Here is a 68,053-nt window from a genome sequence, read left to right on the forward strand (position 1 = left end):
GTCTGTTGGCAAAGTTGTCATCGGTCAGTTAGCAATAACCTTATCTTCTCTTTGAATAATGACAATTACTCATTTTTCTTCCAGCAGGGCATAGGAGACCACCCAGTGTATAGTGGTTGGAGAGCCTGGGATGTGGAGTCAGAGGTCTGACTCCAGGCCTCTCTGTGCCTCGTTTGCAAAAGGGGAGAAATACTAGCACCTACTTCATCGGGCTGTCCTGGACATGGACCGAGATAATGCCTGTCGATGAGGCACTTAGCAGAGTTCCAGGCACACAGGAAGGCTCAGTACTGTTAGGCTGCTGTTATTATAATAATTATCCGCAAATTAGAAAACCGAGCGCCTGGTTGGCAAGGGACTAGGCAAGGGGAACAGTTCACAGGTGGCGCCCTGAGAGCCCAGGTCGAGAAGGGTGAACCTAGAGGCCAGGAGGAGGCCGAGCGTCGAGAGTGGGGGCCAGAGGTGAGCCCCGGGAAGGAGAGGCGGCTCCGGCTGGGCTGCGCGCTCCAGCCCGGGCTCCCTGATCGCCACACACTTTATCTTTGATTTTTGAAAGCACCCTTCTCCTCCATGTGGCCTCCTTTCCGGGGCTGCGGAAAGGAAAGACGGCCCACGGCGGCGCCGGACCTGGGCCTGTCGTATTCGTCCCAGCCCCGGGGCGGTGTCATCGGAGGGTCCCGGGAGTCCCGCTCGCCACCTCAGCCGCGGCGACGGTGGGCGCCGCTCCCTCCTCGCCGGCCGAGCGGTTCCGGCGCCCGGGTGGCCCTTTAAAAGGCCGTGTCTTGTCCGGAGGGGGCGGGCGGGGGGCGCTGACCGCCGCCTGAGGCCCGGCCCCTCCTCCCTCCCCCTCCCTCCCCCTCCCTCCGCCAGTCCGTCCCTCCCACGGTCCCCGTGTCGCTCGCTAGCTCGCTTGCCGGGCGCACGCTCCGCCTCCGCCAGTCGGCTCGGCGGTCTAGTGCGCGGCGTGGAGCGGGAGCCCGGGCCGGACGCGCGGCCGGGGGCCGGGGCTGGGGGCTGGGTAGATCGGCGCCAGCCACCGGGCAAGCCTGAGCCGCAATGGCTGAGATGGGCAGTAAGGGGGTGACGGCCGGGAAGATCGCCAGCAACGTGCAGAAGAAGCTCACTCGCGCGCAGGAGAAGGTGAGAGAGCCCGAGACCCTGCAGCCGCGCCGTCCGGACACCTGTCCCCCACCCCTGCGCCGGGGGCTGGTCCTGACCCCGGGCCGGGCGCTGTCACCTCCAGACGAGCGCTGCCGAGGGCCATCGGGGGTCCACAGGCTGCGCCCCCCGGCGCTCTGGGTGCCCTTTGCTGTCCGCGTCCTCCGTCTCCTCTCACCCCCGGCGAGGTGCAGGAGAGGGCGCAGCTGTCCCTTCACCCCCCCCCCCTCCACCGCCGCCGCTTTGTATCTTCGCGGCACCTCTGCAGAGGAGCGGCGGCCCCCGCTCTTCTCCGGGCGCGAGGTCCAGGCTCACCCCGCTTTGGAGGCCGAGGCCCAGAGGCTGGGAGGCGAGGTGGCGCCCCTAGCCCTCCGGGACCACTTGAGCCCTGCGGGCGGGGCCGGCGCTGGGGCGAGGGGGGTCTGCCCCTTGTCCCCAGGGTCGCTTAGTTCCGGGAATCCCGAGGCTGCCCCTCCGCTTGCGGGTGCTTGCGCGCCGACTCCAGGCCTCTGAGCGCTTCCTGCGCTCGCCGTTCCCTCCTCTCCACCCGCCGCTCCACCTTCTGTCCCCGTGGGCCGAGGGAGGGGTCAGGTTTCCCTTCCCGAGAGGTGCCTGCGGCCTGGAAGCTCCGGCCCGGCTCCCGGGGAGCAGAGAGCTGCGCACCCCTCGAGAGGTGCCCTCGCCGGAGCAGGGGCTTCGTGTTTCCGGCCGCGGGGGGAGAGGGTGGCGGCTCTGGCTTTGGGAGCCCGCGGCCGGGGTGGGGAGCCGGCCCGGAGGAGGGGCGGCAAGCCGCCGGGGGTGTGGAGGGCCCCGCAGGAAACCCGACCCCTCGGCGCGGAGAGCCACTGTTTGCAGCCGGGGCTTCCCGTGGCCCTCGGACTGTGCAGGAAACGCGGGATTGGGCGGCAGGGGTCCGCGCCCGCCAGGCTTGCTATCCCTAGCCGCCTCTGGTTTATTGAATTGGATCACGCCAGCTGCTGACGCCACTTCCCCTGCCGACTCCAACTCTGAAATCTGAGATTGCAGAATCAGTGCTGCTGCCAGGGTGGCCCCCCAGTGCTCCCCTGGCCGGGTCTGTCCCCTCTGCCGCCCGATCCCGGAGACCGGCTGGCCTTCCCCCGCCAGGCTTGTGGCTGTTTATAAACAATGACTTTTGCAGCCGAGACCTGCGGGCTCCCTAAGGATGCAGCCACGTGACAGTGGGGGTGGGGGTCGGGGTGAGAGCGGCGGCGGCCTCTGGAGCTTCCCCCGCGCTTCCCTCCGAGTCCTGCAGCTCATCCTTGCGGTCCCGGGCTAAGGAGGTAGGTGGGTGGCGTAGAGGGAAGGGCCCTCAGCCAGACTCCAGATCTGGCCTGTCCCAGCTGTCCTCCTCCCCTCCCCAGGGCGGGACGAGGGATTAGAGTACCACAGATAGCTGGCTGGGGGCTGGGAAGGCTTCAGTCGCCCAGGTTGGGGGGAGGGGAGGGGCAGATGCCTCTGCCCTTGCTCCCCTCCCACGGCTGGGTAATCCATTTAGGTGCCTGGAGCAGGCAGCTCTGGGTCTAAGCCTGCTTCCTGCCCCCGAGAGGCTGAGGAAGATGAATGGGAAGCCTCGGGAAGGCAGAGGTAGTTTCCCTGCCCCCAATCCAGTGACGCCTTAGTCTTCCCCGGCTCCCCTTTGCTTTTGCTGAGTCCCCGTTGCCCTACTTGCCTTGTTTCTGCAGCAGCATCTTTCAGTAATTTCAGGGGCAGTAGGCATGGGCTGTACCCCCTCCGTGTACATGGCGAGAGGTCATCGTTGACCCCACTGAGCTGCCCCCCCTCCCTCCTTAGCCTCTGTTCCGTGGCCGTGGGCAGTTGGTGGACAGCTGGTCAGCTGTGGATGCTGGCCTTGGCCAAGGGCTGGCCCTGCCCGAGCCTGGGCCTCATGGGACTGGAGTTGCTTAGCGTTCTTGCTGTTCTCTGCCCCGTGGGCTCTGGTTGGGAGGTCTTCCCCAGAGGAAGCCAGGGCAGCACCACGGGCGTCCTGGCCGAGTCTGGGAAAGTAGCCTCCCCTGTTGGCCCAGCTGCAGCCCCCTCCCAGGAAGCCCGATGACTTGACCCACACCAGTCTCTCTCCTCTGCCCTCCGGAGGCTCAGAGTCTGCGTTGCCGCCTCGGTGCCGCTGACCTGGCTATCTCCTCGGCATCTTCAGGTGGCCCTCAGGACCGTGTCTAAGTCGCAGTGGCAGTGGTCTCATAGGCACCCAGCCCCACCTCGCCTTGGTCAAATCTATGAGTAAAGGGGCAATTCCAGTGGTGCTGTTGCCACGGCAGGGTATTTCCTGAGCAGGGACAAGCAGGCGCTTGGGTGGAGGGCCTAGGTTGTATCTGCATAGGAGGAAGGGCCCCCATCTCTCCTCTTCTTTTCCGCACCCTCCATTTCCCCCCGTGTCTTCTCTGCCCAGTCGTCCACCAGGATTCAGAGGGGGACGGTGAGGCGTGGGACAGCTTGCCCGCTGGTGCCTGTGGAGCCAGCTCTCCTGTCCCCCAGCTCAGTGACTCCCCACTGGGCCCTGGCATTGCCCATTGACCCGGCAGCATCCACCACCGGTCTGGGTGCTCCCTGGGGCTTGGGCAGATCCGTGTGGGCACCCAGCATTCACCTGGCCCCAGCAGGTGCAGAGTGACCGTTACGAAAAAACAAGGGCGTTTGGGGGCTTGGCTTGGGAGCCCTGACGCAGGCTCTGGGTGAGCTGATTTGTCCCATGTGTGCTCCTTGGCCTTCCCTCATTCAGCGAATCCCACCTGCGCCTGGACCTGTGCTGTGTGCCTGAGCCTGGGCTGAACCCGGGGTGCTGCGGGGAGCAGGGTGTATGTGGCTCTGGCCGGCGTGGAGCTTACTGTCGTAAGGTCCTGAGGCCTCTGGAGGAGGAGGGTGTGAGAGGGTGTGAGACCACAGCGGAGGGCTCCCCGGGGTCCACCAGCCAAGCATGGCACGGTCACCGCTCACCTCCCAGTCCCCAGCTGCCCCCAGGGTGCTCGGGTGCAGAGCATGTGCCTGGAGTTCGGACCCAGGTACCATGAGGTCATCTTCCCGTCGCGTTTGGCTTGTCGGATCCTCTATAAATGACTCTGTCCATTTTTGGGCCTCGGTAGGTGGCTGAGCAGAGCCAAGTTGGGGTGGAGCCTGGGTCAGATGACAGAGAAGATTAGGGCTGGTGGGATGGGTCCCAGGGGTGATGGGACGGTTGGGGAGAAGGGACAGGTGAGGTGGGGGTATGCTCTGGCCTGCTTGCCCCGAGGTCCACTGCCCAGTAGTCCTCATGGGGCATGCATGAGAGAGGCCGGCCTGTGCTGGTGGAGCCGGGCCCACGGAGGGCGCAGGGGAGGAGGCTCTGCCCACTGTCTGCCCCCCCGCCCCTGCCCCCGTCGCCACCCCGCCACTGGCCCAGCGCTGCTGGGAGTGGGGAGGCCTGGCCCCGAGGGGCAGGGCCTGGGGCTGTCGGTGCACGGGATAGCGCTGGCGTGTCACAGCAGATGCTCCCTAGAGGGAAGGTGCAGTGGCAGTTATCTATGGGACCCCGACACATGGCCATGATGGGGCCACGCTCATCTGGGTGGTCAAGGCCTCCCGTGCCGTAGCCACGGAGGCCTCCTCAGTAGGAGCCAGGCCTTTGCAACCGGTTCTTACGCTCACGGTGGCCTTGAGAGTAGCCACGCCACACAGAGGGCAGGGGGCAGGGAGCCCGCCGGGTCTGCTGGACGGCCTCTGAGGCCCCGGGCCCTGGTCAGCAGTGGCTCTCCTCGGCCCCGACTTTCCACTGTCCTCCCCATCGGGGTGTCTGTCTCGCCCCTGAGTGTCCTCTCTCTCGTCCCCTCCCCTGTTGGCTTTGCCTCCATCACTCTGTACCTCCCTGCGCTGTGTCTCTTTCCTCTGAGCTTACACAAGTGTTTCTGCACCTCTCCAGGCTCGGATCGGCTGCTCCCCGAACCCGAGTTATTTATGTAGATGGTTCATCTTGCCGGCGCTGGAGAGAAGGCTCCTGAGCTAGGCGGCATCTCTGGGTGGGGTGTTCCTGGGGGCTCGGTGGACGTTTAGCTGAGGCCTGTGGGTGTGGGGAGGTTGCAAGCGTGACCTCCAGACTGCCCGGGCCCCGGCGGGCCGGGGTGGGCTGGGCCTCACCCCACTCCATCGAGTCTGCTGGCTCGTGGCAGGGCCCAAAGCAGGCTGTTTCGCCCAGGTCGGCTCACTGGGCTGTCTGGGGCCTGGGGAAGGTGTTCCCCGGGGGCGGGGGGAACAGCTGTGGGTCAGGGTGCCTGTGGAGTGGGGGAGTGAGCCGCTGGTCACCCAGGGAAGGGGTGGGGTGTGTCGGGAGCGGAGAGGGGTGTCTGGGCCGTCGATTTGGGTTGGATGTGATCAAGTCTTGAATACCGGTGGGATCTGTGGATCCTGTGGACTCTCAGAGAGGCTGAGGCCTCAACTCTTCACCCTCCTTCTTCCGCAGATGACCTCGCTGTGTCCCCTTCTCACCTTCGCTCTCTGCCATTGCCCAGGCCCTTGCGCCTGGGTGAGGCGATCTCTGCCCCGCTCGCCCCTCACCAAGTTGTGCTTCTGTCCCCCCCCTTCTGCCTTAGCTCGGCCTTGCCTGGGCTTTTGCCATGAGGTTCTAGAATCCCTGGGTCCTACCCAGGGGCGTGTCAGAGACAGACCCCGGGCATGGGCTCGGCAGGCAGCAGGTGGGGATCCTGGGTTCCCCTGACCAGCCGGGACCTTGGGCAGATGGCAGGACCCTCCTGAGCCCAGTTTCTTCATTTGTGAAGTGGGGGTAATACTGGTTCCCCTTCACACGCCCGTTGTGGAGAGTAGGGCCTCGGACAGTTGCCCGTCACACAGCAAGTGCTCCGTGGGCAGAGCCGCACGATGACCCAGAGACCTCCGTCCCTGCCAGGCCCTTGTCCCAGCCCTTCTCCCTGGAGTGTCCATTACAGGCCTCTGCAGACAGCTAATCCCTGCTGAGCCCTTGAAGGATCAGGGTTTGTAATGTTGTCCCAGCCCAGGGTGATATGTGTGCGTGTGTGTGTGTGTGTGTGTGTGTGTGTGTGTGTGTGTGTGTGTGTGCAGGGGAGCGGCGTGTGGCGGGGCAGGGAATTGCACAGTTCCGGGGTTGGGGCGGGAACTGGACTCATCTGCACGTAAGTCCGGTGGCCTGGGTAAGTGTTCCCCCCTCTCTGGGCTTCACTCTGGCCATCTGTAAAGTGATCACGGGGTTTGCTTCTTCATTTACTTGAAAAACCCACTGTGTGCTGGGCACCATCTTGGTTCTGTAGGGCTGAGCAGAACCAAGCCGCTGCCTGCCTGGAACTGACGTCTCATTGGGGGAGACACTCAAGAAACGAAAAGTCTGGTGGCAGGTAGGTACAAGAGCAGGGCAGGTTTTCCTCCGTGGAATGTGATGGCTCAGATCAGCCCTTCCTGAGCATTCCAGGGTCGGGCGCTCGCATGGTGCAAGGGATTGGTTTGGGGAGAGGCTGAGCGGAAGCTTCTGGCTCCAGGTGAGAGGGCATCTGGGGGATGATGCCTTCCTGTTTGATGTCACCCTGCTATGTGGTTTTCTAAAGCTCCTTTTTTTTTTTTTTTTTTTGCGTGGCATGTGGGATCTTAGCTCCCTGACCAGGGATTGAACCTGTGCCCCCTGCATTGGAAGCATGGAGTCTTAACCACTGGACCGCCAGGGAAGTCACTAAAGCTCCTTTTTTGGCAAGTCTCCTTTTGGGATTAAAAATGCAAAGAAAAGGACACCAGGGCTGAAGGCACTGACAGTGCAGGCCAGGGCTTCTTTGTGGGCAGGGGCTCTCACCCAGGATGTAATAGGAGGTGGGAGGGGCCCATAAAAGAGGAGGAGGGAGACACCAAAGACGGCCCATCCCGGGGAGGACCACTTAAAAGATTTTCACATGAAGCAGCGACTCAGGGTGGTGGCAGCCACTCTCTAGGGAGCTGGGTTTGAATCCCTTCCCACACGTTACTACCTTTGGGCAGGTCACATTGACCTCTCTGAGCCTCAGTTTCCTCAGCGGAAGTCAGTGGTGAGAGCTACAGAGAGTGCTGTGTGGATTAAATGGACACAAGTGAAGGGCAGGGCTGGTGGTTCTTGTACTGGGGATGGGGCATGCCTCGTGGGACCTGGCTGGCATCTGGGGCTCCTGGGGCCTCCCCAAAGAGGCTGCCACCTCCCAAAGAGGACACATGGTTCTGGACCGGGCAGCGAAGCTGGCTTAGTGCTAAGGGCTGGCAGGGGTCAGGGCTGGGGAATTGAGAAGAGAAAGGCAGGCTCTTCCTGTCCCAAGGGAAGACTTTGTCAAATATTAACTTAAAAATAACCTGGTTTGGGGGCTTCCCTGGTGGCGCAGTGGTTGAGAGTCCGCCTGCCGATGCAGGGGACGTGGGTTCGTGTCCCGGTCCGGGAAGATCCCACATGCCGTGGAGCGGCTGGGCCCGTGAGCCATGGCCGCTGAGCCTGTGGGTCCGGAGCCTGTGCTCCGCAACGGGAGAGGCCACAACAGTGAGAGGCCCGCGTACCGCAAAAAAAAAAAAAAAAAACCTGGTTTGTTGCACACCTGCTGAGTGCCAGATGCTTGGTGAAAATTCTCATCCACACTGCAAGCAGGGGAGGTCATTATGATACCCATTCAGCAGATGAAGAAACTGAGGCTCAGAGCAGTGGTGTGACTTGCCCATGAGCTGTCCTGGTCCACTGTCCGGGGTGCTACCTCTTCCTTGGTGAGTAGGCCCTCAGGCCACGGGGAAGGCCCAGATCATGCAAATAAGATGCGGATCTCTATCCAGGAGGGAAGGCCTGTCTGGGGGGGCGGGGTGTCATTTGACAGATTTTCGTCCCAAGATGTTCCCCACCATTAAATTAGATCTGGGGCTGCTTGTCTGCCCCTGGGTCCCCACGTGGGGTCTAAGCTTATACTTTGGGATGTGGCCTTTCTGTTTTGGGGGTGTTTGGTGGGCCCTGGGGTGAGGGGACAGCCTGGGGTTTCCTGAGGCAAGTCTAGGGACAGGAGTTCATACCTGCAAGTGAGGACAAACGAGGTGATGTGTGTGTGTTTTCCCAAATATGAAAGCTGAATCCGCTTTACTCAATATGAAGGAACACCCTTTATCCTGAGATTGTATCTACTTTTGTTCGTATTGTTGCAACAGTGTTTCTTTTATGAAATGATGGTAATTCTGGTGGTTTCTTAATGTTTTGGGGGAGGAAATAGTCATAATGCTGACCGCACCCCCCCTTCCCACAAAACACACACACACACACATACACACTGGCCGAAAAAAACACGCGCGCGCGCGCGCGCGCGCGCGCACACACACACACACACACACACACAGGGAAGATTTTCCTGGTGTGGAATCTAAAAGTCTGGGGCCCAGTGCCCTGGGGCAGTTTGCTGCCCACCCTGTGGACTGGCCGCCTGGAGCCGGGGTGTTGTTGGCTGCTCTCCTGGGTCCAGGCTTGAAGCAGGCCCGTGGTGGCCTGGGGCAAGCCCCCTAGAATATCTGCTCCACAAGAGTGGGCCCTGCCTGCTGCAGTAGCGGTGGTGCCCCCAGCTCTGCACACAGTAGGTGCTCAGTGCTTCCTTGTTGACGGGATGCTTGGATTCTTCAGGCAGGTGGAGGCGGGCTGACGGCTGGCAGAGGTCCGGGAGGCCCTGGGTTCAGGGTGTAGGGTGGGAGGGGGAAGGGCGATGTGGCTGCTGCATTTCAGGCCCCCAGAGAGCACAGGAGGCATCAGAGCCCAGGTTTTGGGGTCAGGTGCAGGGGCCGCAGCCGGCCCTGGCACAGGCCATTCCGAGGGACCCCTGGGCATCGCTGCTTAGAACCTTCTCCGGCGGTAAAATGTCTCAGGGCTGTGATGGTGCTACCCTGAGCCTGGGGCTGCAGTGCTTGGGCCCAGACACTCGAGTTCTCAGGAGTGGGCTGGGGCCCTGCTGGGGAGCCCTCCTTGGCCTCGGGCCAAATGCCAAAGAAGGGTTGGCCTGGGCCGTCTGCAGGGGTCCTCCTCTGACCTGAGAAAGCTTTGAGGTGATCGGGGTGCCGGGGATCCCTGACCTGGGGGTCTGTGTGATTTGCTAGACCTGAGACTCGCTGCTGCCCTCAGACCCACTGGGGCTTGCTGTCGGCTGGGCCTCTTCCCTCTGCCTCCTGGACCTCACCTTCAGCCCCAGTCCCTGACCCCAGGGCCCAGTGCCATGGCAGAGGGGGTGGGGTTGGGGCCACGGCGCTGGTGGAGGGTGGGTTTGGAGCCTTGGGGGTGGGCATCGGCCCTGGGTGCTGAGACCTGTCCATGGTGCCCCTGGGAGTGGACATGTGAGCCCTGTCCCCCCCATGCTGTACCTGGGGTGACCGGCTGGGTCTCTGCTGCTGTCCCTGCTCTGTGGACAGGGGGCGAGCTTGCAGACATCGCTGCCTCTGCAGTGCAAGGGCCGCAGTAAGGCGGGGGCTGAGCCCCAGGGGCTGGGAGTGAGTGGGCGGCAGCCAGCAGCAGCCACCGCAGTGCTGGGGGCAGGGACTTGTCGCTGTTGTCACTGCCAGTGGAGCTGGGGCGCTCGGGCCCTCAGAGGCCCTGCAAGCCCCCCCCCCATCCTGGAGCCCCCAGGGCACCTTTGTAGGGACATCAGAGCTGGCTCCTCACTTTAAATGCCTGGACTTCTGGCGCCGAATTAGCTCTTCTTCCCCTTGTCATTCTCTCCTTCGTGGCCTGCCCGTTGTGGGCCAGAGGGCTGAGGTCTGAGGGCTGAGGGCACTAGGAGGAGAAGAGCTGGCCCCTGCCCTCCAGGAGCTCCCAGCCCCACACCCAGTGCCCATCACAGCACTGGGGGGAGGTGACGGGAAGGACACTGGGGTCCTGAGGAGCCTCCCATCAGGCCTGAGCAGTCAGGGAAGACTGCTTGGAGGAAGTGGCATCTCCTCTTGAGGGAGTGACCTGGGTTAGGTTAGAATCCAGCTGTGCCCAGGAAGGTACGGGGGGCGGGGTCTGGGGCAGGGCTGCCATCCTGGAGTCCACTCCATCAGGGCTGGGGTCACAGCCTTCCTGGAAAGGCTGCTGAACATCCTGTACCTCCTCCCAGTATGTGCAAACCTGCTTCTCTCTGCTTTGAGGCCACAAGGTGACACTGCGGAGGGGATGACACTGCCAAGCCTGTCGAGCTGGACAGCTGGGAGGGGTCAGTGGGCCAGCTCACCCCTGTTCAAGGCACCCCAGTGTGCTCCGCCCTTTGAGGCCAGACCAGATGGCCAAGTGGGGCGTCCCCTAGGTGTTGGATCAGAGCCGGGGAGGGTCCTCAGAGGACGAGGGGTCATGCCAGCTGGTGGGAACGCTGGCTCGGAGTGCAGACTGCAGGGCGAGGAGTGCACGGCCGTAAGGCAGCATTGTGTGCATGGTCTCAGGGCCAGTGGCTGGCTGGTGAGGGGTCCAGGGCTCCGCCCAGGCCTCTGCTTGAGGAACTTTGCAGGGGCCGTGGGGCTGGAAGGCGGCTGGGGTGACGGGAGCGCCTTGCCAGCCCTTTTTCCGACAGCTGCTGCTACTTTCTTTGGACCTTTTGGTCACCTCGGCCTCTCCCCAGGACTGCGACCAACATGCTGGAGCCCTGGCAAGCCGGGTCCCGTCGCTGGGCACTGAGGACAGACCTGGCCCAGGGAAAGCTGGCCCGAGGGGTCTCCCTGCTGCTCCCACCCCAGCCCCATGTGGCCGCCCCTACTTCTCTGCTCCGAGACGGTATCACCTCTCTCAAGTCGTGTCCTCCAGCCTGTCAGTAACTATCTCGGGGCCAGATGTGGGTGATGGAGTGGGTGAGGGTGCTGAACTGGGCCCAGGATCCCTGGCAGGTGGGCAAGAGTCAAAGAGAGACTGAACAAGGGAAGGGGAGGAAGGAGGTTGGGGTGAGTGCGGGAGAAAAACAGACCTGGACAGAGAGAAGGGAGCATGACCCCGGTGACCACCCACCTGCTCTGGGGTCCTGGGCAAGTCACGCCCTCTCTGAGCCCCTATTTCCTCCTCTGTAAACGGGAATGGGAGTTCCTGCCCACGGGCTTGTGGAGAGGGTCCAGGAGGAAGGAACATGATCAGTGCCCAGTGTCTGGTGGTGGTGGAGGAAGTGATGCCATCAGTGCCTGGCGGGGAGGACGCACAGGTTCTGTTCCAGGGAGCATCTTGGGGAACCCCTGGGAACCCGCAGGTAGGGACCATTCTGGCTTTTGTGTTCTGATGACCGGATTCTTGAAATTGAACTGCAGTGCATTTTTGTTTCCTTTCTTTCCTGCATAGGCTGAAAACACTAAATCGGGAGGGGTGGTGTTGCCTCCCCCAGGAGGGAAGCCAGAGCCCCCCTGAGCTGGAGCTTGATTGAATGGGTGGGGCGAGGGCAAACAGTTCCAGGTGGGCTGGGTTGAGGGGCCTAATGAGGGGAGGGACCTGGGGACATAGGTGAGGGGTCTCCCATCATTCATTCATTCGTTCATTCGAGGAACCCAATGCACAGCAGAGAGAGCTGGGGCTTGAGAGATGTGGGCTGAACCCTGGCTCGGCCACCGAGCCTCAGTTGCCCACCTAGGACCTGGGAAGCATAAGATGCCCCTCCCAGTGAGGGAAGGTGAACTCCAGGACTCCTGTAAGTGATAATGGTGGAGCTGAGTTCTGCTGGGTCCCGCTGGGTCTGGATGATTCTGGAGGGGAGGTCAGGGTTAGCATCTCCGTGGCATTTTGCGGTTTACTGAGAACCCTCCCACTTGCTGTTTTTCATTTGTTCCTCTCAATGACCTATGAGGTCGGCGGGACTGCATTATGGTTCCACTTGGCAGATGAGAACACTGGAGCTCAGGGAAGCCCTGGGATTTCCTCCCTCCCAGTCTTGGACTTGGCCCCAGGTTGGCCTTTCCTGGGAGCTGCCACCGCCATCCCTGAGCTGGGAGAGGGTGGTTGGAGGATGCTTGGAAGAGATTCTTGTAGTGCAAATGTGAATGCTGAAATGTTTTCCATTAAAAATCAGTGGGTGGGGGGCTTCCCTGGTGGCGCAGTGGTTGAGAATCCGCCTACCGATACAGGGGACACGGGTTTGTGCCCTGGTCCGGGAAGATCCCACATGCCGCGGAGCGCCTGGGCCTGTGAGCCGTGGCCACTGGGCCTGCATGTCCGGAGCCTGTGCTCCGCAACGGGAGAGGCCACAGCAGTGGGAGGCCCACGTACCGCAAAAAAAAAAAAAAAAAATCAGTGGGTGGGGGCTGCCTTTGTGGGGCGAACACCTGGGGAGCGTTGTGTGTGTGTGTGTGTGTGGTGTGTATGGGGGCGGGGGGCTGGCCTGCTAGAGGAGAAGGTGACCCTGCAGAGCCACCTTGGGACTTTCCACATGGCCCCTGGGATCCCCCATGACTCCACCAGGCAGGTGGGGGAACCTGGCTTCATGCAGGAATCACGGGACTCCAGAGGGTCAGGGTCGGATGTGGAAGGAACTGTCCTGACTTGACTCCCAGGGGCAGCCTCAGGTAGAGAGAGACCTGAGTGCAGATTGAAAACAGAGTTGGGGAGGGAGGGGAATCCCACGGCGGGGGAGGGGAGGGGAGACTTGAGGAGGAGTTAATGGCCAGGAATACAAGTGGAGTCGATCTAAACGGAGAAATAGAATCCACAATTAATTGGGTGCATTTGCTGAAACTGGGACAGGATGAAAATATTGTGGTTTGAAATATAAACTAAGCCAGGAGCTAGTTTATAAGTTGTGTGTGTGTGTGTGTGTGTGTGTGTGTGTGTGTGTGTGTGTGTGTGTGTGTGTGTCCCTGCCACCCAGGCCTCCTGGTGGAGGGGACCATAGGCCTGGCAGGGGCCACAGCCAAGGGGGGTCCTGGGCCCTTCCTGTGGGTCTGGTGGACCAGGTGGGGGCCATCCTGGTACTGCACTGAGGAAGCTGAGGCGTGGGTGCAGGGCTGCAGGGCCGCCTGGGAGAGCTGAGTCAGCACCCTGGGAAACCCATGGTCAGCAGCAGGACAGAACCTGATTCCTGCGTCCCAGCTTTGAGTCAGTGCACCGTCGGGTCACGCTGTCCCACTGTGTGCGCTGTTGGTGGAGGTGAGAGACCAGGAGAGGCCACACCCACATCCTGCAGCCCGGATCCGAGCTCCTGCCCCCTCCCCTCCACTGGGGACTTGGGCCAGTTACTCTCGCCTTCTTATTTCGATTTGCTCCTCCATACAATGGGATGACCGTCCTCCCTGCTAGACCCGAGTCTTCAGTGGTGGAGGCTGGTCCCGCTGTGAATGTGTGATCCTGACACCCGCACACAGTAGGCACTTAGAGGCTCCCGTGCACGAGGGATGGAAAAGGCTTCTCGGAGCAGCTTACATAGCGTGGCAGGTGGAAGGCCCACGTTCAAATCCCAGCCCTGCTCCTCCCAAGCGCTTGACCTTGGGCAAGTTACCTGTCCCCTCTGAGCCTCGGTTTCCCCGCATGTGAGGATTTAACGGGGGAAGAGGTGTCTCCATTTCACAGCCGAGGACACTGAAGGTTGGGGTTCCAGCTCTCGGGTGGGGTGGGGGTACTGAGGCGCCTTGGCGGATGTGGGGTGTTCAGCTGTGCCCATGCCCTCCGTGTGTGTCCAGTTGGGCCATCCTGCCCAAGTCCGGGCCAGCCTTGGCCCAGCAGTGGTGGAACCATCCAGGCTCAGCTTGCGATCCAGATGGTGAGGCCTCGTGGGAGGAAGGAAGGGGAACGTGTTGCCCAGAGAGGGCCCGGCGGGGGCCAGGTGACACCGTGGACCCCTTCCCACCACTTTTAGGCCTCCCCCGACCCCTATTCCGTCTCCCTGTAAGCAGCAGGAGTGTCTTCCAGCATTTAGATGCTCCAGAAGTGTCCAGAGCTGCAGCATGGGCTGGCCAGGAGCTGAGCTCCTGGGGTCTGGGGCTGGGCGTCCACCCCAGGCCATGCCCTGCGCTGCTCTTTTCTGCTCTCCTCCTTTGGCACATTGCTGTGATTTTGTGTTTTTTTTAAAAAGGAAGTGGGTAACTCTGACTGCCAGCTCAGCTTTCCCTTACTGTTGAACTGTGTTTCTCCTGGGAAAGCGGGCCCTGGGGGAGGAAAGGGACAGGTGGGTGTGAGCAACCTCTGCAGCAGGCCCAGACGGTGAGCTGGCACTGGCTGTGATTTCTGGGGGCCAGGGCCCTCTTTTGTGGGTGGGTGTGGGGAGTCTCTGCTACCCCTCCGTGTCCACACTGCCTCAGCTCTTCTCAGGGAGGGACGTGGGTCAGACCCTGAAGACCTCCTTAGCAAGATAGACTCCAGGGCTGATGCTCTGTCCCAACCCTGGGAAGTCAGATGGAGGGGCCTTTCGCGCTCACTTGGTCCTGACCTCCCGCCTTTCAGGGTAGAGGTGGGACCCTGGGTGGTGACCTGCCCAGACCTCTGGCGGCCCCTGCATTGTCCCCTGTGGTCTCCAGGCTGGCAGGGGGAGGCCCCAGCTCCTGTCCCCCGTGTGCTGATTTCCTGCATCTGCTGGGCTGGGAGGACCAGTGCCTCCCCCTCAGGCCCCTCCCTGCCCACAGTATTTCTCTACCCCGCCGCAGCCCAAGACCAGTTGTGCAGGGTTAGCAGGAGGGAGCCTGGGAAAGCCCTCTTGCCCGCTGGCAGTCAGCGCCTCTGCCAGGGGCGGGGCCACCGCCGGACTCCCACTCTGGGCCCCTCTTGTTTCCCGCACCCTGGTCTTCGCCCTTGCTCTGACTATGCTCCCCTCCAGCCCCTCCCAGCCCCGTCGCAGCCTTCCCCCAGCCCCTGCTCTAGTGGAAAGCAGTGGCACTGGCCCTGGCCCCCTCTTCTGCTCTGGGGCCCTGTACCAGTGAGTCCCCAGCCTTCGATTCTGCATCTGCAAAGTGGGGTGTCCTCACCGGTAGTGGCAACTTGGAATCAGGCCAGGGCTGCGTTAGGGGAGCCCTTAGGACAGCTCCGGGGCAGCCGAGGGCCTGGGAGGGACCACAGGGCCGGGGTGGGGAGAGGTGGGGCTAGGGGGGAGGGAGCCGGCCCTCCCCCGTGCTGTGTTGTGGGCAGGGCATGTGTCTGCACTTGGCAGGACTGGGTGGAGCTATTTAAAGCTGACTCTGGGCATCAACTCCTTTGAGTGACAAAAATAACAACAATAACCAAAATAAAAGCACTAACATGTTGGGAAAAAATACCACATGTCTTATGTCCTTTAGGTACTCTTTAATAGTTCCAGGTCCACAGATGTGGCCATGGAGGATTCCGAGTGGTAAAATGAATGAATAGCCTGGTTGCACATTGAGGCCAAACAGACATAGGCAAAGGGCCGAGGGCATTCAGAGGAATGAGTGAAGCCTTGTGCCTGGGGTGGGGGTCAGGGAAGGCTGCCTGGAGGAGGTGATGTGAAGGGCCGGCTTGGCCTGGCATCAGTAGGGAAGTGGTTTCCTGATGAATATCGTGGAGGTGGCCGTGGTCCTGCCCCGTCAGACCTTTGCTTGGCCCCAGGCAGGTGGGTGGAGGCGAGACCTTCACCTCCCCTGGCCTGGCTCTGGCTCTGTGCTCTGCTGAGTTGGGGGCTGGGCTCGTGCTTTGCTGCTTCTCCACACAGGCTGTTCCCCCAGGGAGCCCAGCAAGCAGCTGATGAGGGGCTGGTGGGAGGTGGCTGGGCTGGAGGGGCAGATTCCACCCCTCTGCTGATGGCCGGCGTCGTGGCGCCTGGGGCTGAGAATAGCACCCACACTCGCATGGAGGGGACAGGTGGGCCGGCAGTGGCTGGGGTGGGTGGAGCTGATGTCTCAGAACAGGTGGTGTGGAGGGCTGGGCGCAGGGCGGGGCTGTGCACGTCCTCTGCTGGCCCCACCCAGCACGGAAGCAAGTGGCCGGCGGGTGACCTTGTGGCTGGGAGCCCTGCCTGACCCCTCTGTAGAGTGGGCGGCATCCTGGGCTCAGCGCTGGGATGTCAGATAGCAAGGCCCATCAGGGCTGCTTGTGGGTCGTCAGAGGCCAGTACTCTGAGCCGCTGTTTGGGCTCCAGGGGGCCTTTACCAGTTTACCCTTTTACCAGGGGTCAGGGTAATGGTGGTGGGGCTGGCAGGGCCCCTGCAGAGCCAGGGGGAGGAGGCTGCTGAGGGTGGTGGGACCAGGAACGGGAGGTGGGCTGGCTGCCGTGCAATGCTGTGTGTAAGCCCGAGTGAGTCATGGCGAGCAGGTGCTTGGGGCGCCAGGCACCAGGCACAGGAAAGGGATGTGTGGGCCGGAGGGGTGGTAGAGGTGAGGGAACGAGGTGGCAACGGCTGCTAGAGCTTTCTGGCTTGGGTGGGAGGAATCCCAGGTCGACATAGGGGTAAAGGGACAGGGGGAAGCCAGCCCCTGCTCTGTGCTGGACCCTCTTAGCCTCACAGCCCCACTTCATCCTTATACCCCCGTGAGGTCTTGGCTGGGTTTACTGATGGGGCTCAGGGCTCAGAAAGGTGAGCCCTGGCCCCCTGGCCCCGCCTACCTGCCTTCCGACACCTCTGGGGACCTCAGACTCACTGTGACCCCCAGGTGTCCCCACCTCGGGTGATTCAGGCTCCTTCCCTCTTGTCGCTCAAACCTGGCATCCCCCTCAGTTTTCTCCCTGTCCCCCCATCCTTGAGCACTTCTCGCCATTTCCTGTCTTGGCCCTAAACCATCATTGCCTCTCACCTGGGTCACTGTAGTCACCCAAGTGGGCTCCCTGCTCCAACCTGCTCTGCAGTCTGTTCCCACACAGCCGCCTGGGCACAGCTCTCCAGAGCCTCCTACCCCCGCTGGAGTTTCAAAGCCCTGTGGCCTGGCCCTGGCTGCCAAGGCAGTTTGTGCAGTGGTTGGAGGGTCTAGCCTCTGGAGCCAGGCTCGGGCTTTGGATCCTAACCACCCCGCTGGCTGGCTGTGTGACCCTGGGGAGTTTTTAAGGCAGTGCCTCAGTTTCCATGTCTGCAAAGTGGGGATAATAATAGTACTTCCTTCCATGCGAAGGGCTCGGCACCTGTGTGCAAGGCATCTTCCTCCTACACCTGCCCTCTTGCCCTCTTTCACACTCTGGCCTGCTCTTCCCACCCCAGGGCCTTTGCACTTGCTGTGCCCTCTGCCTGGTGTGGTCTCGCTCCTTCATCAGGTCACAGAGGTCACGTCCCTGAGCCCCGCCCTCTCCGTGCCCTGCTGTGTGTTTGTTCAGAGACTTCCATTGCCACTGGACAGGCCTCCCCCTTGGAGCACCGGCCCTTCCAGAAGCCCTCCTACCCACATGGAGGCCTGCTTCTGGTTCTGGTTCTGTGGACATCCAGGAATGGGCTCAGACTGGCGGGTGGTTCCTGAGGAGAGGGGAGCCAGTCATGACCAAGCCTGGGCCCCCTCCTATGCCCCCTTGGGGCTCCAGGGCACCCCATGTGGGCTGACCCCCTCCCAGGTCCTCCCTGCGAGGAAAGGGGCTCCTTTAGAGCCATTTTGTTTGGGAACCAATGGCCAGGTTCAGATTCTAGCTCCTGTTTACTTAGCCCTGAGACCAGGGGCATTAGGCCTCAAGTTCTGGTGTTTTTTTCTTTCTACAACATATTTTTATTAATTTACTGCCTGATAGTTATCTATAATACTTTTTTTTTTTTTTGGCCACACCGCGTGGCATGAGGGATCTTAGCTCCCCGACTAGGGATGGAACCCAGGGCCCCTGCAGTGGAAGCGTGGAGCCCTAACCACTGGACCGCCAGGGAAGTCCCAGGCCTCAAGTTTCCTCATCTGAATACCTCCCTCTCATGGGATTTAGCGAATGCTCGTAAGGCTCTCCGGACGCCTTTGGATTAGCAGCTGCGTCTGATCTGTGGCTGCCTCCGCCCCGCACAGGCCCAGCCCAGCCCCGCCCCTCCCAGCACCCCCCAACCCCTTCCCCATCCCAACTTTGGCCCCTGCTGCCTCTGCTCCCCGGTGCTCTGTTCTGGGCTGTTCCAGCCTCCTGCACCCACCACAGCCCACCCTAGCTTCCTCTGGGGTCAGGGTGGCCCTGCTCTGGCTTCTGGCCACTGGCTTATCTGCTGAACAGGCTGGAATTTCAGGCTTCCAGGGAGGGGAGGGGAGAGAGGAGAGGAGGGCAGGGTTTCTTGGCTGGAATCATCTGGAAACTCCTTACCTGGGAGTAAGTAAACTGGTTTCGACCAGACTGTCGTATTTCAAGGCGCCGTTGTGGGTCTGACATACATGGCGGCCAAGTGTTTGTGTACCAGTTAAGGACGTAAAAAAAGAAAACCAAACATCACTTTTCACTCTCGCCAGTCTTTCTAAAGGAAAGGAAGAATCACTAAAAGAGGAAGGAGATAATTTTAGAGTGACAGTTTCCCAAGAAAGGCCCGTTGGCTTCCTTAGTCGGTCAGCCGTTCTTACCAGGGCCCACAGGAAAGGATGATGAGTCTCTGTGAACTGGTGTCAGGGGATAGCGACTTCCAGAACATGAGGACTTGGGAAGAAAAATAGGTCACCAAGTGGGGTGAGGCCCTGGCGCTTCAGGGAGGCTTGGGAGGGGAACCTGGAAATGTTTTTCAGTTTTGTATTTCATTGCAAAAATGTTTGCAAACTTTGCATTCTAATACACAATCTGTGCCGCTTATGTCACAAAAGTGGTTTCTTTACCAGTCAAATTTTTGGAACGCTGCAAGGTGGAGCAGGAATCTTTTGTAGTAAACAGACACGCTTCCTGTTACCCCCAGGCGGCTCTGTATCCCTGTTTATGGATCACAAGTTGAGGGATTTCCCTGGCGGTCCAGTGGTTAGGACTCCGAGCTTTCACTGCCCTGAGGGCCCGGGTTCAATCACTGGTTGGGGAACTAAGATCCTGCAAGCCCAGTGGTGCGGCCAAAAGAAAAAAAAAAAAGAATCACAAGTTGGGTTTCGGTTTTGAAATCCATCAGGTTCGGGGTCCTGGCTCTGCCACTCATTAGCTGAGTGACCTCTCTGAGCCTGTTTCTTCATCTGTAACATGGGACCAACAGTCACACCTTGGGATGTCCTGGTGATATGAGCCCACCTGTAAGGCAGTGTCAGGGGTGGTGGGCCCCCCTCAAGTTGGGTCCTTGGCCAGGGCTCCCTGGGGTCATGCCTTGCACTATGATCTTTGTGGAGCTTCGAAGGAGGGGCAGATGCAGTCCATGGGGAGCTTGGCTGGGCGGGTGCATGGCTGGGAGATGACATCCGATGGTGAGGGGTACCCGCCCCGGGTGTGAGCTGAGCTCACAGACTTCCCCTGAAAGGAAGGCGGGTGGCAGCCTCTCCTGTCACCTCCTCCAGCCAGCCTGGGGTGACGGAGGTGCCGAGCAAAGATGGGGGCACAGAGGAACCAGGGAAGGGGGCTGTCTCTTGGGGGCAGCCCTGCGTGTGTGCCGGGCTGGGGAGAGGGAGCTGGAGTTGGGACGCCCTCTCCTGAGACCCGCCGGCCCAGAGGTGGCCCTTCCCGGGCCTGGAGCCTGGCTTGCCCCCCTGGGAGACTGTTGCTTTCCCTTTCTCTGGTTTTCTCCCCAGCTCCCTTCTGCATTACGGATTCTTCTTCCACACCGTCTCCGGGCCTCCGCTCTGCTTCTCGCCTGGCTCTGTGGCCTCCGTGTGGTTCCTGCCACCTTCCTCCTGTGTCCGGAGGCGACTGAAGGGCCGGGGCAGGAGCCGTGTCCCGGAGCGTGTGTGGGGCTGTGTGCAGACACGTGGGCAAGCACCGGCACGCGGACACGCGAGTGTGCACATGGGCCTGCGTTGGGGGGCATTCTTGCCTGCTGGGGTTGGAATGCTGTTCCTGGCTCTTGCCCAAGGCCGGCGTTTTAACATTTATCTTTCTTAAAAAGTCATCGCCTGTTGGGGAAGTTGTCCGGCTGGGCCTGATGTATGGCCAGCCTGGCACCGCAGGAGGGCTGAGGAGTGCTGTTGGAGGCCCCTTGCCATGTGTTCTGGAAGACTTGTGCTCTGGGCCGGCTTTCCGGGCCCTGGGCTCTGCTCCCAGGCAGGAGCCTGAGCCGCTCCCCACCGCTACCGGTCACAGCCTGGCCAGGGAGACCAGACCCCTTATTCTAGCCGCTCTCTGCCTGGTGCCCACCCAACGCCAGGGTGCAGCGGCCGCTCTGGGGCTGTAGCCGTGTCACACTGGCCAGCAGATCGCCAGCCTTGGGCGTGAGCACTGTGGTTCTGGAGGCAGAGGTGCCTGATGCGTCTGCGTGAGTGAGTTCACGGGCCCTCGGCGGGAGAGGCAGCCTTGGTGTAGTCACCGGCCAGCCGGGGGCAGGGGCTGCAGCCCAGGAGCGGCAGCCAGGGAAAAGGACCCAGGAGTCAGGAGCCCTGGGTCCAGCCCTGGCCGGCCCACAGTCTCCTTGATACAGACCGGGGTTCTTGGCCTTCCGCAAGCAATAGAAACTGACTAGGGGCCAGACCAGAAATTCAGGCAAGGCTTTACGGGCCCTCCCCCCACCCCCTCCGCTGCAGCTGGTGGGAGCGAGAACACACAACAGCTTCCCTTGCTCGCTTGCTTCCTGAGGGGGGAGAGCTTGTTCCTTATATGGGGTGAGGGTAGAGGTGTGTCCAGGGGTCTGGCCGGAGGGGTGGCTGAGGTGCTTTGCCCACCCCCTTGGGGGTGCTGTGTGCAGGGGGCATGCGCAGTACCCTGCTTTTGCTCCTGACCCCCTGCTTTTGCTCCGGGCTCTTCAAAAGTGGCAGCTGGGTTTTTTGGTCTCTTTGTATCTTTTGTCCATAATTTTGCCCCAACTGTGCATGCACGCAGTTACTTTTAATCCCATATAGTTTCTTTATATTTTGTTGCTCGTGGAGAGGTATGTCCAGGTGCAAGCATTGCAGCAAAGGGTCCCCGGTCCCAGGCTGTCTCATTCTCATTCATGAAATGGGGGTGCCAAGGCCCACTGGAAGAAGAGGCCCAAGGGGTCCAGACGGCTGCACAGTGCCAAGAAGGGTTCGGCCAGGCCAGCAGGGCATCCCTGGGCTAGGGTCGACTGTCGGAGGAGCCCATCGCCTCTGCATCCCCAGGGCTCAGTCACTGGGTGGTGTGGCCTCGGCCTCGGCAGGGACGGACCCAGTGGGCAGCTGCAGGGCCTTGAGTCTAGCTCACTTTCCACAGCAGACGAGATCTGGGCCACACTTGCTCAGCCACGGGGTCCTGGCTCTGCTCCTTCTTTGCCCTGTGGCCAAATTCCTTCCTTTTCTCATCTCTAAAGTGGTGGTGAGAATACATAGCTCTAGGCCTGGCATAAAGATGAAAAGAAAGACCTAGGAACCGGACGCCTAGAAGCAGTGAGCACACGTCTCCCCTAAAGGGACCCTGGGCTTCTTGGAGGAATGGCTGATTCTAGGGCCCGGGCAGGGACCCGCTGAGCCTGGAGCATCTCGTAGTGTCAGGAAGCAAGGAAGTGCTCAAAGACTAGTGGAGGCGTGTCCACAGGCTCCCACTGGCAGAATTTAGGACAGTTTGAGCGTGAAAAAGAATAATGATGGTAATAGACTATAGCACATTGAATGCAAAACGGAGGCAAGAGTCCATAACAATATCCCCATAAAGGCGAGACCAGGGGAAGGACTTCTTATAGCACGCCAGGTAATATAGAGGAGGTGATAGAAGCCCGCGATAACAGTTGGTTAGGCAAAGATGAGAGGCACAGAGCTTCTCAGACTTTAATGCACGCAGAGCCCTAGGGGACTTGTTAAAATGCGTCGTCGAATCCAGCAGGTCTGGGGTGGAGCCTGAAATTCTGTATTTCTGCCGGGCTCCCAGAGGGCTGTGATGCCGCTGGTCCGTGGACCCCACTTTGAGTAGTAAAGTATTAAATGGACATAAAGACATCGGGTAAAAAGTTATTGGCCATGGACAGTCACACAGTGGCGATGTATCGCTTTTCAGATGACTAGTTAATTATCTAGGGACAAGTCATCTCTACGGCAGAGGTCTGGCAAACACTGCCCGACCAAGTGGTCAAGCTCAGCACTGGAAGCAGGGGGCATCCTGAGGTGATGCTGTTGAAGGACACATTACCTCTGTAGTATGCTTGCCAAAACAATGTTTAACCTGGACTTAATCATGAGGGAATGAGCAGATGAATCTGGAGTGTAGGGCATGCTCCATGGGACTGGTTTGTACTCTTAAAAAATGTGTGGCCCAGGGAACCATACTCAGTATTTTGTAATAACCTATAAGGGAAAATGATCTGAAAAAGAATAGATATATATGTATAACTGAATCACTGTGCTGTACACCTGAAACTAACACAACATTGTAAATCAACTGTACTACAATAAAAAAAATGTCAATATGTTGAAAGAGAAACAAATATGTACAGTGAATAGGTATGTGGGGGAATATTTTAGACTAAAGGAGACAGGAGACATGACAATAAAAAGCAAAGTGTGTACTAAGTGAAGTAAGTCAGAAAGAGATATCACTTATATGTGGAATCTAAATATGACACAAATGAACATATCTACGAAACAGAAACAGACTCACAGACATAGAGAACAGACTTGTGGTTGCCAGGGTGGAGAGGGGGAGGGATGGATTCGGAGTTTGGGATTAGCAGATGCAAACTATTATATAAAGGAGGGATAAACAAGTTCCTACTGTATAGCACAGGGAACTATATTCAATAGCCTGTGATAAACCATAATGGAAAAGAATATGAAAAAGTATACATATGTATAACTGAATCAATTTGCTCTACAGCAGAAATTAACACAACATTGAAAGTCAACAATACTTCAATTAAAAAAAAAAAGCAATGTGTGAATTATGAACTGTGTTTGGATCCCAGATCAAAAAACAAATAACCCAGACCTAAGGGAGATTTGGGGGACAACTAGGCATGTTTGTATATGGACATATATTGGGTAATAGTAATAAGTAAAGAGTAAACATCGGGGGTGCCATGGTACCACGGGGATTTAGGAGAACATTCTTATTCTTGGAAATGTGCCGACGTAAATGTGCCAACGTCGTTAGGGGTGAAGGACTTGGGGTACAGGGTCATGATGTTTGCAGCCTACTTTCCAGTGGTTGGGCTGACATACAAACAAACGAACTAAACTGTTTCAGTAGAGAGAAAGAGAGAAAAATTGTGGCCTGTGGTAACAATTGGTGAGTTTGGGGAAGGGCAGAGAGCAGTCTGTTGTACTCTTCTTTCAACTTGTTTTGCCATTTATGTGGGTTATATTTCAAACTAGAAGTCAGGAGGGGGCCTCTGCAATGTGGCCGTGCCTGGTGGGCTGGGGCTTACCTCTCCCCTCTCCCTCCTTGCTCTGCTGAGGCCCTGCCCACCTGGCTCCTAGGTTACTAGAGGGTTGGGAGGAGTGTGGGGACAGTCGTCCATCACAGGGGGCCCGGGGGGCCCGGGCAGCATCTGGGCTTGAGGACCATGAAGCCGGCCCATCCCGCTGTTTGGAACAGAGGATGGAGCCGTCGGGCAGGAGTCAGGGGGTCACCCCAGGGTGTCGGGGAATGAGCCAGAGACCCTGAGGCTGTGGAAAGTTGGGGCAGAATATCCTGGGAGGGGGCAGCTCCAGCCACCAGGTGGCCTTGGGCCCAATTCTGATGGCCACCTCTTCATTTTTGCCTCTTGGCGTGTCTCCATCCGAATGGGTCCCTGCTGTGTGACCCCTGGGAAAGCCTGGCCTTCCACCTGCCCATCTGCCTGTCTGTCTGTGTGCCCCTGCCTGCCCGGGAGCCTCTGTGAGGCTGCAAGGACGTGCATCCTGTCGCTGTGGTCCCCTGACCGCAGGCCCTGCCCGGAGGAGGAAGTGCAGTGGTGAGGCCCAGCCGCCCGGGCGCAGCTCATTCCGTGACCAGCCTCAACCGAGGCCGTGGCCGTGGAGGTGCCGGAGGAGATGATGAGGAAGGTGAAGGCCTGCTGGGGTCTCAGCGGCTGGGTGGTGGGTGCCCGGGGGAGCTGAACGCTCCTCTGTGTGTGTGAGCGTGAGGGCTCCAGGTGCTGGGGGAGGCTGGAGGAGGTCTCCATCTCTGCTGGTCTCTAGAAGGGCTTTTCTAGCCTGGTCCAGAGCCTGGGGACAAGGGCTTCCGTCCTGGGCCCCTGGGCTGGGCTTTTCTTGCCAGCCCTGTGCTGCATGTTCAGATGTGGGCATGTGTCCCACACATGCAGGGGGCGGGCCATGCTCTGGGAGGAGGGAGGGGTCCAAGCGGGACCCCTGGGGTCAGCCGAGGGGTGAGTGCCTGCACGCTTGCTCCCCTGCGCAGTGTTGGCTGGGCTGGGGTGGCTTGCAGGGGGCCAGGTCTGCTGGGTGCCCCTCCTCCAGTCTGGAGCTTGGGAGCAGCCCTGTGCTCACGCCTGACTGTGAGGCCCTAGGCTGTGTGTCCTGATTTGCCTGCCATCTGTCGCGTGGAGCCAAGGACACTTCCCTGTGAGGAGGGGGCCCGTGGTGTCTGTAAAGTGCTGTGCTCGGTGGGCAGTGAGCGATAATTGGTCCCTAGTTCGAACGAGACTGGCCCCGGGTGCCCTTTCTGTTCTTCTGGGTTTGGTGGCCGGGTGTGTGGCACAGCTGGTCTGTCCCCTGGGGCCACTGGCCATCCAGGAGGAGAGGAGGTGGCCTGGCGAGATGGCCCGGACGAGGCCTCTGGGCCGTGAGAGGGGCTGGGGAAGGGGCACCCCCCTCCCCCTGCAGCACCCCGGCCACAGGATGCTGTCGCTGAGCCCTGGCACTTAGAGGCACTCAGCCGTGTCCTGTGAGCCTCCTGCCCCACCCAGGGAGGGGCCCCTGGCCCTGGGTCACAGCCCAGCCCGGACAGGCTGACCCATGGACGCTGTCGGGGAGGTTCGTTCTGCCACCAGCTCTCCTTTTTCTGCCCTGCCTGGGGCTGGTCCTTCCGAGGCTCTCCGTACCCTCTGCTATCTAGCTGCACTGAGGATGTGGTGAGAGCAGACGGGGTGGCACCGATAAGGCTTCCTGGACCGCTGGGCTTGGGCTGAGCAGCTGCGACCTTGGTGTCATCTGTCGCATCGTCCAAAAGGCTCCCCTTTGTTTATTACAGGGGAGACATGCATGACGAGCGTGTGCTTAGCGTGACACAGGAGAGTCTGGGGCTCCACTCTCGGCGAGGAGAGGGCTGTGAGCTTGTGTATGTGAGGGCTGGACAGAGCCACCCTGGGGCCTCTGTGGGGGTGGGGACAGATCGGGCATGGCCCGGCGGCTTTTAGGTGGCAGGGTGATCGGGTGCAGTCTGGGCACCCCAGAGGCTGGTCAGAAAGGCCTCTTCCCCAGTGTCTGGGGCGTGGCAGGAGGCCCAGCTATGGAGGGTGGCAGACAGGTAGCCATCGGTGCTGTGGAGCTTTACTGCAGCAAATTTTGTCCTGGTCCCTGGCCTGGGGCAGGTGGTGCCCAGCTTGTTTTTCCCCCAGTAGCCACACTGGGAGCTCCCCCTGAGGACGAGGACCCAGGCTGTGTACCCTCCTCGCCTTGTCTGTAAAGTGGGATGGGTACAGTGAGCAATAAACAAGGCCAAGGCCAGCACACACTCACTGGGCGATGCCCTGAGCCTCGACGGTGCCGTGGGTACAGTTACTCCCGTGTCAGAGGCAGGCACTGAGGTGTAGCGAGTTAAGCAGTTAGCCTGAGGTCACATGGAGCCGTGCTGGTCACCGCCCTCCACACTGACTTTGCAGGGCTGGGACCCACTGGAGCCAACACACGTTACCCAAGACCAGACCTCGTGTGAATGCCAGATCTCACCCTGATCCTAACAGCCACCTTCATGGTGAGCTCTCTGCGTGTCAGGCTGAGGACTTTCCATACACGACCCTCTCATTTTGCATAACAGGAAACCGAGAAGTGGACTGTTTTGTTCAAGTTCAAGACTCTGATCTCAAAGTTCAAAGCTCAGATGAGAACGAGTTTTGTGTCGACCCTGTGCCCAGCCCTGTAACGGAGCTGGGGACACAGAGAGGGCTGGACACTGTCCTCGATCTCAGGCTGTGCAGGCTTGGGCAAGGCCAGAGGCAGACACTCAGGCAATGAGGAGAGTTGGTGCAGGCCCTAAGTGGTACAGAGTGGGGTGGAGGAGGGAAAGGGCAGGGGCAGCTTCACAGAGGAGGTGGCGCCTGAGCAAGGTTTTGGAGGATGAATAGGAGTCTGCTGTGTGCACATGCATGCCCTTGCGTTCAGGTACAGAGTGTGTGCACGTGACTTCTGTCTGACATCTTGGGATGCCATCTGTCTGGACTGGGAGGGTGGGTTTGTGTCAGGTCCAGCCATCAACTGTGTGAAGGCTGTTCTGAAAGTCTTTTAGGGAATCACCTGTACTTGGGTACCTACTATGGGCCAGGTACAGAGATGTTTTACAGACATGAGCCTTAAGGTGGGCGCTAATGTCCTTTATTTAAAAAAAAATTAATTAATTACTTTGTTGCATTGGGTCTTTGTTGCTGTGCACGGGCTTTCTCTAGTTGCGGCGAGCAGGGACTACTCTTCGTTGAGGTGCGCAGGCTTCTCATTGCGGTGGCTTCTTTTGTTGCGAAGCACAGGCTCTAGGTGTGCGGGCTTCAGTAGTTGTGGCTCGCGGGCTTAGTTGCTCCGCAGCATGTGGGATCTTCCCCAACCAGGGCTCGAACCCGTGTCCCCTGCATTGGCAGATGGATTCTTAACAACAGCGCCACCAGGGAAGCCCACTAACGTCCTTTTTATTTTCCGACAAGGCACTTGAGGTTGAGAGACATGGTCAGAGTCCCTTTTCTCAGGGTTCTTCTCACCACTTGGTGTAGTCTCACCATGGCTGGCCTCTTTCTCGAGGCCTGAAGCTCTCTCTGGTGGCTTCCGCTGGCTGGGGGAAACCCACAGCTGTGTTGGATGCCTGGGGCCAGGTGTGCATGTCTGTGTGTACATTGGGGCCTTGGCGTTCTCAGGAGCCCTGATAGCCGGGCGGGCACTGGTGACTCCACTGATGGAGGGCATCTCCTCAGGGAGAAGGAGAGGCAGGGGGTGGACAGGCTCACTTTCCAGTTCTCCTGCCTGATGGTTTGCTCCAGTGGCCCCTGCTGACTTCTGCAGGTTCTTTCCCACCTGGTGGTCCATTTCTTTCTCTGGAGGTGGCGGGGCTGTGGGGTGGGCGTTGATGGGGTGAGTCACCTACCTGTGCTCAGTGTCGAGTGGGCTGGGCATCCCCACAGCTCCACCCTGTTCCCATGGGGCCAGCTGGATGTGGCTGCCAGGGGAATGGGGAGCCTGTGGATTGAGGGAAGTGCCCGTTTTCTTTCTTTTACTTAATTCTTCTTTTTAAAAATCTTTTCTTGGCCACACTGTGCGGCATGTGGGATCTTAGTTCCCTGACCAGGGATCAAACCTGTGCTCCCGCCATGCATTGGAAGCGCAGAGTCTTAACCATGGGACTGCCAGGGAAGTTCCAAAGTGCCCGTTTTCCTGCTCGTGGTTTTGCTTTTCTCCTCTCAGTCCCTTGTCGGCCCTTGGCATCCAGCTGCACTTCGCCCATGGAGTGTCCTGACTGTTGTAGCACAAAGTTGTTGGCGGGCTGCTCCCCAGTGTGCGCCGCTGCCCCCGCACCCGCCACTCTCACCTTTCCTCTCCATCCTTTGCGACCTTTAGTCATCTTGAGCGACTTGAAATTCCCTGGTAACGGACCTCATCTTTCTGGTCCTCCTCGCCTTTGCTGCAAGCTCTCCCCTCCATCTGAGCTGCCCCTTCCCCCTGGAAGTCTTCCTTGATTGCCCGGCCTGGATGGGATCTCCAACCTGGGCTCCCGCAGACTCATGTACCTCCCTCTCTCTTGGGACTGGGCACACGTCTGAATGATTTGCTGACCCAGCAGAGATGAACAGGGCTGGGCACAGAGCGGGCGTTTGGCAAGAGATGGCCGAATGCATTGCATGATGAGAGAGAGGGTCTGAGAGCTGACTGGCCTCGCCCTGGCTCCTGGGCAGCTGGGGGAGGGGGAGCGGGGCAGCACAGGCCATCCTAGGGTCAGTCAGGGGTGGGAAGGGTCCAGGCTGTGTTCTGGGACTGGGCATCCCTCGGTCTAGGACCCTGGCCTGGCATTCCAGCCCCATCTGGTACTCATCCCTGCCAGGGGCCCACCTGTTTGTCTCCTCCACCTGCCACCCTCACCCACTACCACCTGCTGACTTGTTATTCTTGTTGGGTCTTGGCCGCCGTCTCTGCCGACCATCGTCGCGGTGTTGTCCTTTTTGCTTGCCTGCCCAGGCCTGTGGAGGGCCGTCTTTGCCTCCCTCTACCCCTGCACACCCCACCTCCTGTCTCCCTCAGTAGCCCCTTCCTGTACCCCCATCTCATGTTTTTCTCTGCTGTCTTCCCATTGCCCTCACCCTTCCTTGCTTCTTTATTGTCGCGCTCTCTCTCTGCCCATAGAGAACTCTGGGATTGGAGGGACAGAAGCTGGGAGAGGGGAGTCTGGGAGAACCTGGTGGGCCAGGGCTTCCTCTCAGGCTCCTGGTCCGGCTCCCTCTTTTTCTAGATCTTTCCCCCCTCTCTCGGCCTTGGGTCTCTCTCTCTCTCTCTCTCTCTCTGCCTTTACCCACCCACCTCTCCATCTGTGTCCTCAATGCCCTCTCTGCTGACACAGCTGAGAAGGGACAGCTGTGACTCACAGAGGGGCGAGTCTGCTTCCGGGATTTGGGGAGTAGAGTGTGTGGCCATGAGCCCACGTGTGTGTGCCCTTGTGTGCCTGTGTGTGTGAATGCACGTGTGCCAGTGTGAGTGCCAGGGGTGGGAGGGAGTCTAAATATGGGCTAGAATGGGTCACAACTGAAACTCTGGTCAGATTGGGAGCTGACTCCCAGGGACCGCAAGAGCCTGACGCCCAGCCACCCTCCCTGCCCTCCTGGTCCTGGGGCGGTCACTTCCCTGCCCCTCCGTCTGGTATTTATGAGCCTTGGGCCCAGGAAAAGGAGTCATGTGGGGAGGTGGGGCTGCCCCTACTGGCCCCCTCATGTTCAGCTGCCAGGGTTGGGGGGGAGCACCCAGGGGTGCAGTGTAAGGTCAGCTAGGAGGGGCGCCCGACCCCTCATACTGCTGTTTCGGTTACTACAGCAAGTCTGTCCTAAGTTCCTCCTCTTGACTGATGGGTGAGCCCTGTGTAGAGGATGAAGAGGGTCTCAGTCCTGCCCTTGGGGGTCGCAGCAGCCACAAGACCTCTGATGGTCCCGGTGCCCTGGGCTGGGTGATATTGGCCATGGGCCTCCCAGTCCCGACCCTGGCTGGGGTGGGGAGGGGTCTGCAGTATCGGTGACAGGGCCCTCTTGGTTTGACCACTTCTCTTCTCAGAGTAACACACTTTCTTTCCCCCTCTGCCTTGGCAGGTCCTCCAGAAACTGGGGAAGGCGGATGAGACAAAGGATGAGCAGTTTGAACAGTGCGTCCAGAATTTCAACAAGCAGCTGGTGAGTGTGGGTGGCCCTTGGCCTCAGGGAGCTTGTGAAAATGGAACTGTGGCTGCCAGGTGGAAAATGTCAAGAGCTGAATTTGTGGGCTAGGGGAACTTGAGAAGAGCGTCAGCGTGGGCTGGCGAGGTCACGGAAGACTTCTTGGAAGAGGGAGCATCGGCCCTGGGTGTGGACCGTGGGGGAGAGGAAGGAGGGGCAGGGGTATACCTTAGGTCCTTGGTAACACTTCAGGTTGGGGTGGGAGCTGGCGTTAGATTGTGCCCAGGCTCTGGGAAACCTTGAATGTCAAGGCAAGTGGGATGTCTAGAAGCTTCTTGTGAGGAGAGTGGTAGCTGCAGGGTTTAATGCGGGAGCAGAGCAGACTGGCTTTGATTTGGGTACCTGGATCAAAGTGTCGACCGTGCCTGGCTGAGTGGCAAGCTCCAGGCCTGGCCATTTGTAGATGGCTTGTGGGTGCCTGTAACAACCCTGTAAGGCAGCTGGTGTCACTGTGCCCCTTTCACAGATGAAGCAGTTGAGGCTCAGAGAAGTTGGGTGATTTGCCCAAGGCCATCCAGCTTTGGGAGTGGATTCAGACCCATACTTGTCTGATTCCAAAAACTGCAAGGGACTTGAAGGGCATCCTTAGCAATTCCTTTTACAGGCCAGGGGCCGGTGACAGGAGGGCCTTAATTATGTTGGCAGCCTGGGGGCAGTGGTTAGATCCAAGGGAGGACTTCCTGACCAAAGGGCTCTAAATACCCTGACTGGGTTGTACCTGAGACCTTCCCCGCTCAGGTCTGCTAAGTCTAGAATAAGCTACTTTGGTGGCTGTGTCTGAGTGTAGTAGAAGAGGGGAATGAAATGACCCTGGCAAGTGTCCCCTCACTGGGCAGGGCCAAGGAGGCAGGGAGAGAGAGCCGGGCCACGGCTCTGTGGCTTCTGCAGACCAGCCCCAGTGAGTGACAGATGGGGATGGGGGCCAGAGGAGGCCACAGGAATGGGCATGGCTGTGGGGAGTGAGGTCAGGGTCTCAGCTCTGCTAGGAAAGGGGCCAGGTGGGCCTAGACAGGGGCTGGGAGGGCCCAGGCCTCTTCCTGCTTGTCCACACCTGACGCCTCAGAAAGCACGGAAGGTACCCACCACAGCCTCTGCGGCTGGAATGGAACCTCTGGAGGAAGGGGCCTCCTTTGGAAAACTCTGACAGCCCGCTGGCCAGGGGCTGGGAGCAGCTGGGAGAGGGTCGAAGAGCATGCTGGGAGAGGGCAGGGGTGCATGCTGGGAGAGGGCCAAAGAGCATGCTGGGAGAGGGCAGGGGTGCATGCTGGGAGAGGGCAGGGGAGGAGCTGGGAGAGGGTCGGGGAGCCTGCTGGGAGAGGGCAGGGGTGCATGCTGGGAGAGGGCAGGGGAGCAGCTGGGAGAGGGCAGGGGAACAGCTGAAAGAGGGTAGGGGTGCATGCTGGGAGAGGGCCGGGAGCATGTTGGGAGAGGGCTGGGAGCATGCTGGGAGAGGGCAGGGGAACAGCTGGGAGAGGGCAGGGGTGCATGCTGGGAGAGGGCAGGGGAGCAGCTGGGAGAGGGCCCAGGACCAAGTCTACCCTCACCTGCCAGAGAAGCTGAACTGAGGGGTTCCCCAGAACAGGGCTGGGAGCCCCCATGGCTGCTTGTCCCCCAGGCCAGGAACGTTTCAAGGCCCAGAACAGAGACGTCTGCTGGCTGTGTGGCTCTGTGTGAGCCCTTGCCCCTTGGGCCTCACGTTTCTCACTTGCAAAATAGAGGTTTGAACAAGAACCCTGAAGTTCCCTCTGGGTCGCTGGCTCTGGGCAAGGAGTCACCCACTGATCTTTGCCCAGAGGGGCTGGGGAGTGAGGCCAGGGCTAAAGATAGCCAGTGCTGGTGGCTCCCTGGCTGTGGACATGGGCGGTCATTTGAGCTGGTGCTCTGCCCTCAGGCTGGGTGGGGTGGTCGCCTTCTCAGGGGCCAAGGGTGGAAGCAGGGTGGGCAAATTGAAGGCCTCATTTGAGGCTCGGGGTAACCCTCCCTTAGGAGTTAGGGCAGCTGATTGGTGTGTGGAGATGACTAGGACCTGGGGGTGGGGTTCAGGATTTACAAAGGTGTGAGGGTCACTACTGTCAGGGGAGTGAATTCAGGGAGCTGCAGGGCTTGGTGGGGGGCGGGGGCGGGCGGCTTGGGAAAGGCCAGGTGAAGCTTGAGCACGGGGAACGCTGCTTTTCACCTGGGAACACCAGGCCTGGTGGGCTAGCCCTAGCTGAGTTCAGGACGGCAGGGAGTTTGGGCTTCAAGGAAGTGAATCTCCCACCCCTTCCTATGGGGGTGGGTCCTAGGAGAGGGTGTCGGTCACCTTGCTGTCACCTGCTCTCACAGGGACCCAGTTTACATAGCTCCTCTGGGCCTGCTCAGTGTTAGTGGTGACATCCCTGCCCCTGCGTCCCGTCCCTGCACTGTGAAACCCTGGAGGGCCCACTCACACTCCCGCCCACCTGAGTGCTTCAAACCCAGCTCAGGCCCTCCCGGAAGCCATCCTGGGTCCTCCAGGTGGCCCAAGCTCTTCATCCTAGGAGCCACCTGGACCTTGCACCCCAGGGCTCATCATTGCTGTGTATCTGTCACTGAGGTGGGGCGGGTCTGATTCCTTCTCATCCCCCAGGATCCACCCAGGCCTCTGCTCCAAGGGGGCATTGCTGGCTATCTGTCGTTTGAAGCTCCTGTGGCATTGATTGCAGCGGGGCAAGAGTCAGCTGGAGCCAGAGAGGTCCATGCAGGGGAGGACTTCCCTGCCCCCTGGATTCCCTGGGAAGATGGGGGCTGACGTCAGGGAGGGAGGTTCGGGGGACATGGGCTGCCTGCTGGCTGCCCCATGGAGCCGCACCTGCCGTCGGTCCCAGGCTGTGGTGCCGTTCCGAGACTCCCAAGTCCGGAGCCAGGAGAGCAGGCTGAGGGGCAGGGGCTCCAGGACTTTATCCTTCCCCAGCTGCTCTGCAGGGCGTTTGTTAGCGCCCAGGAGCCTCCGCTGAGCTGTTTGTCAGAGCCAGCGTGGAGGGGAGGTGGCTTGGGCGCCCGCCTGAGGAGACAGCTGGCTGGGGGCCCCGGGGCGGGGGGCGTCGACCCTGGGCCCAGCTGCAGTTGGCACAGGGCGGGCCTTGCACATCTGTACCCAGCGTGCCTGCTCACAGCGTGGCCTTGTTTGGGAAGCACAAGGGGCCCTGGTACGGCCTGAAGCCTGGGCAAGCGTGGCAACCCCCCCCCCCCCACGGGCGACCCCTTTCTCAGGGTGCATTGGAGACAGACGCGGGGGGACTCTGGGGAGGGGAGCGAGGTGATGGAGGCTAAGCTGGGTCTGGAAGGTTCTGTGACATCAGATGAACACAGTAACATCACATCACAAACATACTCGAGTCTTCATCTCTACCACCACAGCACTGAGTTGTGAAGACTGGGGGTGGGTGTATCAAGGCTGCATCAGGAATGGGGTGGACCCTTCCTGGTGCCCCAGTCCCATGGGGTCCGCATGCGATCCCTGAGGGAATTCCAGAGAGGTTTGAATGCTTGTGGATTGGCCTTTTGTTTCGTACTTTAATCTTTAATCAGCACACACCTCAAACTTGGATGTTCCTAAGAATGATATGTGGCCAGGGTTTCCTTCTTTTAAATGCGATGTGCTGAAACCCTCCTTGCACAGTGTCTCTGCTGTCCCACGGAGGCGTTCGTCTTAACGAACAGGCAGCTGCCTGTTCCGGCCCCTTCGTGACCCATTCGGCAGACTGGGGCCTGAGTGGCCAGGTATTGGAGGTTCTCGCCGGCTCTTCCAGTGCCTGTGTGACCCTGGGCAAGTCATGCAACCTCTCAGTTTCCTCCTCATTAGGTGGAAACAGTGGTGTTGAGAGCTGGTGTGTGGAAAGTGCCGGCCCCAGTGAGGAGCTGCTGCCCGGAGCTCTGAGGACACCAGGGCAGGAGGAAAGGGCTCTGGCTGTAAAGAGGGGAACCTGTTTGCAGGGGGATAGGAGAGGTTTGAGGGTGCTGGGGGTGAGCCTGTGCAGGGGGGCTGGGTCCTCGGTCCTCCAGCTGCCCTCGGCTGGAGCCTTGACCTGCGGGGGTGGACCACAACCTTCCATCTCCTGCGGGAGCTCCAGGCTGGCCGGGTGGAGCTCTGTAGGGACTCAGGTCTCCTGGGACTGTGGCTCGATGCTGTCATCTATCTAACCCTCCACCAGGGGGAGGGACTTCAAAACAAGGTGTCACTGAGGCGTAGGCTGGTGTCAGGGTAGGGAGAGCCCAGGAGGTCTGCCGTCACGGCCCTCCAGAGGCCCCGGTCTCCTGTGTCCCCCTAGGTCCCCCATCATTGTTCTCAGTGTACAGCCCACTTCCTGAGGCTGGCCTTCACGACCTCGGGCCCGGCCCAGCTCACTTAAGCCATTTCCCTGAAGGCCTGTGATGTGCCAGGTGCCCCTGCAGGCACTCCACGCACATTTGCTTGTGGTCTCCCAGGCTGGGGTCGTTCGACCCAGTTGGCAGGCAAGGAGACCGAGGCTCAGAGAGGCTACGTGTCTAGTAAGGGACAGAGCTGGGTCTTCACGGCCCCAAAGCCTATGTGTGCTTTCTCCCACTTTCCACGCGGCTTCTGAAAGCTGCAGCATCTCCTTGGCGGTGGTCTCAGACTTTCCCCGCTGGCCTCAGCCTGCTCGCCCCTCCTCGCACCTGGAGCTCAGCTGTCCTGCTCCTGCCTTCTGCGGTGCTGATGGCCAGAGGGAGTTGAGGCTGTGCCTGTGGTTCCACCCTCTCTGCTGGCCCTGCCTGCTGTTCCAGGAAGCCCCGGGAGCTGCCCTCCCAGCTCAGGGTGCTTCACTCCCTGGCCCATTCTCCCTCATCACCCTTTCCTCCTACATCTTCCCTCTCAGCTGGGCCAGTGTCCCGAGAGGCCTGGACATGACCCCCATACTTCTCTGCGCTCCTTCCAAAGGCCTCCCCTTCCGGACCTCTCCTCTCCCCATCAGAACCCTCCTGACCCTGGTGGGATGCAGTGGGAGTCCGCTGGCCTCAGGTACCAACCACCTAAGCTTTCAGGACAAGGTGCTGGGTGGTTCCTGTACCCCCGGTCGTGTTCCTGGGCTTGTTGGTCGCCTGGTTCATGGTTACCCGAGGGCAGGCCTGCCACACGCTGGGCCCATCCTACACCTGGGCTGTGCGTGTGTGTGTCCTTTGGCCGTGCTCCAGTGTCTCGTCCAGGGTGGAGGGGTCTCTGTCTTCTTGCTTTCCTTACAGGGCTGAGAATACTGTCTGAGAGAGAAGGTGCTGACACCCTTGGGTGAATGTTCCTTCGGGCACAGGCTCCCGAGAGGGAGCTCAGTGTGTCAGTGGCCAGAGAGGCGATAGCTGCCGTGCCCCAGTGCGGTATCCTGTAGGCCCCCAGTGCCTTGCCATGGACAGCCCATCCGTGGCAGGTGTCCGTGAGGTGCAGGAGGCAGAGGGCAGGTGTGGGCTGTGCCCCAGGCCCTCACCTTCTTCTCGTCTGCCTCTTTGCAGACCGAGGGCACCCGGCTGCAGAAGGATCTCCGGACCTACCTGGCCTCGGTCAAAGGTAAGGGGCAGACCTGGCCTGGATGGGCGGGCTTCCTGGGACGCAGAGAGGGGGCCCTCCCCACATGGAGCTGATGGGCGCAGAGCTGGGAAGGGGCAGCAGGGCTGTCAGGGATGTCCACCTACCTCCTGGGACTTCAGGGGTGGGGCAAGGGTAACCCCCCCACCACCCCCAATCAGGGGTCCCCATGGCCCTAGCTGCAGCATGGCCCTTCTGCCCCACAGCCATGCATGAGGCCTCCAAGAAGCTGAACGAGTGTCTGCAGGAGGTGTACGAGCCTGACTGGCCTGGCAGGGATGAAGCGAACAAGATCGCTGAGGTGAGTATGGGACCGGTGGCCTGGGCCGTTCCCCAAGGGCCCTTCTGACCTCAGCTGGCCGCCCGTCGCACCCTGCGGCGCCCTCTGGGACCAGCCCTTCTGGTCCTCACGTGCTGTGTGCTCTTGGACAAGTCCACCTCCCTCTCTGACAGCCCTCGCACTGAGATGGGTTTCCTGATGCGGTCCTGAGGCACCTCTCCTCTCTGCGGTGTGTCTCCTGGCCCGGGAAGCCTCCCTCCCTGGCCCCACCAGCCCTGGGCCTATCTGATCCTCAGGGTCACGTTTTGAAAAGGCAGGAGGTGTGACCCCATTTCATAGATAAGGGGGCTGAGGTTCTGAGGAGCCGTCCAGCCGTGAAGCGATGGGGCAGAGCTGGCCCCCGGGTCCCTGGGAGGTGAGAGCCAGACCGGCTGTGGGCCGGCTCCCCTGGTGCGCGCTGCTGTGTTCTCGTCTCCCGCAGAACAATGACCTGCTCTGGGTGGATTACCACCAGAAGCTGGTGGACCAGGCGCTGCTGACCATGGACACGTACCTGGGCCAGTTCCCTGACATCAAGGTGAGAGGCGCTTGGTCTGTCCACCCTGCTGCGGCCTGGCAGCCTGTGTTGGGGAGCTGGAGAGGGCGAGAGGGCAGCCCCGGGCTGAAGGCAGGCCTCCCCCACTCGCCTGGCACTTTGTCCTCCAGGGCTGCTCCTTCTGAGACCAGCCTGCCAGCCCCCAGACCTGGGCCTTTCTGAGCTGGAAGCCCTGTCCCTTTGGGTCTCCAGACTATGGAAAGAGACCTCATGGGGCATGTAAGTGTGTGGCCGTGTCCCTGTGGAGTGCCTGTAGGGTTGATGAGGTGTATTAGGAGGCTGGAAGGCCTGGGTATGTGTGCCCTGTGTTAGGCTCTGTGTGCTTGGAAGGGAAGGTGTATAGTTGTGCGTGTCGCCTCTTACCTGGGTGTGTTTGTGCGACTTCACGTGTTCAAAAAGCCAGCTGCCTTTGCTGGGCCTGGGTGAGTGAGGACCCGTCAGTGTGCCAGGATCACCGCCGAGGTGACTGGGACCCCAGGTGCTCCGGACATGCAAGCAGAGTTGTCTGGAGTTCAGGTGGTGACCGTAGTGCTGGACCCGATCCCCTGGGTGGGTGGGTGCGGGGGTCCCGGTCCACGCTGGCCACCTCGGCCACCCAGTGCAGATGCCTCAGGCTCCCGCAGGTGCCTTACGGGGAGAGTAGGAGGGAGGCAGGTGGTGGTGGCCCGGGGGGAGAGAAGCCCGAGGCCCAGGAGGCCTCTTTAAGGAGCTGAGGGCCAAGGGAGGGGGCTCATCGGACGCGGCTGGCAGGAACTGACAAAAATGGTTCACTGTTGCGAGGACCTCTATAGAAGAAAGGACCGCAGAGGGCACGGACTGCCTCGAAGGGTGAGCTCTTTGCCACCAGAAATGTCCGAGAGACAGTCGCAGGCATGTCTTAGACGGACTTGAGCCTGGAGTCGGCTGCCCTGAGCCCTCCGGGTGCATCTAGGTCACCGTGCCCGTGACCCAGTTTCCCCGGGTCAGCATCTCAGCGTGGGCGCCAGGCCCTGTTCAGCCCCCTCCTCCTTCTGTCCCCCAGTCACGCATCGCCAAGCGTGGGCGGAAGCTGGTTGACTACGACAGTGCCCGGCACCATTATGAGTCCCTCCAAACCGCCAAGAAGAAGGATGAAGCCAAAATTGCTAAGGTAAGGCTGGGGGTGTTGGGTGCTGCCGGGGAGTCTTCAGGGAGTGGCAGGCAGCAGGGCCGCAGGGGTCCCAAGCCCTCCCCCGGGGAGCCTTCTTCCTGTGCTGCGTTCACCGCACCCTTGGCGGGCTTGTTTGTCACTGCGCCCTGGCCCGCGGGCATCCTCAACCCCCTTGCCAGATGGCTTCATGGCTGGGGACTAGTCCCGGTAGGTCTGGCCGAAGAGCTGGGGTGGGGACGGCGCTGGGCCCAGGGCCTGAGTAAGCTGCTCTTGTGGGCCCCTGGGTGAGGCCCCCCTCCTGGCCCATCCTGTGGTGCCGCCCTGTCCCCTGGCCCCTCCGCCTGCTCTGAGGCTGCTTTCCAAGATGAGAACAGGCCTGGCTTGGGTTTCACTGGCCCGGCCCCTCCCGGCCTGGCGCGCTCTGGCTGGAATTCCTTCACCGGATCCCAAGCGACCCTGCCACAGCTGGAACAAGCCGGGCGGGGGTGGGGCGGAGGTTGCACACACACTCTCCAGGTGAGGGTCTGCGGGCGGAGCCCCCCGCCCAGCCCGGGGCAGGACTGTGCTTGCTGAGCCCCTCTGCCCCTGCTAACGATTCTCACATTTTGCTTTGCAGTTGGAGTTCACCCCCTTCTCCGTCCCGCTCGGGGCACCCCTTAATTCTCAGCCTCGGGGCCTTTACCTGCTCTGGGGGGCCGGCCCTCTGGAGGGTGGCAGGTGTCTGTCACTGCACTGGAGACTGTTTGGACGTGGTGTTTAATGTCTGTGTCTCTGTTTCTTTCTCCCCACCTCCCTCCTGTTTCTCTACGCTCCTTGGCCTTGACCTTGACCTCCCCTCCCCCCCCAGCCTGTCTCGCTGCTTGAGAAAGCCGCCCCCCAGTGGTGCCAAGGCAAACTGCAGGCTCATCTCGTAGCTCAAACTAACCTGCTCCGAAATCAGGTGACACTGGCTTCTAACCTTGCACGTGCTGGCGCCTTCTGGTTTGTCGTCCTGTCCTTGGTGCTGGGTGGTGCTGGGCGCCCATCTGCCCAGACGCCCTGGGGGGGGGAGGGGCGGGGGCGGGGGCGGGCTCCTCCCGGGTTGGGAGGCAGGGCTGTTTTCATTATGTCTCTGCTGGGAGAGCTCCTGCTTCTGAGATCTGAGGTCCAATGCAGGAAGCGGATAGAGGCTGGGGGCTCTGCTTGACCTGGGATGGGCCCACCTCTGTTTGCGTGGTGCCCGGGGCTCTGGTCGTCCTGGGACCGGCTCTGAAATCCTAGCCTCCAGGAGCCCAGGAAAGCCTCGGAACCTTTGTCCTCTGTGAGGGCTCTTGCGGGGAGGGATGTGGTGTCTTTAATGCATTGTCCTTCAAGCTTCATAAGAACTGTGAGGTTGCCCTGAATGTACAGAGGAGACAAACCTGCCCAGAGAGGCAGAATCTCCTGCCCAAGGTCTCAGAGCCACTTAGTGTCTGAGTTGGGGCTCACCCGACTCAAGCCCTGGGTCATTATCCTGGCTCCCTGGCCCGGGGTTCCATGTGGGTGGTCCTGCCACAGCTGGCCAGAGTCATGGTGACCCTTGTAAGTGGACCTGTAGGCCCCATGGTGCCCCTGGAGGGGACGCTGGGAAGGCTCTTCAGTCTGGCTGGGATGCTGAGACCTGGGGCCGAGAGGATTGGCTCTTTGGGAATTTCATGGAGGGCAAACAGTCCGCGTCACAGTGGTCCCTGAGGGCTTCCTGGAGGAGGCTCTTTGTACGAAAGTCATGAGTGATGACTACTATCCTGGCAATACCTCGGAATGGGCCAGGCCCTGGGTGAACCGAGGGCCACGAGTATGGCCGAGGACCACGATGCAGTGCCCTGGGAGAGGTGGCCTCGTGGTTCTCAGTCCGGTGAAACTGACCAGGCTGTAGCACCCCTTCGTGGTCCTGGGGTGGGGGCAGGTGACAGAGGCCCCACCCAGGAGGTGGGGTTTCGCTCTGGGCAGCTGCCCCCTTTTATCTGGGCCACCTTCTGATTTCCTCACCTTCAGCCCACACGTATTGAATGCCTGTGATATGGAGAACTCTGGGCTCCGCGTGGGCTTGTGGCTACCTGTTGCCCGATGTCTTTTAGGCCAAAGCTGTGGGCCGACTTTGGAGGCACTGAGCTGTTGACAGCCTTACCTCTCCAGGGTCTGCGGTAAATGGCCGGGGGAATCTTGGACAGGCCCGTGTCCTCCCCTGCTGCAGGAGGTGGAGGAGGGCCGAGGGGCTGGAGTGGCCTGTCCTGCCTGTAGAGTTCAGGACTTCTGGCTGGAGGGGGAATGGGGCCACTCACCCAGAGCCAGGATTTCTGCATAATTTTCCCTGAGACGGGTTTTGCACAGTTGCCAGGTGAACATTTTTGTTCTGTGGGAGAAGCCCCTGGGAGACTGTGGGGCTTGGGGTGGTGGCCGTGGCTGCTTTGGGGCTCCCGGGATGGGTGTGGTTGGGGATCCTGCTGGAGGGCCCCCAAGCCCCCGCGCTGGAGGATCGGTCCTGGAGGATGGCCGGGGCAGGCCAAGGCACTGGGATCTCATCTTTGCATGTTGGATTGCAGATGTTTTGCCTTTCGGCCAAATTGACATTCCCATTTGGATCCTTTTCATTTGAGCTTCTCCTCCTTCTGCCCCACCCTGCCTCACGCCTGGCTGGAGGCTGGGGAGCCTTCAGGCCTTTGGCTGGCAGTGAGCTGGGGCACTTGGGGTCCCGGGGCTGCCCTGCTGGCTGACTTGACTTTGGGGAGACAGTGCCACCTCCTGAGGCTGAGCTCTCCTGAGCCGGCCAGCTCCGGATGTCCCCTGGGCTGCTTCCGAGCTGCTCTCCATGTGTGCTGGGGCCTCCCCAAACCTGCCTGCAGGGCCCCCGGGGCCCTGCTGCATGGCGAGTTTTCCCACTGCTCTCCATGTCCGCCAGCGGCGTGTAGTGGAGCCACCAGGGCTGCAGGGTCTCCCCAACAATGGACAGCTCTCCCCCCACCTCCTGCCACCCCTAGTGTTTCTGAAAGAGCCAGGATATGAGGAATGTGACTCAAAGGGAATAAAAGACACAGGCCCTGACTTCTAGGAACTCTGAAACGAAGCCACCTTGTCCTTTGCAGCATTGCTGGGTGTGTGAACAGCGCTTGGTGCACAGCTATGAGCTGCTGTGCTGTCCGCCACCGTCTTGGCTACGCTTGTCCATTTGGGGAGTTAGGACGAGCATCGTGGGGACCGGAGTGGTGGTCTCTGTGGCTGTAGGAGCCGGGGCGGTCAAGGTGGTCCTGGAGGATGTGGGACTTGAGCTGGCCTGTGGGTACTTGGGTGGGAGGCCCACGTGACAGTGCGAGGTGCTGGAGGCTGGAAGTGTGGGTAGTGGCCCCCCATCAGGCACTGGGATTCTCAGAGGACTAAAGCAGGGATGATGCGGCCCATGGCCTGGAGAGCACCGCAGATCTGACCCATTCCAGGAGTGGCCTGAGGCATGCATGCTTAGAGACGTTTCTTTTATTTCCTATTCGCCCTTTAATTTTTTTTTGATAATATTTGTTTTTATTAGTATTCTGTGGACTCCCTTTAATTTTTAAATGAGATTTTAAAAAGTGAGGCGAGGAGCCCTTGCTCACTCTAGCAAGTTCCAGCAACCTGAAGGCCATGTAGTCAGGGGCATGGTGGCCCTTCTTCCCTCCAAAGCCCACCCCCACATTCACCACAGCTCGGCCCCGGCACAGCGGCGGGTAGGCCCTGACTCGGGCTGATGCTGGTGCCTGAAGCTGGATGGGACAGCTGGGGGGGCTCAGGTTGGATGGGGCAGCTTGGGTGTGCTCTGTGGCAGCTGGCGGTTCCGGCCAGTTGGCCTGCGAACGTGAGGCTGCCGGAGGAGAGTTTTCTCCTGGGCGGGGCCTCCACGTTCGTTCCTGGGCTGTGACTCAGAGCCTGAATCCAAGTCACCCCCTCTGAGTCACTGTTTCCTGCAGCGTCCTTCGGAATGTGTTAGCCGAGCCCTTTCTGGGGCCGGGGTCTGTGATTCACCCCTACCCTCGTCTCAGCCCTCGCCAAGCTCCTTTCTTGGGCTCTATGATGGGGTCTTAGCGCCACCGCCTGGTGGGTGTGGGCAGGCCTGGAGGGCGCCCGGCCGGCGCCCGGTCCCCTGCCCAGCAGCCCGGCTCCCTCCTCCCCTGCCTCTCGTGGATGTGCCCGACCTGCTGCCTCTGGCCTCAGTGTGGTGGGGAAGGGTTACAGAGGAGAGAGGGATCGGGAGAGGGTAGGAAAGACTCTCCCAGGGAGGCCAAGTCAGGCTGGTGGTTGAGGCTGAGTAGGGGCCAGACCTGGGAGAGGAGGGAAGGAAGAGTCAGAGGGGCCGGCACGAGAGCTGGCGGCATGCGGACTCCTCGCCTGAGAGAGGCTCTCAGGAAGTGAGAGAAGGGGTCCCACCTGGCTGGGTCTGGGGCCTCTGCCCTTCCTGTGCCCCAGCCCCCTTTGTCCCTTGTCTCATGCTTTCTTGCTGTGCTCCTCTCACCTCCATCTTGGCGCATCTGAGCCAGATGCTGAGGGGCGGGGCGGGTTCTCCCTTTGGCCGTGGCTGCTCTGCCCGGAATGCCCCCAACGGGCCTGGCTGTAGGGGCCCGAAGGGCTGCATGGGGAGGTCTGCCCGGGCGTCCACATCCACTTCAACCTCCATCTTGCCCAAGCCCTGGTCCCCGTGCACTGGGGCGGGGGGGCGGGTCTTGGGAATGGGCGTGGCCTAGCCTGGGTGGGCTGGGACGGAGGCCTGGCAGAGGGGAATGACCCGTCCCGCCCTCCAGGCCGAGGAGGAGCTCGTCAAAGCCCAGAAGGTGTTTGAGGAGATGAATGTGGATCTGCAGGAGGAGCTGCCGTCCCTGTGGAACAGGTGAGGGGCGGGGGGTGGCGGGCCGAGCCTCGGCCGCCCTCCCCTCCTGAGGCGGCATGGCCATTCTGCGTGCCCTGCTCCGTGCCCTCCCAGCACTGGGTCCAGTGAGGGTGGAGGCGAAGCAGCCCGTGTGGCTCTCCTGGGCTGACCGCCCTGGTCTGCAGTTCACCTGGCCCTTCTTCCCTCCCCCCTGCAGCCGTGTGGGTTTCTATGTCAACACATTTCAGAGCATCGCAGGCCTGGAGGAGAACTTCCACAAGGAGATGAGTAAGGTAGTGCCCCTGGGCTGTGCTCCACCTGCCAAGGGCCAGGGTCAGAGGCATGGGTGGGCCGAGCTTCCTCTTCCCTGCTGGGGTTGGACACATGCTGGTGACCACAGGGGGACCCTCTGGGCCCCTGAGAAACAGTGTCAGGGCCCAGTCCTCAAGGAACAGAGTGTCAGGGCCCAGTGGGAGCTGCTGGGTGCTCTGGGGAGGCTGCGAGTGGGCCCCAGGGGTCCAGCCCCGGCCCCCTCCCAGCTCCCAGTTCTATTCTCCTTGCCTGGGTGGAGCCCACCACCCTCAAACTGGAAACGTGCTCTCAGGCAGCCTTGGCCCAGGGAGCTCAGTGTCAGAAAATGGTGGCAGTTTTCCAATTTGTAGGCAGGTAAGAAATAAATTACTAAAATTTTCCCAATTAAAAAAATGTTTTAAGTTTGCTCTACCTACAGAATCCGGCACAAGCTAATCTGGGTCTGATTAGCTTAAATTCCTATGTTATGTTGTTTTCATCCTGATTGAACTGGCAGTTAAGCTGCAAAGCTGTGTTGGAGAAACGTGGCGTTGGCAGCTCCCTCCCTCCCTGTGCCCTGGGTGGACCTGACTTTGTCTCCTGGGCCCAGAGGAATGAAGTGATTGTGGGGCATTCCAGGCCCAGGGCAGGAGGAGGGCTTTTGCCAGCTTGGGGCCTGTCCTGAGTGACCACCCTCAGTATGGTTTCTTGCCTGGTAGGCCTTCCCTTTCCTTCCTACTTTTTCTTCTTCCCTTCAAAGATTTGAGACAACTTGTAAAAAAAATTTAAAAAAACAGAGAGAGGTGTTTGGGAAGAAAACATTTATGTAAAGTGGGAGGAAAATTCAGTTCTGGGCTTCCTAGTGGCTAAAGCAGAGGGAAGTATACTCAGTAAAGAGAATCACGAGGTGCATGGGGTAAGCCCCTCGTCTTGCCTGGGCTTTTGGTGAAACCTCTGGCAGTTGTAACGTGGCCTGAAAGCATCCTGGCAAGTGACTTCAGCAATTAGGATCAACAGTTAATTTGCCAAAACAATTGAAAAAAATTAAAAACAGTACAAGCTCTATGGGGCATTTTAAGAAACGCCCCGTAAGTAGGAAGAAGAAAAAGGTGGTCCCAGAAACAGTAGCTGTTCTCAGGGCAGCCCACTGCCTCCTCCTTTTTTCCTGTGGGTTTTCTGGGACAGGTGTGCTGGTTCCCTGCCCCCAGTGATGGGAAGAGAAGAGCTTGCTCCTGGTTGGGGCACGGGCACAGGGGAGGGGCTGGTGGGGAGGAAGAGAATCAGGGATGTTGTTAGGGAGAGGGGGGCTGTTTGGTGGCCCCCAGCCAACCGGCTTGCTGTCCCTCCTGCAGCTCAACCAGAACCTCAACGATGTGCTGGTCAGCCTGGAGAAGCAGCACGGGAGCAACACCTTCACAATCAAGGCCCAGCCCAGGTGTGTGATGCCCCCCCTCCCCTGCCGAGGGCCGCTGGGGGCTCAGGGAGGTGAGGTCTGGGGCTGGGCTCTTTGCTGAGGTCCTTTCTGGCTGGGCCTCCCTGTGCTCAGGGGAGCAGGTGAGGGCCCCCCTCCTCCTCCACCCCGTGTCCCCTCTGGGAAGGAGCTGCCCGGGCAGCCTGCAGCTCCCCTGCCTGGGCCTGGCTTCCCTATCTGTGCAGCTTTGCAGGTGGGCCCGGGGACTAAATGATTCAGCCCAATGGGAAGGGAGCCTTCTCGTAGAGCGGGGGCCTGGTCCCAACCTTATCCGAGGCCCCGGATGGCGGGGAGGGGGGGTGCCCTTGTTCCTGCCCTCTGCCCAGAGGGGAGCCCTGCTTCCTGGGGGGAGAGGTCCAGGGAGGAGGGGAAACGCCTGGGCCTCGGCTGTGGCCCGTGGGAAACCACGGCAAGTCTGAGATTCCCCTTCCTTTCCGTCCGTGAGCTGCCCTGCATCGCAGCACAGTGTGGAGAGCAGCGATGCACCCCGCTCTCCTCGCCTACAAGGCGGGGTGATTGCATCTGGTTCTTGGGGTAATTAGGGTGTCCCCTAGGAGGAGGAAGGCAGTCAGTATTCAGTGAACGTCACTGTCCCTCTTGTCCCCTGCAAACACAGTATGTGTGAGGGAGGGGGCGGCGCACAGGGTGCCCTGGGGGCAATAAAGGCCAAAACGTGTTTCCCAGGTCACCGCCTGGCCTGGAGGTCATGGTGGCGAGTCCAGGATGGGTGAGGAGGGTGGAGGGCGCCGCCCACCCGGGCAGTGCAGGCAGCGGGGGCCAGGCCGCCTTGGGAAAGGGCTGGTCTGAGGGGAGAGGAAGGGCCTTGGAGGCTCGTGAGCCCCCTTTGCAGCAAAGCGGGCAGCCAGGTTGCCACCTCTCCCAGGGCCCCCCACTGACCCCGGTCCTTCTTGGGCCCCAGAGCTCCTGTGGCTGGACCCCGGGCAGGGCGGGTGGCCAGCGTTGTCCCGGCCTGAGCCGCCTGCCGCCCGCCAGGTCCTGCTTCAGGGCAGCGTCCTCTTTTTGCTTGTTCTGTGGCACCACCTCAGCGTGCCTGGCAGGACACGGAGGCCAGCAGGGGCCCCAGGACGGGACAGCCGGGGCCGTGGGCAGGACTGGGCCCTCTTCCCGGCCTCCGGGAGTTAGGAGGGCTTCTGCTCTCAGCCCTCCTCTGAGCAGAGGGGCTGCCGATGAGGGAAGGGAAAAGGCCGGGCCCACACCTGCATTTCCCCCAAACAAAGGCCTCAACGTCCCGCCCGTCCCCACAGAAAGAAAACTAAACTGTTCTCGCGGCTGCGCAGAAAGAAGAACAGGTACCGGCAGTGAGTGCTGTGTGGTGGGGGCCTTGGAGGCCAGCACCCCGGCCCCTGTGCATGCGCCTGGCCCTGCCGAGGGCGCCACTAACCCCTAACTCGCCTTCCTGTGTGTGGTGTGCGTGTTGGGGGGCAGAGGGCAGAGGGGTGTCGGTGGGAACGGAGGGCGGGCAGACCGCCTCAGCACGTTCCTCTTGGGCTGCGGCCTGACCAGGAGTGGAGGATGCAGCCAGAAGGGAGGTCCGGAGGCTCGGGGAGAGGGCTGCTGTAGCCCCGCGGTGTGTAGGAATTCTGTGTGTGTGTGCGTGTGTACATACGCTGGATGTATGTGTACTCTTTAAGGAGGCAAAGACGTTCCCATAAAACACATTCAGTAAAGGTGAGAAGGAAGCAGCGAGTCTCCCACGCATCTGTGCCATGGTCTGGCCCCCCGCCCTGCTCGGGCAGGTGATGGGGTTGCTAGTTTCTGTCTGTCCTTCTAGACCTGCCCGGTCCAGCACAGTGGCCGCCTGCCTCATGTGGCTGGTGGACACTGGAAATGCAGCCAGGGTGACTGAGGAGCTGAATTTTTAATTTATTTAATTGAAACAGCCACCTGTAGCTGGTGGCTGGTCTCAGTCAGCACTGTTCCAGAGTTTCTTTAGGCAAGTGCAGCATAGATTTTTGTTTTGCACCCAGTAGCGGGCCGGGCACACCGTTTGTCCTTGTTGGTACGGAGACTCGACTTGGGGGCCTCACCCTCTCGTCCCCGCTGTGAAGACCCCCCCCCCCCCGTTTATTTACCCCCTCTGCCCGTTGCCTCTGCCGGTTCCCCGGGTTCCCCGGGAGGACCCGTGGGAGCAAAGGCTCGGGGCCTGGGGAGCGGGGCTGGCTGTGCGCTGGCGTGAGGGGAGGACGGCAGGCAAGCTGGCCCGGAGGCCCGTGGGCTCAGGCTGAGGAGCGGGGCCGCCCTGAGCGCAGAGGCTGCTGCGTGACGCGTGGGGGTGAGACGCACTTTGCTTCTAGGATGCGTGGCTTTCTCCTGCTGTGGGGCTCGGCGCCCCTGCACCTGGTGGAGGCCTGAGGGAGGCTGGCCGGCCCTTGGCGGCGGCTCCCGGCTCCCGCCCTGGTCCCCCCGCCCCCGGGGCCCCGCAGATCTCAGCTTCCCGCCCCCCCCGGGGCCCGCAGACCTCAGCTCCGGGTGTGGTTGTCACTGTGTCCAGGGCAGGCCCTGCTGCGGACACCTGCCTGTTCCCAGTGCTCATGCCTGTGTCGCCTCATTTCCACCTGTCCTTCTGCACACGAATGTGCAGATTCACATGTGGGTGCACGGGGACACACACTTGTGCACACGTGGGCGTCACGTTTTTCCAGTGAGTCTGGACACACACGTGCACCTTCAGTTTCCCAGGATCTACGTGGACACACACACGTGCGTGCACATTTTCACACACGGGTCCCCGGGGCATTGGCACGTGCACACACCCTGTCGCGGCCTCCCTGCATCCGGGCCCCTCTCTTGTCTCGCCTCCGCAGTGACAACGCCCCTGCGAAAGGGAACAAGAGCCCCTCTCCTCCGCCTGATGGCTCCCCTGCTGCCACCCCCGAGATCAGAGTCAACCACGAGCCCGAGCCGGCTGCTGCGGCCACCCCCGGGGCCGCCCTCCCCAAATCCCCGTCTCAGGTAGGAACGTGTCTCGGTGGCCTGTCTCTCCCTTCCTTCCTCTGCCTCCTGCTCTGCCGCCGTTCCCCTCCATCCCCGTCCCCTGTCCCTGCCGGCCCTGGCTCCTCTCCGTGGCCCCGGCCCCTGCCAGGGTCACAGGGGCATCTGTGACCGTCTGTCTCCTCCTTAAGTGTCCCCCCACCTGCACCTGCTGTAGCATCCCCTTCTCTCCTTTCCCCTGGCCTTTGGGCTGCTTGACCTTCTCCGTCTTCCTTTCCTCCCGAGACAGTCTCCAGGAGAGACTGCATCCAGTTCTGTGCAGGTGGCTGCCTCCCCCTCTTCCTTGCCTTCTTCCTTGCGGGGGGCCATGTGGGACTCTGAAAGGGGCATCGTGAGGAGGGGCTCAGTGAGGGGAGAGGGAGGGGGAAGCCCGCTCCCCCCGTCAGTTTTCTCCAGGTTTCTGCAGCGTCCCCAGGGGCTGCAAAGGGAGGAAGGAGGGGTGGGGTCCGCCAGGCAGGACCATCTGAGCCCTGCTGGGCTGTCCCCTGGCCCTTCGGCTCCTGGCCCGCTGGACAGCTGATTAGGAGAGCGACGCTAAGAGGGTGTTGAGAGCCTGCACTTGACTCGAGCACTTGCTCGGGGCCGGACCCCGCGCCAGCCTTTCTGTATTTTCATTCATTGTCCTCACAACCAGCCTGTAAGGCAGACGCTGTTATCACCCCAACGACAAGCGATGAAACCCAGGCCTGGGCGGGGGGGGGTGACTTGCTGAGGTCCCCGAGTGGGCAGGTGCGTGGCCCTCTGCGGGGCCCTGGCTGTGTGCTGGCCTCGGGGGTGACGGCCAGCGGCTGGGCTGCAGCTCCTCCAGGGGTTGGGGTGGGCAGAGGGCCCGGGCGTGCAGGAGCAGAGGCAGGGGGCTGGACGCCCGGCTCTCTCTCAGCTCCTGTTTCTTTCCTCAGCCTCCCCCGAGGGCGGCGAGGGCCAGACCCTCCGAAGCCAGCCCCTGGCAGCCCCGCAGGCCCTTCTTTCCTTCTTTTCTGTCCTGTTCTCTCCTCTTCTCTCTTCTTTCGTCCCTCGCCCTCCGCCCTCCCCTCTCTCTGCACAGCGTTTCCGACCGCCTGCTTCGGCCCCTCCCGGGGGCCCCTGTGGTCTCGGTGTCCGTGTCTCGGGGAGCAGTGGCTCTCCTTGTTTCGTCCTCCTCGGCGGCTGGGGGTGTGACTAACGTGGCTTTGTCTCTGTCTGTCTCCCTGGCCCCCATGCTCTGCTGTGCGGCCCCCCAACTGCTGCCGACCCCCAGCTCCGGAAAGGCCCACCGGTCCCTCCGCCTCCCAAACACACCCCGTGCACGGAGGTCAAGCAGCAGCAGACCCTCAGCCTGTTTGAGGACACAACTGTCCCTGAGATCAGCGTGACCACCCCCTCCCAGGTCAGCCGCGGCCGCCGCGGCCCAGCTCTCTCTCCCTTCTCTCGCTCTTTCAGGGTGCGCATGACCTTCCCCCCCTCCCACCCCCGGTGCCTCTGCCTCAGGAGCAGGGGTCGGCTCTGGGCCTCTCTCTCGCACGTCCCTCCGTCCCTCCACCCATCATCCCTCATCTCTGAGCACGTGGCCAGACCTAGGGACACGGGCAAACAGTCCTAGTAGAGACCGTCAGCTGCACAGTGGCCTCTCCGTTCCATTGATGCTGTGGCCAAAAGGGGCAGGGAGCACGGAGGACCTGGGCCAATCATGGAAGGCTTCCTGGAGCAGGTGACGTTTGCCTACGAGCAGACACCGTGCGTTGGCCAGAGGTGGTAGCGTGCGAGCGTGTAGGTCAGGACGGGTGAGGGACAGGCTCAGGATCTGCCGCGAGTTCCGTGCGCGACAGGAGAGCACTGCTTGGGCGGCGGTGAGGAGGTGACTCGCAGGGTTGGGAACACCTGCAAGGCGCTGAGACTTTAGCTCCCAGAGCTGCTGACCCCACTTGGAGCCGGGGCTGTGGCTGGGCCGCAGAGCCCGGCTCCTGCTGTCCATGCCCTAGGAGGCACGTAATGCCCATCCCCAGGGGGACGGAGGGAGGGCGGAGCAGGGGAGGTCACTGTGGTGGCAGGGGGGTGGGCCGCACATGGTCGGGTCAGCTCACAGAGGCCGCAGTGCGCCGACCACTCCAAGCCTGGCCTCCGGGCCTCACAGCCGGGCTGCCCTGTCCTCGCCAGGTCTCGCCATTCGTGCAGGCTGGCTAGTCCCAGGCTGTGCTGGGCCCACGTTGCAGCACTGCTGTGGGCTTGTCCTGCCCGGGTCTCCGGGTCCTGCCTTGTGCAGCTCAGAGGTCTGCAGGGAGGGGCAGGGCTGGGGCTGGCACATCGGGGGAGAGGCAGTTAGGAGCGGAGGACCGTGCTCTCCGCGATGAGGGACCGTGGGGTGAGTGGGCTTCAAGCCCCCATGGGAGGACTTCGGGTCGGAGCTAGGAACTTTCAGTGCAGGGCGGCTGGGGGAGGGCAGGGGTTGCCCTGCCTCGGGGGACGGGAGGGAGCCTTCCTGGAGAGCCTGGCTGAGGCTGGCCCCGGGTACTCCCGGGGCCTTGGGGAACTGTGGCCTCAGGGCAGCCTGTGGCTGGGACGCTTGCCGCCTGGAGCCTACCTTCGCCTTGGGGTGCACTTGAGGGCTAGTAGACACTGTGCAGGGGGTGGCGCCAGCCACTGACCTACAGGGCCTGGTTCAGTCCCCTCTGGGAGGGGCTGTCCCCACCTCACAGGTGAGGAATTGAGGGCCTCACCTGCAGCCAGGCTGCCCGTTGAGCGTGGCCCTTGCGCCCCTCCGTGCTCTCTGCATGCCTCCCGTCTGTCCTTCCGCCCACTCCTCGGAGCCGGGGCCCCGCCCAGAGGGGTTGGAGAGCGCTCGCCAGGGTGCTTTGCATGGGGCTGGGGTGGGCTGGTCCCCCCAGGCTGCTGTGCCGACAGCGCTGCTCTGCTGGGCTGTGGTGAGTAGCCTGCGTGCCTGCCCCCGAGGCCGGTTCCGGGCCTGCATGGTGGGAGGCTGGCCTGCTGGGAGGTGAGCAGAGAGTGCGCGGTCTGCCCTTGGCCTGGTGACCCTGTACCCTTGGAGTCTGGTGGGTGGGGCGGCGGCTGCCTGGGCCTGGCTGGCTTCTTAGAGGGGTGGGTGGTGGGGCCGTGAGGGGCAGAGAAATGCTGCCTGCAGCCGGTGAGGGCACCCAGGCCCAGCCTGCGTGGCCTCCCGGACACTCGGTCCCCTAGAGGTGGCAGTGACTTTCCTCCCAGGCTCGTTGGACAGGGCTTGACTTGAAGGAGAGTCTGTGGCTGGGGATGAGTGTGGGGCGGGAGTGAGTCCCCTGAGCTTGGGCCTGGGCCCTCTGCGCTCTGCGTCTTATCCCCTGAGCTGTGCGCTGGCGGCACCAGCCCTTCTCAGGAGTGCGGGTGTTGGGTCTCCCCACACAGGCCGCAGCTCAGGTGGGAAGGCCCCCCCTGGAGACCTCTGCCCATGCTTCCAGGTCTCGGGTCCTTCTAAATGGAGGACCTCGGGTGCTTTGGGCTGGAGAGTGTGTTCCGTCAGTTCTGGGCCCCATCAAGGGAGTGGGGAGGGAAGCTGGCTGGCCTGGGCTTGCGGGGCTGTGGCGCTCCCAGCCCTGCCTGAAGGGAGGACCCTGGGCTGAGCCAGGGCAGGCATGTCCCCAGGGAAGCCCCTTGTGTGAGATGGGGCCACAGGGGAGCAAGCCCTCCTCCCAGGAAGGCAGCGTGTCTGCTGGGCACTGGTGCCAGGCGGCTTGTCCTCCAGGGTGGCTCTGGGAAAGACGCTTTTCTTCCACGATCGTCTGGCCCAGCTTACTGAGGGGCTGGCTTCTCACAGTGTGGACAGGGCCACTGCGGCCCGTCTCCTGGGGCCATTCCTGTTACGTGCACATCCCAGGGCTGCACTCAGCCCCGCTGAATGGGAAACTTGGGGGGGCTGGGGAGGGACGTGCAGTGTGAACACGGGTGCTCAGGTGTTGGGGACCCCCCCCGCCCTCTCCGTTACGACGGGGCTCCTGGGCTCTGTGTGCTGGCTCGGCCCTGAGCTGGCTGGGGGTGGGTGTCACCACAGGACTGCCTCTCAGTCTGTGGCAGCAAGGGGAGGCCTGTACCCGTCCAGGGGCCCTCCGAGCCGGGGGACTCAGTGTGGTCTTGTCCAGCCCGTGCCTTGGCCTGGGCCGCTGCTGGGGGGCGCAGGCCCGGGGAGGCCTCCTCGGCCTGCAGGATGGGACAGACGCGAGACAGTTGGGGGCTCGGCCTTGGTCTGGCGGGTGGCTGCCTGGAGGCTGGCCCCGCCCCAGGTGTGTCCCCGTGTGGGCGGAGCCTTGCCGGGGGTGTGGTGTGGGGCGTGTCCTCGTGTTGGTGGGTGTGTCTGGGAGCGGAGCCTGCTGTGCCGCCCTGGCCGAGTGTTCACAGCCTGGCACTAACTGCCTTCCTTCTCTGCCGCTGTTGCCAAGTTTGAGGCCCCGGGGCCTTTCTCGGAGCAGGCCAGTCTGCTGGACCTGGACTTTGACCCCCTCCCACCTGTGGCAAGCCCTGTGAAGGCGCCCACGCCCTCTGGTCAGGTTGGTGTGAGCCCACCACTGCCCACGGGCCCACCGGCCTCTGGGCCCCGGGGCCTGGGTTCATGTCTGTCCTCCGGCCACGTGGGCCCATCTAGGCCCAGGCCTTTGGGGGTCCTGGGGTCACCAGGCTCCCCGCCCACTCACTGCCCTTCCCCTGGAGCCCTGGTCCCCAGCTCTTGTCACCTCCCCTGGTCCTGACCATGGGAAAGGGAAGAGGGCGGACACAGGTCAGCAAGAGGACCTTCGGGACAAGGTCAGCTGAACACTCACCTGGCAGCTTACACGGTCCATCTCAGCACCCTCCTGCCCCTCTCATGGTGGCAGCCCCGGGTTCGGGCACTCCCTGGCCTGGGGGTCTCAGTAGCCTGGAAGGTGTCCAGGACTTGGTGCTCTGGGGACCGCAGAGCCCGGCTCTGTTCTGCCTGCCCTGTGCCTGCTGGGCTCGAGGGCCCTGGGACGGGTGCGGGGTGGGGGTCCCTGGGGACTGCTTGCCTGCCGCCACCTCTAACCTCCCTGCTAACTCTGTCCTTCTCCCCTCTGCTGTGCTCAGTCAATTCCGTGGGACCTCTGGGAGGTAAGCTGTGTTTGCTCTGTGCCCACCCTGCCTCGTCTTGCACCTGGCTGGTTCACAGGTGCACACGCACACGCACGCCTGGCCGTGCCCACGCGCACAGGGAGCTGTCGGGCCTCCAGCTCGTCTGCTTCCCCCCCCGCCCCCCCCCCATGGAGACACTGGGCCTTCAGCCAGGCCCTGTGGGAAAAGGCTCCTCAGCTTAGCCTCTGAAGAGTCCCCCGTGGTGCAGCCCAGTTGTCAGGGCCTGTGAGTGGCGTAGACAGTGACCAACTGGTCCCCGAGGGTGGATGGGGTGTCCCCGTGCTGGGCCAAGGCCTGCTGGGTAGGGGGGCCCTGGGGTGGAGGGTCCTTGCCTCCGAGGAGCTTTCTGTCAGCAGGGGCCCCGCAGGGCAGTGGCACCAGGGAGCTGCTGGGACAGAGGAGGGGGGAGAGATGATTCGAGAAACAGGACAGACAGAGTGAGGCCAGGCGCCTGCCCGACAGGTGCTGCCATCACCTGGTGGCTCAGACATCCACGCCCTCAGGGAGGACACGGGATACCCCACAGCTGGTGACGCGGCTCCCGCAGGACCAGGAGGGGCTGGCGAGAAGGCGCCTGCAGCCCAGGCTCCGGGGCTCGCAAGCTCCAGGGTATTTCCCTGGAGGAGGCCAGAGAGAGCCACGTGCTGAGCTGCGTGTGACACATTCACACCTTCCTGTCCCCTGCGCAGTGGTGGGAGGAGGTGTCCCTCTGGGGAGTCTCTGTCTGTGCCCCGTGGGGCGGCCAGGCTGCAGGTGCCCATCTGCTCCCGTGGGCCCACGCTGGGCTGCTCACGACCTTCTTCTCTTGTCTCCCGCCCCCCCCCCCGCCCCCCGCCCCTCCCACCCTGTTCTCCCTGGTGGCCCATCACTAGCCCACAGAGAGTCCAGCTGGCAGCCTGCCTTCCAGCGAGCCCAGCGCTGCCGAGGGCACCTTTGCCGTGGCCTGGCCCAGCCAGACGGCCGAGCCGGGGTCTGCCCAAGTAAGTGCCCCCGCCAGCCCCTCACCCGCCCCCGGCCTCTGGGGGTCTAGCATGGAGGAAGAGCCCGGAGGAGGGGGCACAGGACGGACAAGGCCACCGTGGGACTGAGGGTGAGGCTAGGGCCCTGAGCCAGGAGGCCCCGGGGCAGGGCTGTGGCTCAGTCAGGTCAGCCCCTCACCCGCTCGCCGACCCCCGCCCCAGCTTCCCAGCTCAGGACTCCCACGGTGGGAGGGAGGCATGTCTCGAGCACCTCCAGGTCCATGGTGGGCACTCTCCAGAATTCTTTAACCTGCAGCCTGACCTAGACGTTTCCTCCTGCAGATGAGGAGGTGGGGGCTGGGAGGGCCGAGTGATTGCTCCCAGAGCTCAGAAGTGGCTGCAGCCTGACTGCAGCCGGGCAGCGTCCGGGGTGCCCTGCCTGGGCCCTCGCCACGGGAGCCACCTGTGAGGGGCCAGCGGGACCAGGCGGGTGGCAGGAAGCCGAGGCTTGGCCAGGGCTTGGGATTAGAGGGCAGGGCCTGTGAGGGAGGCTCAGGGGTGGCAGCCAGGGGCCTGCGCTGGGCTTCTCAGCAGCATGTCACTCGGGGTCCGTGTGTCTGCCAGCACCTTCTCCAGCCGCTTCCGTGCCCGGAGCCTTTCTTTGAGGGGCTCCCTGTACCAGGCAGAGGCACTGGCTCTCCGTGGTCCCTCTCCTTGTCCCGGTCTCAGCGCCCAATCCTGTGTCTGACCCCATGCTGGCATTTATGTTGCAGCCAGCAGAGGCCTCGGAGGTGACGTGTGGGACCCACCCTGCAGCTGGAGCCCAGGAGCCCGGGGAGACGGCAGCAAGTGAAGCAGCCTCCGTAAGATGACAGGGACCAAGGCCCTGTCTTTTCTCCCCGCCGCCCGCGGCTCCCTAGCCCCGTATCTTGCTCTGTGCTGGTCCAGGTCATGGTTCCTGGTGAGGAACCTGGAGGCAGGCTGGTCTGGCATTGGGCACAGACACCCCCTTCTCTGCCCGCGCGGCCCCGCCCTCCGGGACCCACTCCCCGCCCTCGCTAACCTGCGCCCCCTCCCGCCAGAGCTCTCTCCCCGCGCTGGTGGTGGAGACCTTCTCGGCAGCTGTGAACGGCACTGTGGAGGGCGGCAGCGGGGCAGGGCGCCTGGACCTGCCCCCGGGGTTCATGTTCAAGGTGAGCCTGGCCTGCTGACCCGCAGCCTTCGGCTGCCTCCGTGGGGGGGGGGGAGGACGCTGGGCCCGAGGCTATGTGGGGGGCCCAAAGCCGTCCCTCCCCGACTACCCGCCCTCTGCTCCCCGATCCGCGAGGTGGCTTCCGAGCCCCGCTCCTGCTACTTTCACTTTCTCCCGGCGCCCACGGGGCTGCAGGTGGGACAGAGGCTGCCGAGGAAAGGGGTGTCAGCTCTCCCCACCCTCTGCAGGTGCAGGCCCAGCACGACTACACGGCCACTGATACGGACGAGCTGCAGCTCAAAGCTGGGGACGTGGTGCTGGTGATCCCCTTCCAGAACCCAGAGGAGCAGGTGAGGCCCGGTCTGCAGGGAGGCGGCGCGGCCAGCAGGGGGCAGCAGAGCCACGCCAGCCGACCCGCGGCCTCTCCCCACGGCCTCGCCTTTGCTTCCGCCTCCCTTCCCTGCGGCCGGCACAGTTCCCCTTTTCTGCTCTCACCCTGTCTGCCCCCCTCAGTTTCTCACTTCCTGCTTCTTGCTTCCTCCTTTCCTCAGCCTCTGTCTGCCTTTCTCTCGATTCTCTGCATCCTAGTTCCTTGGGCCACTTCTCCCTTCCAGGCCCCCCCAACCCGGGCCCCCCTCCTCCAGGACCGCATCCCAGGCTGCCCCCCACCCGCCGCTCTGCAGCCTCCTGTTGGCCCCAGGTGCCACCCTCCAGGCTGGCCCCGCCCTTCCCTGCCCATGTGACAGACCCCCGAGTCCACAGCCCTGTCCCCAGCTGGTCCTCACCCTGTGCCTCGCAGACCCTTCTCCTGCTGTGGCCTCTCCTTGCTGTGAAGGGCCTCAGAGTGGGCTTTGCTGAGCAGAACTGCCCCCTCTCCTCCCCCCCTAGGTCTGGATGGGCTGCTTTATTCAGGTCGCTGTGGCCCCGCAGCAGGAGCCCCTGTTTGTGGGGTGCTGGCGGTCCAGTGGGGCTGCCCACATGGGTATCCAGGTGGCAGCCACAGTGCAGAGGAGACCTAGTGGGACTCTAGTCCGTTCAGTCACCAACATGTCCCTGTGGTGTAATTGTCAGAGTGGCCGAGGGTGGGAGGAGGGCTGGATTGGGGTGAGGCCAACCTGGCTGGGACGTCCTGGGCTGGGGCTTGAGGACAGTAGGTACTTACTGAGGCCACCGTGGGCTGGGAGGTTTGAGTAACAAGGATTTCCTGGGCCTGGCGCTGAATCAGCCCATTTTCCTAAAGCCCCAGGTCCCCGCCGATCTCCCCGGGGGGCCAGCCCCGGGCTAGGTGGGGTTTGTAGGAGCAGACTCCTGGCCTCCCAGCCCACAGTGGGAGCCATCTGGGGTGGGTGGGTGTGGCTCAGGGTCTAGGACAAGCCAGGTAATCCTGCAGGTGGGTCCCAGGCATAGCCCCGCTGCAGGGGCAGCAATGGCAGGGGGTGTGTGGTCACTGCAGGCCCAGGGGTCAGGGCTTGTCACGGCTTGGGTAGATGATCCTTCTGAGGGGTCACTATTAAAGCAAAGGTCAGGTTCGACTCGGAGGGCTTGGTGGGATGGCCTCAGGTCACTCTAGAAGCTTTCAAGTGGTCAGTGCTCAGCATAACTTTCTGGCATTTTTTGTGGAAGGCCGGAAGAACAGTTAATGTCCTCCTCGGTGATGTGGCCTCTGTGGGCACCAGCTGGTGGGAAGCTCTTTGGTGGGGGATTGAAGGAGTCGTTTAGAGGCGTTTGGACCAGTGCAGCAGTCAGGCTGCCTTCCCGCCTGAGGACTCACCAAACAATAAAGAGTTAAATGCACCTGCTGCAGGGAGGGATGGCTCCTGGGCTGGGGGGCCCGGTTTGGGTCTCAAGAGAAGAGCAGGGAATGCTGCCTGGAGGAGGCGTCCTTTAAGGCGGGTGTGACGGTCTAGAGGAAATGAGCGGCCAGAAGGAGGGCTCGCCCTGTCGGGGTGGACGTCGTCCTCCCCCAGCCCCATGCAACGCGCTGGCTTCCCCTCAGGATGAAGGCTGGCTCATGGGTGTGAAGGAGAGCGACTGGAATCTGCACAAGGAACTGGAGAAGTGCCGGGGCGTCTTCCCCGAGAACTTCACCGCGAGGGTGCAGTGAGAGCAGAGCGGCTGGTGGTGCTGCGGATGCGTGAACAGCAGCACCTTTTCCCGAAAAATGTGTGTTTCTTTTTTTTTTTTTCCGTTTTTGTTTTTAAACTTTTGAAAAGCAAAGGGAAATTGAGGGGAGAGACCTAAGCCAGGAGGTGTCTTCCTAAAGATGAGGTGGTTTTCCAAAGAGCCTGGTTTCGGCGAGTCCGGCGGAATCGCCAGTGTTCCTGAAGCTGCTGTATCCCCTAGTTGAGTTCCCGGCCGCCTCCCCCGCCCGCGCCCGCTGGGTGGCGCCACTGCCGCCGCCTGGGTGCCCGGCCGCGGGGCGGGTCCTGGGGGCCGCCGCGCACCGCGCTTGCCTGAAGCTTGGGCCGGCCGCCCGGGCCGGGGCCCTCCTTTCCTGGCAGCTGCCGCGGGTGGCGTCCAGCGTCCCCTGAGACCTCGGGCCCAGACACCAGCCTGGCCTGGCCCTGCCCCGCAGACGTCTGTGTGCTGTTTGAAAATAAATCTTAGTGTTCAAAACAAAATGAAACAAACAAAAATGACAAAAGTACTCAAAGTGTGTGTGTGTGTGTGTGTGTGTGTCCCTCCATTTCTGTCTGCTATGCAGTGCAGCCGCGATTATCTGTGCTTTTGTCCTGAGACAGCCCACCCAGCAGGCCCTCTGCCCTGACCAGCACCCCTGCCCGTGCGTGACCTCCATGTCCTTTGGGGCTCATCTGGGCCCGGACCCGGCAGGGGCTTCGGCCCTGTTCCGTGATGTTTTCACTGGCTGTTGGTGGGGATGCAGGAGATGGGGGCCAGGTGACGGGAAGGGCAGACAAGGGGCTCGAAGAGCCAGCTCTGTGCCCAGGAGTCTGCTGGGTGCCGCCCTCAGTGACCCTATTTAGTGCGTGTGAGAACTCGGGGGCGGTACCAGGGCAGCATTGCACAGGTGAGGAGTCAGGCTCGAGGGATTTGGGGGTTTTGCTGGTGAGTGGTGGGACAGGGGCGGGAGTAGGGGCAGGGGCTGAACCGGAGCAGTTGGCCCCCGGGCGCGGGAAGGCCTGACGGGCTGGCTCCGCCCCGCTCCCCACCTGCCTCTCTTTCTGGCATCAAGGCCCCCACTGCACGCAGCCCGGCTCTCCAGCTCCATCAGTGGACGCGGGCTGCTCTGAGTGGCATGTGGCACATGCAGCAGTGGCCTGGGTCCTTCCCGGGGGCCGCTGGAGTTGTGCTCTTGGGCCCAGGGACCAGCCTGGACTTCCAGGTGGCAAGGATTTATCTCTGCATAAATCTCTTCTGCAGAAAAAGCAGGTGAAAGGGCTGAATGTTGGAGTCTTAGCTTTATTTTTGGGTATAACTCCTGAGCTTTGTTTCAGGTGGCGGGATGGTCACTGCCGTGGTTCTGCCTTGTCCTGTGTCTGACAGTGTCTGCTCTGTCAACCAAAATTTCTATGAGCAAGGAAATTGTGAGAGTGGGGCACAGGAAGCTGATTTCTATTGCCCCTGCTTTGCAAGCTTTAGCATTTCCTCCTTCCCTCCCTCCCTCCCTTCCAGGTTGACAGGTTAATTCTCTTGCCCAGAGCCACTCAGATCATTGTTGTTGGAGCCAAGCTTGAAGCCCAGACCAGGCGAGCGCCACTGAGCTTCCAAACCTGGGGTGTGTGTGCCCTGGGGTCTGTGGAGGCCTGCAGCCACGGTGCCAACACGAGAGGCTTCACTTTTATTTCACGATGAGAAATTTAAAGACATTATTCAGGAGAAAGTATTTGCGTTAGGTTTCTCACAAGGTGAGATTCAGAGAGGTATCAGCTGGTGGCTGACCCTCAAGGGGGTCCCCTCCCTTGCAGCTGGGGCACTTTGGCAGGAAGAGCCCTGCTTTGTGTCGGGTGGGGCCTGCAGGGAGCTCCTTGTGGGAGTGGGGAGGGAGCCGGCCCTGCAGGGACAGCTCCAGCCCAAGCGAATAAGTAGCTAGCTCGAGGCCTGGGCTGCGCCGAGTGTCTGGGAGCTGGGACATCTCCAGGTGTGCATCAGTCCAAGAGAGCTCAGAGCCAGTCAGCTCACACCTTGTCGGCCTCCCCTCCCCATCCTCGAGGCCACAGCCGCCCCTGGCCTCCCCTCCTTCCGGCCGGCTCCCCAGGAGGCCTTCCACAGTGACTCGGACGCTGTCCAGCCTGCCGGCTGGCCTCCTGTTTTTCCTCCTCGGTTGGATTTGGGAACCGGGCTGGCATTGCTTCTCTTGGTTCCACTGGCCTGCAGACCCTCGGCTCTGCCTCTGGGAATTCAAGTGTTCACACCTCTAGCCTCACCACCCCAAACACCAGGCTCTATGCAGGGACTCTGTGACCGAACGTTGGGTTTGTTGGCTCAGCAAACCTCAGCTGGTAGAGTCTTCAGCGCCTGAGGTGGGTGGGCAGTTGGGCTGCAGCTCAGGCCCTCCGAGATGCTCCCGGCTCCCCTGTGCCCTGAGCGTCAGCTTCATCTTTGGGCTGCGTCCTCAACGGTTTCAGGTTTGATGTCTGCACACCCCACCCAGAGCGGCGGGGGACTTCCTTCCCAGAAGCACCTCAGCAAAGCTCCTTTGTCTCATTGGCCAAAACTGGGTCGGGTCCCCAGTGCTGAATCAGCCGTGTGGCCAGGGGTGGGACCTCACGATTGGCCCCAAACTTACAAGGCCTTGAGATGGAGGTGGGGTTGGGCTGGGGGGCTGGGGAGAGAGGACACCTGAACAAAAATTTGGATATAGCTTCCAAGGAGAAGAGGGATGGTTTCTAGGAACTGGAACCAGTGACTGTGCACACCACGGTGGCTTCCAGAAAGGGCCGAGAGACCAGGGAACGTACCTGATGGAGACCATAAGTGTATGTGTGTGACATGTGGGAGACCCTGGCTTTATTCACCACATCCAATCTATCTCAAGGTCAGTGTGTGACCACGCAGGGCTGTTCCTCCATGTCCCAGGAGTAATGTTCACCGACCGTCCCCCGCTCTACCGCTGGAGATAGGACCTGTCCCACTACTGGAGACCCGTGTAGACTGTGACCTTCCCCAGCCGCTTGGAGACGTGTGGCTGGGGATGCGCCTGTGTCTGCATAGATCCAGTCTCCTGACTGTTCATCCGTTCCCTGATTCGTTCCTCGCATCTCCCACAGGAGATGACAGAGATCATTCAGTGCAGCTCCTACCCCGCTGTGCTCAGTCTGGGGAGAAGCAGACGGGTACAGTTAAGACCACAACAGGTGCTCTCGTGGTGGTGAGTCCAAGGTTCTGGAGACAGAAAGGCGCCACCACCTGGCTTCACACGGGAGGGGGTGTCTGCGCTGAGCCTTTAGAGTTAACGGGGGTCCCCAGGAGCTGACATCTGGGGGGCCTATCTCAGGCAGAGAGAAGCAGGCAGAAGAGTAGGTGAGTCTGGGGGCGAGGTCAGTGGAGGTGGAGGGGCCTGTGAGGGCTCAGGCTCTCGCAGGGGGCCCGGAGCTCAGGAGAGAGGTCTGGGCTGAGGGGCAGCGAGGTGGAGATGGCCCGGGGAAGAAACGAGGGCACCTGGGAGGGGGAGGGCCCTGGGGGTGCGGCCTGAGCACAGCCTCAAGAGGAGGGAGGAAGTTTTGCGGGCACAGAATGCTACGGAGTTGCGAAATGCCTTCCTTTAAGAAGAGTTCCCTGGTCAAGAAAGCCACTGTGGGGCTTCCCTGGTGGCGCAGTGGTTGAGAGTCCGCCTGCCGTTGCAGGAGACGCGGGTTCGTGCCCCGGTCCGGGAAGATCCCACGTGCCACGGAGCGGCTGGGCCCGTGAGCCATGGCCGCTGAGCCTGCGCGTCCGGAGCCTGTGCTCCGCAACGGGAGAGGCCACAGCAGTGAGAGGCCCGCATACCGCAAAAAAAAAAAAAAGAAAGCCACTGTGGCCAGTGAGGCCAGAGAGGATGTGAAGGGCAGTCAAGACAGCCTTGCCTGGGCTGCTCTTGGGTCCCCGGGGCTCCGGGGAGAGGCTGCCATGGGTCTGCCAGAGAACACAGGCAGGCCACTAACAACAACGTTCCAGGCCCGGCTCTGGTTGTGCGGACAAGCAAATAGACACTGCTCGGTATAATAAAGAAGGATGATTAACAATGAGGCAGGAAGCCAGCCCCTGATTACAGATGAGGATCCCGACTGCTGGCGGGGGAGGGGGTAAGAGACCTTCCTGGTCTCCCAGCCCGCCAAGGTCAACGCACAGTGGGCAGAGACGGATGCCAGGTCCTGGAATCCCAGGGTGGGCAGAGGCTCATCTCACGTCCCCACAGTGACCTGCCTTGTGTGAACTGCCGGGGTGACCAGGAAGGAGGCCCAGCTCTTCCCCCAAAGAGGTGATAAGCTCGTGGTGGGCCAAGGTTCGCACATAGAGACCATCCCAGCGTGGAGGCAGTGGGATTCCTCCTTGGAAGCCTGATGTGACGCCCCATTCTTACTTTGGGAGGTCTATGGGGCAGAGTCACAAAATGGGCTGGGAAGTTTGTAGAAGGTCATCCTTCATGATGAGCTGGCAAGCCTGAATTCATGGCTTCTGGCCAGTGACCTCACCCAAGCTTCAGGTGGAGGTGTCTAACTGCCCATCTTCCCCAATGGCCACGGCACCTCTCAGATGGGCTTGTCAAACCCGGGGCGTCCCCCTGACGCCGCTTCGTGCTCACCCGGTACTCACCTGCCCCTGCCCCCTAACTGAACTCTGATTTTGTCCCGGGTACCAATCAACTCCACTGAAATCACTCAGACTTCCATGCAGCTATGGGTGACCCTTTGACACAATCCTGGCCAACGAGAAGAGGGAGGGCATCCTCTCCCTGTAGAGTCAAAGCCTTCTTAAGACAAGGGCCCTGGGAATTCCCTGGTGGTCCAGTGGTTAGGACTTGGTGCCCTCACTGGACTCCATCCCTGGTTGGGAATTAGGATCCTGCAAGCCGTGCGACTTAGTCAACAGGAAAAAAAAAAAAAAGAGCACGGCCCTCGCCTCCTTCCTTGCCTGGAATGAAACAAGCCCGTCAAGTTCGTGAGGTTTCTGTTACCAGAAGGGTCCTGGTTGTTCCGTGCTCCGGTGTCTGTCACCAAGTCCTCTGACCGGCCTCTTAAAGAGCTCTAAACCCTTTTATCTCCCCCTCCTCCCAGGTCAGGCCTGTCACCTCTTCCTGCAGGAATGTGACAGTGTCCTGGCCTGTCTGTGGTGTCTCCCTTTAGTCAATGCCTGGAGTGGACCAGGGCTGCCAGGGCAATTTTTCAGAAAGTCATTTCTTTCTTTCCTTTCTTCCTTTCCTCCCTCCCTCCCTCCCTCCCTCCCTTCCTTCCTTCCTTTTTTTTTTTTTTATCAGTTTATTGATTATAGTGTTAAGTCATTATTTCAAGGACCCATTTTATTTATTTTTTATTTTTAAATTATTTTTTGGCTGCATTGGGTCTTCGTTGCCGCGCGTGGGCTTTCTCTAGTTGCGGCGAGCGGGGGCTACTCTTTGCTGCGGTGCGCGGGCTTCCCATTGCGGTGGCTTCTCTTACCGTGGAGCACGGGCTCTCTGGCGCTCGGGCTTCAGTAGTTGTGGCACGTGAGCTCAGTAGTTGTGGCTCGCGGGCTCTAGAGCACAGGCTCAGTAGTTGTGGTGCACGGGCTTAGTTGTTCCGCAGCACGTGGGATCTTCCTGGACCAGGGCTTGAACCCATGCCCCCTGCAGTGGAAGTGCAGAGTCCTGACCACTGGACCTCCGGGAAGCCCCAGAAACTCATTTCTGATTAAATCGCTCTCTTGTTTAAATCCCCCATCCTGACCGTCTCTCTACCCCATCTTCTTCCACTCCCTGCCTTGAATCTACTGTCCCTGGAACACAGCCGAGCTGCCTGACCTCTCCCACTGTGACTTCTCTGCCCTGCTGTGGCCCAGCGCCCTGCAGAGATGCGCTCTCCCCTCCGCTGACCCTGCTCCCTGTAGGACCCGCGTGCTCAGCCCTAGGTGTTGGCTGCCTCCTCTGGCTCTCCCCCACGCCCTGTCCATCTGTCTGTCAGGGGTGCTTGGTGCTAGCGCTGCATGTAGGGGATGGAGCTGCCCGCTCCTCCGCCCTGGCTCCCGCTCGGGGTCCAGGGTGCTGCAGTCCTCCACACTCTGCACAGTCCCTACCAAGCGACTACCACTTCTGCTTGTTGCAGAAGACAGAGGGTGTTGTTTAGTAAAACTGGAAGAAATGAATCATACTCCTATCACCACAGCCTGGTCACCTGTTTCATTTTTGCCTGTTTTCCTGTTTCGATCTGCAGTTTTTAAAACTCCAGGGCAGACTGGCGATTCTCTTGGCCACATGTCTGCTGGTGGTGTTGAAACCATGCAACTCAGATTGGGACTTGAACCCACGGTCTTTTAACTGAGATCATATACCTGGTCTCAGGACTTAATGCAGCTCAGGTTCTTTTTTTTTTTGGGTACGCAGGCCTCTCACTGTTGTGGCCTCTCCCGTCGCGGAGCACAGGCTCCGGACGCGCAGGCTCAGCGGCCATGGCTCATGGGCCCAGCCGCTCCGCGGCATGTGGGATTCTCCTGGACCGGGGCACGAACCCGTGTCCCCTGCATTGGCAGGTGGACTCTCAACCACTGCACCACCAGGGAAGCCCAAAGCTCAGGTTCTTGATGTCTCGTAGCAGAAAGAATTCAGTGAGAGACAAAGTGATAGGTAAGAAGTGGATTTATTTAGAGAGAAACACACACTCCACAGACAGAATGTGGGCCATCTCAGAAGGCAAGAAAGGCACCAGGGTATGGGGTTGTCAGTTTTTATAGGGCTGGGTAATTTCATAGGCTAATGGGTGGGAGGAGCATTCTAGCTATTTCGGGAAGGGGCAGGGATTTCCAGGAATTGGGCCACCGCCCACTTTTTGACCTTTATGGTTGGCCTTGGAACTGTCACGGCACCTGGGGGTGTGTCACTTAGCTAATGTATTACGATGAGAGTATGATGAGGCTCAGGGGCTACTGGAAGTCGACTCATCTGCCATCTTGGACCTATTTGGTTCTAATCAGCTTATATGTCATGTCCTCAGGCTATGCCATGCTTTTAAAGGTTATGCCCTGTCCCCTTTCCTCCTGTTTCAGCATTGGTCACCATGGCTGAGACGCGTTGGTCCTCAGTGGGCTTCGATCTTGCCATGGTTGACTTCCGTCCGTGTCAACCCATGTCCTAAAGTGGGCAATGCCTGGCTCTGAGGGTGGTGGACAGACAGAAGGACAGGAGCAAGTCCCAATCTGCTCAGAGCCCTCAGGGGACCTCCCCCAGTCCACGTAGAGGCCTTGAACCCATCTTCCCCATGTTTAAGTCAGGAGGTTGTGATAAAATTGCTGAACCCTACACCACCAGCCCCCCCTGCAGAGTCCCACTCTCCTCAGATGGTCTCTTCTGGAACGCCAGTTTCCCCAGTTAGACACCCCCTCCCAATACCCATCGTCCTGCCAGCTGCTAATCTTTCTCTGTTTTGTTCACAAGAATTTCTTGAGAGCCCATGAGATCCTGAGGCAAGAATTGCATTTTAAGATGTGTGTCCATAATTTTTTCAGCCAACAGTTTCTCCAAATGAACATTTATCTTTCAAAATAGTGTGTTTGGTGTACGTGTCCTTATTCCAACAAAAGACTACGGTTGTCCAGCCTGTTCTAGGATTTCTCGGGGAGCGTCTTCAGGCCAGGGCAGCTGTGTGTGGAAGCTTTCTGTGCTGGAAGATTATCTTCTTCTGTCGGGGAATTCCATTTTTTGTGTAATAGGAAGAAAGCGACTTCTATCAGAAATGTTGTCTACAGTTTGAAGTTGGAATGGATTAAACTGAGAGGAAGCAAAAAATTCCTTTAAATGAGGAAAAAGGTCATTTGTTGGAAAAATAATGTCTTTAGATCACGTTTGGTTTGTTTGGTTCTAATCATGATTCCTTCCCCAATCACGGCCTGGATGGGAGGAGACAAAGAGGTGAATTGTTTTGAAGAAGGAAGTATTGAATACCTTCCCTCTGCCTGTCGGGGACTACGGGGGTGTGGGGGTGTGGGGGTGTGCGTTGGGTGTGTGGGGTGTGGGGGTGTGGGGTGAGGGGTGTGTGGGGGTGTGGGGGTGTGGGTGGTGGGGTGGTGGGTGTGTGGGTGTGGGGGGTGAGGGGGGTGTGGGGGGTGTGGGGGTGGGGGTGGTGGGGTGGTGGGGGTGGTGGTGGTGGGGCGGTAGTGGGGTGGTGGTGGTGGTGGTGGGGTCATGGAAAGAGAAGGAGAGGAGGAGTCTAGAGGGAAAGGGGCCTGAGAATGGGGAGAAACCAGGCCCAAGGACCCAGCGGCCAGAACATCCCCGGCAGTGAACCCTTAAGTCTGTAGGACACTGAAGACTAATATTCAATTTGTTTCTAATTCTGTGCTGGGCTGAAAAAATCCCACCTTCGATCCTGAACCTTTTATGTGTCAAATCTGCTTTGAGGAAATCAAGGAGCAGGAAGTGCTGAGAGCAGAGTGTGGAGAAGAGCACCTTCTCCCCCCAGCCCTCCGTCCCGCAGAGGCCCTAGGAGACGGTGGGGCAGGGTCTGAAATGTTCAAAAGCTGTAGGAAAGGACAGAGGGCCATTCCACTTGGGAGCAAAGGAAAGGGTGGTTCCCAAAGGGGCCGGGGCCCTGGGCAATGAGAGGGCAGATGTTTGGGTTGCATTCAGGCCCCCCGGAAGCTGGTGATGTGCCGGTTTGCAGCCTGCCTCTGGGCTCCAAGCATGTGGCCTTGATGGTGGGACATTGCCTTGGGCCTCAGATTGTTTTCTACGAAATAGTGGTGACAACGCTTAAGTCGCAGGGTTGTTGCATGAACTAAGAAGTATTAAAGAATATTTTTTAAAAGGTAAAATCATACATACATATCATACAAATAAAAAAGCAACACATTTTATGTAATTAATTAGGAACCAGCGAGATGCTACAAGGTAGTTTCAATGGCCACTGGATTCACAGAGATTCAGGTCTCTCCTGGACAAAATTCACGTGCCCTGTGACCAGGAATCACATGTATTCTGTCAGTCCTGCGTGAACTAACTCAGTCTCCCCAGAACGGGAACACCAGGTTGGTTGCAGGCACGCACCTCTTACAATCAGACAGCCCTCTCACTCGGTGACACCCAGAATGCCATGAAGGGACACTCAGTAATTTTTTTTTTCTGCGCAATAAAGTTTCTCACAATTTTTAGGGCCATAAGCTTCACCTTCAATTCCTCTCGGTCACAAAACTACAGCCTCATTAGGTCTGGCCTGATTATTTACTTAGATGCAGTAAGAATGTTCATTAATTTACGGACCTCCTTAAATTTTCTGTGAGCCGTCGAGTAACTGCCAAGGCCCTGGAATTAGCCTTTGTGGGAAGTTTTCATGAGTCTCAGCCTGGATTTTTGTTTTTTATTGAAGTATAGTTGATTTCCAATGCTGTGTTAATTTCTGTTGTACAGCAAAGTGATTGTTATACATACATATACTTGCTTTTTTATATTATTTTCCATTATAGTTTATCACAGGATATTAAATATAGTTCCCTGTGCTATACAGTAGGACCTTTTTGTTTATCCATTCTACATTCTATATCTAATAGTTTGCATCTGCTAATCCCAAACTCCCAATCCATCCCTCCCCCACCCCCTTCCCCCTTGGCAACCACAAGTCTGTTCTCTATGTCTGTGAGATTGTTTGCTTCATTTGTGTCATATTTTAGTTTTCACCTATAAATGATATCACATGGTATTTGTCTTTCTCTGTCTGACTTACTTTGCTTAGTATGATAATCTCTAAGTCCATCCATGTTCCTACAAATTGCATTATTGCAATTTTTTATGGCTGAGTAATACTCCATTGTATATATAGACCACATCTTCTTTATCCATTCGTCTGTCGATGGACATTTAGGTCGCTTCCATGTCTTGGCTATTGTGAATAGTGCTGCTATGAACATAATGGTGCATGTATCTTTTTGAATTACAGTTTTGTCTGGCTATATTGCTGGGTCATATTGGAATATGATCCAGGCTGGGTTTTTCAAAGCCTCTATTATTTGCTGGGAAACAGACCCCCAAGGAACTGTTGCCACTGGATGATTGGATATATTTCCTCTTTTCTCAAAGCTTCTCCGATTGGGGAATCCTCCCGATCTGCAGGAAGCGACCTTCTTCACCACCTGTGAGGCTGGGATGGGCTTTGTGGCATTGATTGTGTCTATAAAGTGGCTCATCACACCTGATGAAATGAGAATCGTCCCCAAGTATGACATCCCAACTACACAGTCCAATTATATTCCAGGAAAAAGGAGGACAGTTTCTCATTGAACATATGACAATAACTGCATTTCCATGCAAAGTTCAGGGAACTAAGCAAGAGACTCTGAATCCTGGAGTTGAGGGGGTCAGAAATAATTGGATGAAAATGTTTCTTTCCATGCCCAGCTATGAACTGTTCAGCAGCTAAAAACAATGCCCGTTTTCCATCGGAGGTGGTTCTACTCAGTACATACAAGACGTTTAGTGTACCATATATGGGTAAAAACTGGAAACAACCTAAATGTCTACCAACAAAAAATGATTAAAGTGTAGTCACATGGTGGAATATACAGACAGGAAAAAGAATAAGCAAGAACTATATAGACCAATACGGAGTCATCTCAAAAACAATGTCCACCACACTCTCCCCAAAAAAGTAAACTGCAAGAGGAGAGTTATGATTCCAACTTTAGGAAGATTGAAAGCTTGCAAAAAACTATGCCATATATCGCTAATGGATATCCATATATAACAAAGTGTTTAAAAATGCATGAGAGTAACATACATCAAATTTAGATGAATAAGTACCGCTGAGGAGGGAGGAAGGTGGGGAGGGGTTATCCAGGGACTTAAGCCATTTCTGGAAAAAAAAATGTCTCTTTTCAATTTACGAAAGCAAAGTGAATTAAACTGTAGGTTAAGAAGGAAGAGAAAGGCCTTTGTCACAGAAACTATAAATGAAAAAGGCGAAAGCAACGTCAGGGATTTTCCAAAAAAAAAAAATTACCCACAATAAAATGGCCTCATTCAATCCTAAGTAATTAATTCTCATTCCTTGCACCCTGGGTCAACAGTCTGCTTTCAAGAACGGTCTCCTCTGAACAAAGAGTCCTAGAAATCCTGATCTACGGGTTGGTGTGGTCTGATGGCTGTGCAGGGGAGGTCAGCTCACCAGTCTGTCCCCAGGAGGTGGTTCCATGAGGCATCAGTGGTCTTTTCACGGGGCTCTCAGGCTGCACGTCACTGCCGAAGACAAAGCATCCCGTCTGTAGCTGATAGCAGAACTTCCAGACCAACAGCAAACTAAAGACTAGTTTTGTCGATGACAAAAGCTGTGGTTCCTTTATGACAGCAACTAGCAATGCAAAAATGGAGGAGAGTAAAAATCTCTATTGGGAAACAACTATTTCATAAGAGTTTTGATCAGTGTTTCCCTGAAGGTAAAATGAATTATGAAAAGCAAGGTCACTGACAAACCTTCAGGGCCTTCCCATAAGGCATGCAATGTCGGGAATATTTATATTGATGACATTTACCGATACCAACTTAGCCTGCGGAAGGCTGAGGGGCTCCTCTGATGTTTCAGCTCCTCCAGTGCAGCTCTGATGAAGGAATGTGGAACCCATTAAACACACAATTCCTTCTGGCATCTCACTCTCTTGTTTCATAAGGTGAAAGAACAGATCTTTGTGAGTTTCTAGGGCCCCTCTGAGAAGTTTCAAAGAATGTTTGAAAGATATCTGAAAGTTTATTTTACTGTTTCTGTAGTTAGGATCTGATCTTGGGACGGAGAAATCAAAAGAGTTGTCAGAGAGGATCTGGGCATGTGATTAAGAGAATATCAGGCACTGAGAAACAATTCTTGCTCTCCTACTTGGGAATAATACAAAATTGTGAAGCCAACCTAGAAGGTGGGATGATTCT

The 68,053-nt window shown here is 59.9% G+C and overlaps 1 protein-coding gene across 15 annotated transcripts; it reads left to right on the forward strand.

The window, feature by feature from the left end:
* The first annotated feature begins 878 nt into the window (after positions 1–878).
* Positions 879–56,668, forward strand: BIN1 (bridging integrator 1). Of its 15 annotated transcripts, XM_049712169.1 has the most exons (20): positions 879–1,140; positions 29,464–29,544; positions 35,068–35,122; positions 35,347–35,441; positions 35,902–35,997; positions 37,037–37,144; positions 37,992–38,084; positions 41,929–42,014; positions 42,211–42,286; positions 43,637–43,719; positions 45,021–45,065; positions 46,581–46,728; positions 48,005–48,133; positions 51,168–51,275; positions 51,826–51,849; positions 52,743–52,850; positions 53,603–53,692; positions 53,912–54,022; positions 54,270–54,371; positions 56,018–56,668. In XM_049712169.1, the coding sequence occupies exons 1-20, from the start codon at positions 1,057–1,059 to the stop codon at positions 56,123–56,125; spliced, it is 1,830 nt and encodes a 609-aa protein (XP_049568126.1). In that variant the 5' UTR covers positions 879–1,056; the 3' UTR covers positions 56,126–56,668. The 15 variants fall into 15 exon arrangements, with proteins under 15 accessions (XP_049568126.1, XP_049568127.1, XP_033256016.1 ...); XM_049712170.1 differs by lacking the exon at positions 37,992–38,084 and having other exon boundaries at positions 881–1,140; positions 44,994–45,065; XM_033400125.2 differs by lacking the exon at positions 45,021–45,065 and having other exon boundaries at positions 882–1,140.
* The last annotated feature ends 11,385 nt before the right edge of the window (positions 56,669–68,053 follow it).

Source organism: Orcinus orca, chromosome 7 (genome assembly GCF_937001465.1).
Source record: "Orcinus orca chromosome 7, mOrcOrc1.1, whole genome shotgun sequence".
Lineage (NCBI taxonomy): Eukaryota > Metazoa > Chordata > Mammalia > Artiodactyla > Delphinidae > Orcinus > Orcinus orca.

Bases quoted from the DNA above. Each gene is read 5' to 3' on its own strand.
- BIN1 (XM_049712169.1), top strand. From the start codon at position 1,057: ATGGCTGAGATGGGCAGTAAGGGGGTGACGGCCGGGAAGATCGCCAGC. The intron at 42,015-42,210 runs GTGAGGGGCGGG...TCCCCCCTGCAG, and splicing joins CTGCCGTCCCTGTGGAACAG to CCGTGTGGGTTTCTATGTCA. The intron at 43,720-45,020 runs GTGTGTGATGCC...CCGTCCCCACAG, and splicing joins ACAATCAAGGCCCAGCCCAG to AAAGAAAACTAAACTGTTCT.